The following is a 72,089-nucleotide window of genomic DNA, read 5'->3' as shown; positions in this document are numbered from 1 at the left end:
TGTAGACACAAACACGACTCCAGTGTTACCTGTTTTAGTTTTCCTTCAAAATCTGCCATGAATGTTTCTCTCCAGAATGACGTGTGCTCCTCATGACTGAAGGATAGCGAGAGTAACTTGACCCATACCTAGAAAGAGAGACATGGATTTTAATACTGCATACAACATCAAATGGCAATCACACTGGGGAACAACAATTGCAATGTGACACCATAACAGAGAAATGTGTACATTTGTCATTCATTTCTGCTTACCTCAATTTCACCAGGTACAGAAAACGTCTGATCCCATTCATTAAGCAGCTTGCATCTGAAGGTGTGTTTCCGCCATTCCCTCATTGTTTCTAATGTCTCCCCAACTGACTCTTCGTGAACTCTCACTCTTGACTGGAATAGCAGTTATGAGTTACTATGAATAACTTCTTTTTCATAATAATAATAAAAATAATAACAATAATAATGAAAATGTACTTTAACACAGTCCATTTTTGATCTGAATTGCACTGATTGCATTTTAGGTATAACTCTTAGCTAGTCTATCATCAGCTTTGCTGTATAACTTATTTTTAATGATTCACATCAAAAATAAGTGGTGGCCCCCAAGGACAAGGCACCTACAAGAGTGGAAGCACAATCATTAAGAGCATGAATGTATTCCAAATTCAGAAATGCAACAAATACCAAAAAGGAATACAAACAGGGAAAACACAAGCAGCAAGACTTGCTACACCAGAGGTGCTCCAGGACACTGTTGGGGCGTGATGGGCTTGAAGTAGATATTACATTTTTTTCCCCCGACTTCACTGCCTCCATTAATTTTTGTTTACATATGCTTATTTTTATTGAAATGTAAGCACATTGATCAGTGGGTCATCTCAGGATCTGGACTCTGAGCAGCTGAGTTGACGGCCGGTCTCACCCACCAGACGGGTCCTTACATCTCCAAATAATAATAATCCAAATTGGAGCAAGATTCCAAACAGGTATTACTTAGATAACCTGGCCACATAATTGAAATCTAAATGATTAATTTCTTGCCTGAAAAAATATCAAAATTTAATAAACGGTTAGGTTAAATTAAGCATACGCCTGATGGACAGGCAAAAGCATCTGTAATGTTACTGATTGTCCAAATCGAATCTATCACTCCCCCTAGCAGAGTGTTTCCGGGTCAGCAATTCTTGTTGCATGTGTTTCCCCTATTTATATTGTGTTTTGGTATTTGCTGCATTTGTGGATTTGGAGTGGGTCCCCCTTATTGCTTATGCTGTCGCTTTTGTATGTGCTTTGAGCCACTGTGAGTAAGACTTCTACACATAAAACCCCCAAAAAACAATTAAATCATTCACAATATTTAGTAATCAAAATTAGCTGCATTATCTATTTCCTCTATACAAGACAAAATAAAATAACAAAACTGTAAACTGCTCCAAGGATTTCAAGCCTGAACTATGACTTGGTATGGAAACATAAAAGTGTGGCCTGTCCAACAGACTGGTGAGGCTCACCTGGGAAACAGTGTGTTCATATGACTTGGCAATCAGACAGACCAGATCAAGGAAGTAAAGGGGAACATCACAGTGGCCTGGATCTTTTGTGTGAGAGCAGACAGAGCCAAGAAGCCTTACTGCAGTTTTCAGGCAGCATTCTCCATATTGGTCATCAAAACTATGAGAAGAAAATATATGCATTATTGTCGTGTATACATAAAGATTACCATAGATATGACTGCACATACCGCGTTAAAATGACATATGCAGGATTTGTTTTTACCTTTTACTGCGATGGCTTTCTCTGTTGATGAGATGTAATGCCAGTTCTTTCAAAGCCTTTAATCCATAGAACAGAGGAAATGTCATTTGTAGACATAGTTCAACAATGATGAGGCCATTTAAAAAAGTGGTAGCTTTTAATTAAGGATACATACTTTGTAGTTTGAGTGAGTTATTCCAGATTTGACAATGAACTGCATGAAATGAAGAATGTCTAGGAGCTCCACTTGCACACTGGATATGAAGCTCGTTAGATCATCCACACTCAGCAGAGACATCCAAGAGCGCACAAGACGACGATCAATGTCCGCCAGGTATGCATGGTCTTTCATGATCCCGATCAGACTCCTAATTGAAAGTCAGAGTTGATTATGGTGACCAGGTGCCTTTGACTAAATTTCAACATGATTGCATCAAAAAAAAAAATCACAGGTCTTTTTCTTGACCCACGAGTATTGACTTCCTCGACCTGCCACTGCCACTGATCTGCACGTCTTTTTTAGGAGATTCTAGTAAATTTTCCTCAGATATTTCAAAGGGTTCCATACTTGTGCTCAAGTCTTTGCAGGAGAGAAACACTTACATACCTTGCACTACTGTCCCTGTATGAATGTGTTCCTTTGCTCCCCTTAAAGCCAGTCCAGGAGTCAAACTGTGGATTCAAGACCAGTGGAACTGGCTCAAATGGCTTGCTTTCTCCTCTCAGCAGGTGAATCAGAGGGATGACCAAGACCCACTTCTCAATGTTGTGATGTCTAGCATGGCTGCAAAGCATCTTAACAGCATCTGCAAGACTGTGCGGGTAAAGAAGTCAGTATTTAATGTATTTACAATGGAAGTGCTTTTTACAGAAATCAAAACCATTCAATATTTGGACATTTTACAATGTTGTTTTTTTATTAATTATATCATATATTAAGTACTTAACTTTTGTTTCTACTCTGTACAATGTTGTTGGAGGACATGGACGACTGTACTCAGATTTACACCTTAAGGGTTCTACTAAACGCAACAAAATGTTTTGCATGCAAAGCCATTGCTGTTTTGGTGAAAGAAGCATCTTTCCACTGTTTTTACATTGTTTTTTTAAATGTTCTACATTTACACTGAAGTGCCATAACAACAGAACAACTTCTTACTCTTTTAATTTAATGACACTGTTGCTGGCAAGGCATGGATTACCACCTACATCAACAAGGCCAATGACATACTTTGCATGGTTTTCAGGGTAAAGCTCATTTCTGTTACCTCCCACTGTCATTGATCTCTTTATTTTGAGTTACAGAATATCTGAAGTGTTGTCATTGACTTACATTTAATATTTGGGTCAGACGAATGTAGAAATGTATTTCTTAAATTATTTGTTGAGTGATTTATGGTAAAAGTGAAGGAAGTAAAGATATGACCTTGGCAGTAGTTTTGTTTTCATGACAAAACAAAGCCTCTTGTACTGACACCCTCAAATATCATCAGAAGATCAATCTTATTATGTTTGGATGTCAAAATAGGAAATCTTGGCTCATGAAAAACCGCAACATGGAAATAATTACTCCCATGGCCTATATCTTGTCTTTAGTAGTTAACAGCTGACTTTTAAACAGAGCTAGCTGGTAGAAATACATCAGCTGTTTTTACATAAACCAGCATTGTGAACAGCTCTATTTTCTGACATCACATACCAAAATTCCCATTTTCAAACATATCCACTTTGGAGACCAACAAGCTCCAGTAATACTGAACAGAAACACGAGTGATTTTGAATTACACAAGTTAAATTAAATTGAACCGAACGGCTGGTACCACATTTGGGCATGGGTCTGTGCAATAGCCTGGTCCTTTTACATTTCTTTTTATAGAATATAGTTACGTTTTGCTTTTCTCTCTATCCCTTTCTTGTTTGTCATTCCTCAAAAGTAGTGCTCTGTTACTACTCTATTTAATGAATACATTTTAAAATGATCCATGTCTAACTTTTAATCTTGAATGAGTTTAACTGACAGGGTCCTCTGACTGATACTATTTCCAGGCAAAGTAATAGTTAACTGAATTTTTAACTTTATATTGATCTAACTATGAGGAGCTCAGGCGGATAGTCACTATTTTCTTAAAACTTAAATCTAAGTGAGCTGTAACATTTAGCTTTTCGTCATTTTTCCTGTTATTATTATTATCATTTAATTATAAATTATAATCTTTATTATCATTATATTGATTTTAATTTTAAGCCACACAGTAGTTACCTCTTTTTATCAGGTAACGACTTCACAAAGTCTTCCCAAAAAGAGATGAAATGGTGCTGTCTTGCCTGAAAAAATATCAAAATTTAATAAACGGTTAGGTTAAATTAAGCATACGCCTGATGGACAGGCAAAAGCATCTGTAATGTTACTGATTGTCCAAATCGAATCTATCACTCCCCCTAGCAGAGTGTTTCCGGGTCAGCAATTCTTGTTGCATGTGTTTCCCCTATTTATATTGTGTTTTGGTATTTGCTGCATTTCTGGATTTGGAGTGGGTCCCCCTTATTGCTTATGCTGTCGCTTGTATATGTGCTTTGAGCCACTGTGAGTAAGACTTCTACACATAAAACCCCCAAAAAACAATTAAATCATTCACAATATTTAGTAATCAAAATTAGCTGCATTATCTATTTCCTCTATACAAGACAAAATAAAATAACAAAACTGTAAACTGCTCCAAGGATTTCAAGCCTGAACTATGACTTGGTATGGAAACATAAAAGTGTGGCCTGTCCAACAGACTGGTGAGGCTCACCTGGGAAACAGTGTGTTCATATGACTTGGCAATCAGACAGACCAGATCAAGGAAGTAAAGGGGAACATCACAGTGGCCTGGATCTTTTGTGTGAGAGCAGACAGAGCCAAGAAGCCTTACTGCAGTTTTCAGGCAGCACGCTCCATATTGGTCATCAAAACTATGAGAAGAAAATATATGCATTATTGTCATGTATACATAAAGATTACCATAGATATGACTGCACATACCGTGTTAAAATGACATATGCAGGATTTGTTTTTACCTTTTACTGCGATGGCTTTCTCTGTTGATGAGATGTAATGCCAGTTCTTTCAAAGCCTTTAATCCATAGAACAGAGGAAATGTCATTTGTAGACATAGTTCAACAATGATGAGGCCATTTAAAAAAGTGGTAGCTTTTAATTAAGGATACATACTTTGTAGTTTGAGTGAGTTATTCCAGATTTGACAATGAACTGCATGAAATGAAGAATGTCTAGGAGCTCCACTTGCACACTGGATATGAAGCTCGTTAGATCATCCACACTCAGCAGAGACATCCAAGAGCGCACAAGACGACGATCAATGTCCGCCAGGTATGCATGGTCTTTCATGATCCCGATCAGACTCCTAATTGAAAGTCAGAGTTGATTATGGTGACCAGGTGCCTTTGACTAAATTTCAACATGATTGCATCAAAAAAAAAAATCACAGGTCTTTTTCTTGACCCACGAGTATTGACTTCCTCGACCTGCCGTTTACTGTTATTTTGGGCCACTGATCTGCACGTCTTTTTTAGGAGATTCTAGTAAATTTTCCTCAGATATTTCAAAGGGTTCCATACTTGTGCTCAAGTCTTTGCAGGAGAGAAACACTTACATACCTTGCACTACTGTCCCTGTATGAATGTGTTCCTTTGCTCCCCTTAAAGCCAGTCCAGGAGTCAAACTGTGGATTCAAGACCAGTGGAACTGGCTCAAATGGCTTGCTTTCTCCTCTCAGCAGGTGAATCAGAGGGATGACCAAGACCCACTTCTCAATGTTGTGATGTCTAGCATGGCTGCAAAGCATCTTAACAGCATCTGCAAGACTGTGCGGGTAAAGAAGTCAGTATTTAATGTATTTACAATGGAAGTGCTTTTTACAGAAATCAAAACCATTCAATATTTGGACATTTTACAATGTTGTTTTTTTATTAATTATATCATATATTAAGTACTTAACTTTTGTTTCTACTCTGTACAATGTTGTTGGAGGACATGGACGACTGTACTCAGATTTACACCTTAAGGGTTCTACTAAACGCAACAAAATGTTTTGCATGCAAAGCCATTGCTGTTTTGGTGAAAGAAGCATCTTTCCACTGTTTTTACATTGTTTTTTTAAATGTTCTACATTTACACTGAAGTGCCATAACAACAGAACAACTTCTTACTCTTTTAATTTAATGACACTGTTGCTGGCAAGGCATGGATTACCACCTACATCAACAAGGCCAATGACATACTTTGCATGGTTTTCAGGGTAAAGCTCATTTCTGTTACCTCCCACTGTCATTGATCTCTTTATTTTGAGTTACAGAATATCTGAAGTGTTGTCATTGACTTACATTTAATATTTGGGTCAGACGAATGTAGAAATGTATTTCTTAAATTATTTGTTGAGTGATTTATGGTAAAAGTGAAGGAAGTAAAGATATGACCTTGGCAGTAGTTTTGTTTTCATGACAAAACAAAGCCTCTTGTACTGACACCCTCAAATATCATCAGAAGATCAATCTTATTATGTTTGGATGTCAAAATAGGAAATCTTGGCTCATGAAAAACCGCAACATGGAAATAATTACTCCCATGGCCTATATCTTGTCTTTAGTAGTTAACAGCTGACTTTTAAACAGAGCTAGCTGGTAGAAATACATCAGCTGTTTTTACATAAACCAGCATTGTGAACAGCTCTATTTTCTGACATCACATACCAAAATTCCCATTTTCAAACATATCCACTTTGGAGACCAACAAGCTCCAGTAATACTGAACAGAAACACGAGTGATTTTGAATTACACAAGTTAAATTAAATTGAACCGAACGGCTGGTACCACATTTGGGCATGGGTCTGTGCAATAGCCTGGTCCTTTTACATTTCTTTTTATAGAATATAGTTACGTTTTGCTTTTCTCTCTATCCCTTTCTTGTTTGTCATTCCTCAAAAGTAGTGCTCTGTTACTACTCTATTTAATGAATACATTTTAAAATGATCCATGTCTAACTTTTAATCTTGAATGAGTTTAACTGACAGGGTCCTCTGACTGATACTATTTCCAGGCAAAGTAATAGTTAACTGAATTTTTAACTTTATATTGATCTAACTATGAGGAGCTCAGGCGGATAGTCACTATTTTCTTAAAACTTAAATCTAAGTGAGCTGTAACATTTAGCTTTTCGTCATTTTTCCTGTTATTATTATTATCATTTAATTATAAATTATAATCTTTATTATCATTATATTGATTTTAATTTTAAGCCACACAGTAGTTACCTCTTTTTATCAGGTAACGACTTCACAAAGTCTTCCCAAAAAGAGATGAAATGGTGCTGTGGCTTTCTAGGCAGACGAAGAAGATCGCATAGACTAGATAGCTGATCTGTCATGCTCTCCTTCAGATACTTGTTGTAGACGAGCAAACCAACAACTCCAGCATGCAGAGGTGGTAAGAGAGATTCAGTTCTTCCTTTCCAACTGCTTTCCTCCAGGAAACACTTAAGCAGAGTTTTCACCTGTAAAAGGTAAATTAAGAAGGTAATGACTTACAACAAATTCTTCCATTGAAACCACAGTGTTTGGTGAAAGACAGTATTTATTTATTCAGTTTGTCTGGTTTTAGAGGACCATTCTGGGTGTGCACATGTACTGTTGGAGAATAAAAAACAATTGATATTTACCTGTTCTTTACCATATGGCAATTCCCACAGTCTTTTCATGTCATCATGAAGTAAAGGTTGGCTGTATGCATGAAAGAACTGGCGTAGCAGGAAAAAGAAGTTTTCCACATTCTGTTCATTCCAGGTGGTTAGAAGATCAAAGATTATTTTTAGCATTTCCTTGCCAGCTTCTTCTCTCCCTTTCAGTATGGCTTCTTTGGTAGACTGCCAAAAACGATAACTGCTCATCTTGGGATGGATCATATCATCATATTGGTGCCACTCACCTGAAAAGTCCAACAGCACACATTTATCAGGGGTGCATTAATTGCTATATCTATTTCTATTGGCCCATTCACACAGTAAATGGTTTAAATGTCTCTACACAACAGCAGGTTAAAGCCAAAAGATCTTTTACGTAGCAATAACAAATTGCAAATCTATTTTCTTAATTTCTCCAGTACCAAGGGTAGAACCGATAATGTTGGAGCTTATCAATACTGTATTGACTAGAAATTTTGCCCCTTGGCCAGTGTAACACCAGGTTTAGGTACCCATCCCTGACTGGCAGGAATCTGATCTGGTGGGACTTACCTGGTTAAATTAAAAAAAAAAAAAAAAATGTATGTAACTGTTATAATATTAATAGTACATGTACTGTACACATGTATATTGTAGTTAAGACATTGTACATTCAAAAAAAAAAAACATTAACACAAAATATATCACTCTGTAAACATAAGCAAAAGTTGTATCAAAGCAAAAGTGCATCTAGAATACCTTTGTGTGTTAAAAGATCCGGTCTGATTAAAAGGCACCTGTTGATGCAGCCCTTTTCCTCTTCCAGGTAGAGGGTTTCATAGACTTCCTTATATTTTCCACTTTGCTTGTAAACAGCATATTTGTAGGGTATGACCTCATGAATTCTGTCTTTGTGAATCATAACCCGTCCTTCAACAAGATATCTCTTGTCCTCTAGACGCCTGTGAAACACAAGTTGGTATTATAAGAGATGGGACATGCAGAGAAGTAACAAACTCATTATTCAAAATAAGATATTAACTGAATGGATGTTGCAATGCTAGTAGTAATGTTAATACGAGGAAACACAACAACAATCTCCTTTCTTTGGTTTCCAGTGGAAGATTTACAAAACAGTTGATTTGGTATGATTGTCAAAATAAATAAATGAATTTACAAAGTCATACCTTGAAAAGGACATTTTCAGACCATTTTTCCAGTTTCCAAACAATGCTCCAGAGTTTAGACAAACAAAGTCCTTCTCTGGATCCAAATGTAACTCTTTGGAAGTGACAGCATGGAAGTACACTTGTATATAATCACTGTTTGATGAACTAAAAAAAGAAAGAAAAATTGTCAATAAATGTTCATTTAAAGTGATAATTTGGGTTATTTGAAGTCTGAGAAGCAGGCAGGAGTGCCGGCAGAGAAGCAGAGGAATGTAACACTGTGGATTCAAAGAGGAGAAAAAACTTATTTCAGCCACTTAAAAAAAAACAATCAGTTTACATGTATCTTGCCATTACACAGCCCTTTCCTTTGGCATTCTTCAAAGTAGCCTTTACCTTGAGGACAGGTTTGCACAATATTGGCATAATTTTTACCAGCTTCATAAGGTAGTCACATTCAATGCTTTTCAATTAACAGGTGTGGCTTGTCAAGTTAATTAGTGGAATTTCTTGCCTTCTTAATGCATTTGAGACCATCAGCTGTGTTGTGTTTTGGTAGTGTTGGTACACAGCCCTACTATATCAAGAACTGCTCAACTAAGTAAAGGGAAACAACAGCCCATCATTACTTAAAGACATGAACGTCAGTTAATCCAAAAAATTGCAAAGACTTTGAATGCATCTTCAAGCGATGTTGAAAAAACCATGATGGTTTGGGATGAGTTGGACCACAGATACCCCTTCTCCACCAAGATGAACCTGGTGCTAGTTCTGGGCTGGTGCTAGAGCTGGTGCATAATTGGTTCAACTTGTGAACCTTCTAAGAACTATATATATATATATATTGTGGTGCGTGTATGTGTACAGTTGAAATCAGACGTTTGTATAGACTTATAGATTTTGTGTTAGCAAACTATAGTTTTGGCCAGTAAGGTCATCTACTTTGTGCATAACACATTACTGGGACAAAAAGGCATGACCCCATCACCCCTGTGCTTGCCTCTCTATACTGGCTCCCTATTAAATTTTCAAATTGATTTTAAAATTTTCTTGCTCACTTTAAAGGCCTTGAACATAGATATCTCTACGATTTATTGACCTGGTATCTGCCCATTGAGATTAACAAATGCTCACATATGTGTGTACATGCAGGTGCCTGTTCACATTTGTTTTACTATATTCCTGGGGTCTCAAAACTGTACACTGTACTTGGGGTCTTTGTGGGGACAAAAATGTTGGACCCCACAGTTTAAATGGTTGTTTAAGGGTTAAGACTTGGTTTTAGGGTTAGGGTTAGAATAAGGTTTAGGCTAGGGTTAGGCATTATTTTGTGAAAATAGGGTTAGGCTTACTACAAATATATATAAAACTTACATAAGTGGACCTTTAGTGGACCCTTCCAAGGTATTTGCTTCGACTAGAACACACATCTCCTCAGATGCTGGTGAACTGGAGACATCTACATCTCTATTAACTGGCTGCTGTTCTTGTCTCTCCAGGTGTGTGCTTGTTTTGTCATCTGATTGGGGGTCAATAGTCTGTGAAAAAAGAAGAGTTGAAGATGAAACAAAGCCCTGATCAGATCATCAGAATATTAACTTATCTATTGCACAATATATGCAATTAAAACATCAAGTTTCAAAAGTCCTATGGGAATTTGATTGCAATGTGTAATGAATCAGTGGTATAATGTAGATTTACCACAAGTCCCAATTCTGATGTTTTACTTATGAGACTCACATTTTGTCTTGATTGTTAAATAGACAGTAATATAATATTACACAGTCAATAATCTGTATCCATGATTGCTCTGACAACATGATGGTTTTAATATCAGACTGATGACTGATTACACATCATTGTCGATATAAAATTGTTAAATATTATTGCTATCATTAGTATATCTGCAGGAATTTAGAAAAAGGGAGCAATAATTCTTTTGTTTTAAACAAATGATTGATGATGTTTTCGAGTCAGTTTAAGGATTAAACTCTCTCTATATATATTTGACTGACAACTACAGTACCTCTGTGCTTTTGGCTGTTTCCTTTGTTGCCGGACATGGACCAGCAGAATGCTCTTTGGATTCTTTGGGAGTTTGTCCATCTGAGTAGCACAAGACCTTATCTCCGGCTGCTTGGTCTTTGTTCCTGTCACTTTGTTTAGCAAAGGTATGCTGTTCGGTGTTGGTGTGATCTTCATTATCATCTGGCCTTCCAGACAGATTTTGTGTCTCATGGTTGGTTGTCTTATCTTCATCTTGACCAGAGTGCTTTGTCACCAAATCACGTGTTTGCTGAGACGGCTCAGGTGCAGTGGAGCCGGTTTCTTCAGTTGATGTAAGTGATGACGTAGCATTGGACAACCGCCCAGAATGAATATCACTTGACTTGTCAGCAGGAATTTGCACTGCATCAGGACTGGCCTCTGTACTAATGTCTGCATTCTCTGTTTGTTGCCTTGTCAGTTTATCACTGGCAGGTGTAGGAGACGGCGCTGTCGTGGAAACAGACAGGTTAATTCCAAGGTCTGTTTCATTGTCTGGTTGAGAGTTACTTTCAGAGGCTGTGGTTCTGGTTTCCACTGTGGCTGTGCTTGCTGTGTTATTTGACAGGTCCTGTGGTGTAGCATCATCTCTGGCTGGCTCTGAATCATCACTTGTCGGCTGCCCCTGAAAAACATTTTAATAGTTAACTTTGCCAATATCATTTTCAATGTCATAAATATTTCTAGGGGGTAAAGTTTCTCTGGGGGCAGAAATTACCACACGGATTGAGTGGTTAATGTGTTGAGACAAAAAACAGTTTTTCACATCAAAATTAAATAAAATGGTTAACATCTGTAGTGAGGAAGAAAATATGTTAAAACATTAATAAAAATACAAAGAACATGTCATCTTTTCACAGTCATTTGTAACTGTGAAACTGAAACTGCTCTAATTATCTAAGTAGGCTATCATACAAGGTTTAAATACTGGCTGGATGATTGGGAAACTGGGAACAGGTGTGTGGGGAAGATCAGGTGACTGGGACAGAAAGGAAAGTTCGAGGGCATCTGGTGATCGACTGAGCAATGATAGTTGGGAAGAGCTCCATATAAATGCAGGGGCCTGAGGAAGAGGGACTTTGGCTAACGGGGACCGACACCAGAGGCAGTAATCATTAATAGCTATAGCCCACTTAAATTCCTGCATTACTGCACCAAGCCGTAAACACATGCACTTCAACTAAAGCTCCACAGCGGGATACACAGAGATCACCACAATGATCAGTGTTTTTGTGGTCCTGCATGGTAGCTGGGAAAATCTGTGCAGTCACCTCTGTCAAACCAAAGTTTATCTGACTGGCTCAAAACATGTGTCTCTGTATGGTGACTATAGAGTTTCACTCTTATGATCTGTTTCTGTTCAGATATCAGCCTTATTACTTTTTACTGATAACTTCTACCACCATAAAAAAAACTGTGTTGCGTAACTGATAATACTGCTAATACAACAACACATACCTGCTGCTGCTTTATATTAAAAGCCTTTCACCAGTGGACTAGTTGAAGACCAGTTGTTATGAAGGAGCTACTGAAAATGCAACATATTTGACAAAGAGCTGCAAAGATCTTTGCACTTATTGAATAGATATAGTACTTAGTATTTACACCAATGTCTCCTACTGCACTGAAGCTTTAGTGTTGTCCCTCACCTGTAAGTTGCTTTGGATTAAAGTGTCTGCCAAATGAGTAAATGTAAAATGTAGCTGAACTCTTCACTGTAACGGTAAATGGTAAACGCAGCAATATATGGCCACATTCAGTGCATTTTGGTTAGCTGACATGTTGCAAGGAAGGATGGATAAAGAAAAAACAGTCACAGTAACCTAGGAAGATAGAAAGCTGCAGTTGACTGTGGTCTCCAACATTTCATCAAGGTCAACAACACCTCTTACTGTGATTACGGTTCATCACAGCTCAACTCTGTGAGTATTCCCAACTCTACTAAAAAACTGCATTTATTTTCTATGTCTGTAGAGGCTCTCATAGGTAGCAACTTTATTAAGAACACCTGTACAGTGAAATGCAAATCCAACACCACATCTCAATTCCTCCTTTAGAAAACATATGTTTGTTTTTTGTTGAAACGGTCAGAGATGTGTTACTACGTCTACACATATGTTTATGATTGCTGGTGGTGTTGGACTGTACTGGACTGCCTTGCACTGAAAGATGTGTTCAATTTGATTATTAGCACATTCTTGCCACGGCAGAACCCCGCTCTCCCGTTTTATGAGCTTGTTTATCATCCTAGGTAATGTTGGAGTGAACTAGCAGGCAAAACTGTGTTTCAGTTTCAGAAAGAGGAAGTAAAGGTTGCTTGGGATTTTGAAAGGACACTGCACGGACTCTTTCTATTTTGATTTCTTTTTTAAATGCTGTAGTTTAAATTCATGGCTCCAGTTAAATAAGAATGAAAATTATATCACTTTAACAACTGTTTCTAAGATGTTTCACCTTTATCTGGGCAGCGTTTTCTTGCTTTTCTTCAACATCTTTTGGAACCTGGTCTTGATCCTCCTTTTGGCTCTTCCCATCAGCCACTGAGGGCTGAGGTGCTGACGTGGCCACATCTGTATAACAATTAATGTGACATATTAGTTACATAAAAACACAGTAAATATGTTTTTAGTCTTTTATGCTACTCCATACAGCTAGGATAAGAGAATGATAAATTACAATCTTCAGCATACTTAATTTAAGAATATGTAAGGTTATATCATTAATATCATTAAGAAGTCATATAATAACAATAAGAAACTGATACAGAAGAGTTTGATAGGAAACTTACCTTGGGTCCTATTTTGACTCAATAACCTGAGGCCACATTGAGGACAGAACTTATATGAACTTTCTGCTTGATTTCCACACTCGGGGCAAAACATGATGCACCTGTTTAAACAGATACAATTAGTAAGGGGAGCAAACATTGTTAAGCATTATAACTTGGTTCCTGCGCCTTACGACTTTTTAAAGACTTTATTTTTAATGCCAGTCGTAAAGACCAACAGGATGCAAACGTGTGTCGAATACACGTCCTACTCCCTCACTTGTACGGTTGGTGTTTTGTCACTCACTTCTATTTTCAGTACTTTCTTACACCTGACTGTTGTCCGGAAATCTGTTGCTGCTTGCCCTAGTGCAGGTAGATAGATGGGGGTGGAGACGAGAAACACTTAGCATCTGTTGGCAGGTTGACTTGGCAGTTTTGTGTTTCGAAACTCTTCATTTCGTGACCAGACCGGCTAGTTCTGCTTCATCCTCACATTAGTTGAAAACATTGCTGACTGCTTTGTCACGTGGGGAAGGCGAGGCACATGCGTAATTTGCGGGACTCTACGCAACTTCCATAGTGAACGTAAGGGTCCGCCCTGCTCTGTATGTTTGACTGGTGGGACCATGGGTGGGAGTTTAGCTTTAACGCTTTCTGCAAACTTCACCCTTGTGCTGTCTTAATGTATGAATCATAAATAAACTTCATGCTATTTAAGAAAGACATTTTACACACCGAATCTAGATCTTGATGTGTTATGACAGCAGTAGCCTTGTAACATTTAAAAGGACATGGACTACTTTCGTCTCACTTCCTTCTTCCTTTCGATCAGTTTTTATTTCTCAACTAGAACACAGCGAAGGATGATCTTAGAAACACTTCGACAGGAAGCATATAGTTGAGTCTAATCCTATTGTGAATAAAATAAAGAATACTCAGAGCAGATTGTATTGTAATACAAAGAAAAATTAAACAAATTAATCATTAAATTCGGATGTATTATTATAGTCTGAATGAATTAATATTATAGTCTGCATTACGTAATACATTATTCTGAAACTGGTCAGTAAAAGCATAAATTTGTTGAGCTGACCTACCTTGTTTGCTCTTCATCATTCCATGATTGAAACTGAAAATCTGAGCAATGACTCGCGTTATTACTGAGGGTTATGTATTAAGTTTCATTTTCATTTACAGGAAAACGGTGTGCCCGCTCTGACTTTTTCTGCCACGCCCATTGTGCAATAAAATATCATAAGATGTGGAATCCAAAGTGACATCTTCAAACTGGTTGTTTTTGTTCGACTAAAAGTCCAAAACCCAAAGATATGTGACAAGAAGAGCCAGAAATCTTCCCATCTGAGAAGCTGAACCGAGGAAAAGCTCTAGGTTACTATTACTGATAAAATTAATCGATCATCAAAATAACTACTAATTAATATTCTGGAACTGGAAAGTCTTGCATGATACTAAGAACAATCTGTCAAAGATTGGCCTGATTGGAGATCGAGTGCAGCTGGGGGCAACAGGTGAGGACAGTGAGGCTGATTAGGAGGTGTGGCAGAGTGGAGAGTGAGGCAGAGGCATAGCAGGCTGTGACAGATACACACACAGACATCCTCAATGGTTGCCATTAGGTGGCAATATTGTTTAATCTAAAAGACTTTATCTCCCCTCCTCCTCTTATTCTCTATCAATGAAACACAGTGATGAGGTTATTATCAGACCTTAAATTTAACATAAATAATTAAAACAACACTGAGCAGTTAAGAGAAGGCACTGTGCTAGTGTCTGACATTAACTGTAATAACAGAAGCGCCAGTACTTTTAGTCATCAAAGTAATAGCAAGAGTGATGGTACCTATGATACAACTTGAGAAGCAACCAAAAATACAATTTCAACTACCTATGATTCTTCCTTTATTGACCCATTGCCCGGACTGAGATCAAAGTTCCATCTTATGTTGTCAAACTAACATTTAATAAAAAAAATATGTGTCTATTCCCAACAGTCCAAGAGTTGTTAGGGCTGCTGATAAAACAGGAATGACTTTCCACACCTCAGGACCAACATCCTCATCTTCATTTGTTCCACACTGCATTGGATCTGCATTAAAAGGCGATAATATTTACAAATAGAGGGGCGAACACTGTGGGGCTCTTTAGAGTGGCTGGTTTTTACTGTCTTATAGTGGTAGTATGAAGTATAAAAAATATAACAAGCAAAATTATACATACATTCAGAGGCCAACACCTATAAATCTACTACAATTCAACAGTTGTGGCACAAACTCTGTGAAGCTCATATGTTCAGTTTTGTCTTTATATTGAGAAGTGTTTCTAAATTTGGTATTACTTATTTTCAAACATGAGGTGTGTAAATTATTAGAAACGCCTCTGAATATAATGTAGTCCACTGCAACAACTACCTATGACTTGAAATCAAAAAAATGATTCAATTAAGGCCTCTATGACAGGGCAATAATAATTAAAATAGATTTTACAGCAAAACAGTTGCACTGGATTGCATTAGATTGTACAGGAGTACCTCATAAAGTGGGCACTAAATATAAGTCCCTGGTAGACGACCATCTCAGTCCTATTTGTTGTTTATTATTAGACACTGAATGCACAACCGTCAGATGTGGCTGCAACTCATGTAACATTTGGTTTTAAATCTCTCGGTGGATAATGCTGGAGGCCCAAAAATGTGTTGATGAACAGTTAGGATTATACCATAGATGTTATTGGGACATGTACAGTATGATTTTGTCATGGCTGCTGCTAATCCAACTTCTTCCCCTTCATCCTTTTGCCCTTAGCTACACTAATCAATGCCATTTCCATGCATTCAATCTTTCCCGACATTTCAGACCCTGCCATTCCCTGCCTCTCCAGCAGCTGTCACTAGAGAGCTTTCCTGCCACAACCAAAAAAAAAAAAAATGAAAAATGAAAAAAAAAAAATCAATGACCTGCCCGCACAGGTGCTCCCCATTCCTTAGCCCTCTGGGTAGTGTTGCTTGTTTGGACTTATGTATTGTTGCTGACAGTTTGCTTGCCACCCCACCAAGTAAAAACATGTTATTTTAATCCTGCTTCAGTTGGCTGCATGTAGGTTCCAACAGTTCAAGCTCTGTGCTCCGTTTTACAGCGCAGGTCCAGTAAACACTGGATTTGTACTTACAATACCAGATCACAGGATGAAATAATCACTGAATGCCAACAATGACAAGATGAAGCAGCTTCACCCTATCTGTAATTTGAATGTGTTATGTGTTGTATCTATCTGGATGTGCACAGTTAAAGAGTAACAATCATCATCCTATAAAATGTATTAAAACTGGAAAAGCTGTAGAGGATGAGGGACAGACAACTGCATTAAAGACTAAGACTAGAGGGCCAAATAGCCTTTAAAATATAATTAAATTCAACATTTAGTCTTTGCCAAAGCAGCTACACTTGCCCAAAGGTTTATTCAAATGGCATTGAAAAGAAACATCAAGATAGTCTGAGTTCATGCAGGGCAAATACGGGGAATATTTTCCTCCCGAAATACATGCATGCATAATATCCAAGATGGCATTTGTGAGGGAGGAAAATAACAGAATTTTCCAATTCCTCTGAAGTCAGTGCTCAAAGAGCGTGCTAAATCATATCATCTCATTGCAAGGCTGAATTGTTGACCGTGCTAACAGGCTTGGGCTGTGTGTATATGTGTGTATGTGTATATGTGTGTGTGTGTGTGTGTGTGTGTGTGTGTGTGTGTTGCAGTTGTTGGGCCTAATCTCAGTGCTGGGTTATTGAGTCCTCCTCCTCTTCTTTACCACCCACACATCTCTGCCACACACACATATACACTCACACAGACACACACATCACTGCACTCGCCAGCCAATCAGTACTTCTATTCCTTCCTATTGCTTTTACCTGCGTCACTCTGCATGTGTTGCCATGGTGATCACTGATGCTCCCCCCACACTTTGTCTCTCTGCCTCTTCCAGTATGAGGATGAAGCCGACTTGTGGCTGGTGATGCAGGCAGGCTGCACACGTCATCACTTCCCTTGGGAAGGAGGCCTATTTTTACCACTGGGCACAAAGCATACCAAGCTGCCCAACATATTTATGGAACCGCATCTAATCCCAGCCTGCCAGGAAAACATCTCTCCCCACACTCTGCACCTCTGTCACTCTCTACCCCTTCATCTCACAGAAATGCTGTTTCTTTCAAGGCATATTTTATCCCTTAAATTAAGATGACAGCACTTCTGAAGGTTCTGAATAATCCCACTTTAGTATCTGCTCTGTCTGATCTATGATACTGTATCACTGATGGGAAATTCAACACTTCCTTCACAGGGAGGCCAAAGATCCATGGTCACAGTCACCCAGGGACTACCAGCCTCAGAACTGGTAGAGTGATTCACGTTTTGTGCAAGGGCCCTTTAGCTGAGTAATTGCCTGTTGTGCCAGTGAAAGATAAAAGTAATGGAAGTCAGCATGAAATTGCCTCCAGGTTTTTGACTGATCATTTTGAAACCAGGAGATAGCGCTTACTGTTGGTGCTATGGTGTCATATTTGAAGGCAGAGCTGCCATAGTAAGGTAAAAAAGAAAAAGGTAAAGGTAAAGTCGACTGATTTCCAAAGAAAATACACACTTCACAAATACACAAATCGGATGCATCTGATCTGGATGCATGCGCTCACCACACACTTTAAGAAAAACCTGCACACCTGCTTATTCATGCAATTCTCCAATAAGCCAAATAGCCATCTCAATTTACATGTGTCCATCTTCTAATGGCTACGTACAGCATGATAAAGAACCATGTCACAAAGCAAAAGCTGTCTGAAACTGGGTTCATGAACATGACAATGAGTTGAGTGTACTTCAGGTTATGTAAACATCTGCTTATCGCTGCCATTAGATGTAGCAATAGATCACCAGCATCTCAGACCAAAACAAACGCATTGCAGGCCACACCTCCAGCCTCTGTTCAGCCACAAACCCCTCAGCCCTCCCTTCTCATCTCAATCACCACTGTGTTACAAAGCCCAGTGAAAAATACAGGTACCCTGTACACACGAAAGCCAACAAAATCAATCCAGCCACAACCGTTATCCCATTGTCGTGATATGCTCCTCAGCAAAGCTGGCAGTAAGCCAGCTAGCAAGAGAAACATTTGCAGAACAAATTCATAATATGGGTAACTGCAAGTTAGCTATCGTAATCAGGCCTTCTGTGGGTGGTCACTAATGACATAGACATGTAACATTATATATATACTATATATATATTATATATACCCATCAAGTTACTGACATAATCAAGGAGAAGAAAAGCCAGCTCCAAGTAAAGCTGGAGCCCTTTAGCCGCTCATAGGGCTCTTTATCTCGGTGGGACCAGCCACACGAACGAGGCGGTCACTGTGTGTTTATAAACATATAATGGTTTAACAGGAGGGACTCGCATGCACTAACATGCATGCGCCGCCATCCGATACCAAAGCAAAGAACAGGGAAGTTCAGACTGCAACTCACATGGAGGGGGTGTGACTTTGTTCTCTGTGCAGGACGCCATTACTCTACTATATCTTTGCATAGAAAATTGTATATTATTTATTGTTTATAATGTTGCTCACAGATCCTTTAGTGGCCTCCCCAGCCAGCAGATCTGAATCCAATTCAACATCTTTTGGATGTGGTAGAACAGAAGATTGGCAGCATGAATGCTGATAAATCTGTACAAATGATGTGATGCAATCATGTCAACATGGACCAGAATCACAAAATTCATATTTCCAGCACTGTGTGAACTCCATGGTATTCTTAAATAAGTGCTTGGTGAGTGTAATTAGTTTTTGAACTGGACTGTACCAAATGTTTTGTCCTTTCCATTTACATATGTGAGGGGCCAGAATAACAGAAGCACATCAGAATAAAAGGCAAGTCAGTACAAGAATATCAACTGCATCCTCAATTCTGAAACACTAAGTTAACACATCCTCACACAGACTGTACAAGTGTGCCTAATAAAGTGGAAACTGAGTGATACTCTAGACACATGTGCATTGGGGATAATCAGTTATGGTCAGGTCAGTTATGATGTTGTACGCATTATACACATGCGCAGATATGTCTGGAAACTAAATTTGTGCATTAAGACTGAAGGGGCAGTAGGAGCAAGTGATCTAGCAAATTACACTGATTTATCATCTCTGTGTAAAATCTGCAGGAAGTTTGAATCAGAATATTGTTATAGGAGTGGCACAGCTCTTTTCAGGAATAGCTCAGTACGGAGGTTGTGTGTGTAACGGGCGCGAGAGAGAGAGAGATAGCAGTGGCTGGTGACCGGAGCAGAGAATTGGCTAGTTAGTTAGCAGTCAGCAGTATAGCTTTGAATGTGCAGTGATGTATGTGCACTTGAGGCTGTTTGTGTTTACACTCCCTGTGCTTCCCAACTAACCAAGAAAGGTTAACAACACTGAGGCTGTGTCATTGTCAGTTAATGGTAAATATTTTTGATAAAAATTGATTTTTAGATATTTTTCATCTATGCTGCACATTTGATATGTTTACTCTCAATTCAGAGGACTAATCCTAATACTTCTTCAACCAGGAAGGTGAAAAGTGAAGGTGTCCAGACAGAGAGCAGCAAGACGCATGAGAGAGACAAGCACAGGAATGACCGGCAGCACAAAATCGCGAGACAGGACATGCCCTGAGTATAAGAGAGATTTGCTGCTGCTACTGTCATGAAAAGGTTTTAGTCTGGTCCATATTTTTAATGTTGGTTTAGTAAACAGATAAATTACATCATTATGGATTATTGAGTGTAGATTGGTGGGCAAAATGGAAATTTTATCCATTTAAAATTAAATCTACAACATAAAAAAGTGAAGGGGTCTGAAAACTTAATCTATCTTGTCATGACCTTATTATACATGAGTCATCAGGCTATAAATATGTAAATATGGGGAAACATTAGGGTGTGATGTTGCTCTATAGCGCATGCACCAATGTAACAGTAAATGCTCTGGAAAAAATATTCAATATCAGATGCTTTTTTCTGTTTTTCTACACCAGCTAATGCCTAACCATGAAAAGGTGTGGGCCCAGTGAGGTTTGTGGTTACGTATTTGAAGTATAGTGTGTATTTGTGTGGGTGCAGGTGTGTTTTGTACAAAACCAGCACATGCACAAAGATACACACTGAATCTCACTTTGTACATGGGGTTCCCACATCCGCCATGAGTGTGGAACTTCACCTACACTGTGAAACTACGTCATCAGAGCAGGTGGAGTAGCCTAGTGGGCTCACACAAATATATATATATATATATATATATATAGTTGCAAAAACTCAAAAGCCCCTCCATATGTACACACTGAACCACAGAACCCTTTTACTTTTAACAATTTAGGTATTTCATGATCTAATCTTTATTTTGTCAATCAAAATGTGGCTATTCATATATTTATAGTCAATGAATGTAACTTAACGCAAAAGTGTCCATCCACGCTTCAAGGTGAAAAAGCAGCCATCAATGGTTCAGGTAGGGATAACAGTGCACACTTTGAGCGCTTGAGGCATTTATAGTGTTTCACTGGTTTGTAAACATGAAGTGCAACAGAAATGAGAATGAGAAGAATGAGAAGATCAAATCCATCAACTCCCCACGCCTGGCCGGTCGCTGTGTTACGTGGACATGAATGTTGGATTTGTTTCAGAAAGTTACAAAAGTTGTCAGACGTGCCCCTCCTCAATTTCGATAATGGTGTGGGGGACTTTGTTCAACTATTTGACAAGCACTTGGTTTGGACCATGCTGATGGATTTTTGGCTTAATTTTGTTCTAAATTTACATAGAATCCTTTATATTTGCTGTGAGAGAAGCACAAGCTTTGGTTCCTCGATTATCAACATTACAGCCAAAAGTCTAGAAATCTGAGCACAGAATCATCATAGGCTACAGATGGAAGGAAGGAAATGAGATCTAAGTTTTGCTTGGCGTCTGTTTTATTTTTCAGCACACATGCCCACACAAAGTCACATACCTGCCATTCAGGCAGTGTATCACTGTTGGCCAGGATCAAGACCCTGCATTATTTAACTATTTTGAAAGAATGTTTTGCAAGCTCACACAATAATATATAATTACCTCCATGTTCACTTGCCAAACACCTCATGTCTGTGTTGGGCTTCATTAGTATTCAAATGTCACAGTGAATTCACAAGAAATTCATAGAAAATGGTGGTGGAAACAAGCCAACCCTTTAAGTTTCTCTCTGCAGGCAGAAAATGGATTCTCATTTCTATTAATACCCATAAAAGGCTTTTATTTACTCTGCTCCTCTCCATGAATCACACATAGTGTTTTAAGTACAAACCACTCATCAATCACACGTTGCCCAATACAGTACAGAACTGTCCTGATCTCTCTTGTTCTCTGGCACAACCGAAGCTGAACCATTCCAACTGATGCCAAGCATTCCTGACAACCCATCAGTTTGTGCCTTGACTTGCAGCCCTAACCCATGGTCACTGAAGAAAATTATTGCTGGAGGCCTGAGTTTACTCCTCAACTCATGTTGACTCGTATTCATGACACGCTGTAACAAGTGTCTTTATCCAGAACAATCTACATCATCAATCTACATCTTCATTCCAACAAGTCCTCCAACCTTAACCACCATATAGGTTGCTTGTCCCCATCCTTGGATATTACCAGAAGGAGCGTATCATCGCCATGATAACAATAATAAACATATGGTTTAGGCTGTGGAATGGTCATGGTTTGGTTAGGTTTAGGCACAAAAACTACTTGGTCAGGTCTACGAAAAGGTAGTGGTTTGGGTTAAAATTAGTACTATCTTAAGGTTAGAGGACCTTCGTCGTCATGGTTACAATATGTATTATATATACATATATATATACACATATATATATGTATATATATATACTGTATATATAATTACAAATTCATCAACATTTATGAACAATTATTATAAGGCCCAAACCTTCAGTATCCAGACACATTTAACTCTTTGCAAAAGTATATTGCTCACAGTTTTTATTGGTTTGTTTAAAAAAAAAGAAAGAAAGGTAAAGGGAAATGAAAGAGTGTGTGTGAGAGAGTGGTACATCCTTTTCCAGTTACTGCCAGCCTTTTTTTTCTCGAGTGCAGGCTCAGCACCCCCACTCTCTTTACACCGATACTCGGCTTTTAGACAAAAATATCTCTCCTCTGTTGGTTTACTTCCCCCCACCTCCATTTCCGCCTCAGCATTAAGAGATCTGACATCACAGGGTCCATCATGTGATCCACCCGCACTGATGGATAGGACCTACCTGTGACGCACATGCCTCCTTCTCTGTAACCCTTTACAAGCCAGAGGACTGATAATGAAGAAAACAAGGACCATTATCCCATTATAAATTTATTGATTATTACATTCTTAGCTAAATAAATGTATTGTTGAGTGACTGACTGCTCTGTGCATGCATAGTTTTGGACAAAAACAAACAACATATGAAATGGGAGGAAACCAAACACAGTAAAGAAACAATTTATCACTTTTCACTACAGCTTGTTGTGTCATTGATGAATAACTGATAAAACATCACAACACATTGTGTGGTAGTACACAATGGTCATTTTACATGTGTATAAAAGTGTGTTAAAATTATAGGAGCACAAGTCAAACACATAAAATGTGACCATGGCAGGAGGGTTAGCCTGGAAAATCCTAACAAAATGTACCAACCACTGACAAACAGTGCTTCCATTATGTGAAATGCCAACCAAAATTACACTGAAGATTTCCACCTCATTAATCCCTCAGAGACACGGAGAAAAAATTCACTTACAAAGAAATTCACTTAAAAGAGATGGTGGTAATATGTATATTTTTTAAATCTTCTTAATCAGGCTGTATTGTTAAAAACAGAAAATACTGGCATTGAAAATTATGTCAATTTAAAAAATGAAAACTGAAATAGGAAAATCTGTAAAGGGAAATGGATATTCTTGAGTGGAAATTCACAAATTACAATTATCATGTGTTTCATTAAATGGGTGTGTCGCATGTGAGACCAGATCCAACTCAAAAACAACCTGAAACTGTTAACTGACCAGAGGAAGTGTTGAAATCACATAAGTTTCAGATTCAACTTCTTCAAATTTGGATGTGCAGAAATGCAGGGGACAGTGTCTTGGCTAAGGGCATAAAACAGAAGTGAGCACAACTTTTTCTGAGAAGACATTCTTGACCACACAAATCACAACTGCTGATGCCCACAATTATAGCCTACAATTATCCTTCTTACATTAAATATAAGAAATTACAAACTGGTGAAAAATGTGGATTCTATAGTGCTGAACATTATTAGTTTGAAAATGAAAAGGACATGTACCAGTCAATACTTCCTTTCACAATAAACCTCAATGTACAACATCAGTGTTTGTAGTTTATCCCTCATCTCCATGGCAATAGAACTGGTACCAAAGATCATCTATAAAGGAAATGAATAACTTGGTACAAAGTGAAGGGTCACTCATGTCCTTGAAAAATCTTAACACAAGGTACAAATATATTTACTTCCCAGAGCTTTCAACCATATATCATGGTCTTTGTAAACAGATGGAGTTTGCTCAGTTGTTACAGAGAATTACTGTATAACTAGCCTATAACCATAAGTATAATTGAGCATGATTGAAGTTCATATATTGTATTCCCTGTTAACATCACAGTGCATTATCTTTCAGAGACTTAAACAAATTGAGAGGCAATGGCTGCAATGTTTTGGGAAAAACCTACAAAAACCAACTTTCAGTCAGTTTGAAAAGATTTGGGCTGGTCATTTGTGGTCTTCCTAAAAAAATAATAATAATAACACCATGGGCTCCCTACTGACACTACAGACTGTGGCTGGCTGACATATACCTCACTCCTTTAGCCCTGTTAGACAAAGCATGGAGGGACAACTTACACCTTAATGACTCTCAGTTTAGAAAGTTTGGTAACCTTATTACTAGCGTAGCTCCAACCCAGTTCTACAGGAGTGGAGGTCTAATAGCTGAAATAAGTGTAAATTTAAGAGCTGCATTTCAAACTTTTTTTTATAATTTAAGTTGTCTTTTTGATGCTCCTTTACTGATTATCTAAATTGATGTATTTCTTCTCCTTGCTTATTTTAGTCTTGTTATTTTTGTAATTATATTATTTAGCATTATGTAAAGCATATTGAATTTGTCTGTGTATAAAATATGCTATATAAATAAACTTGCCTTGCCAAACAAACACTGCCATGGGTGTATTGGGTGAGCTCATTTTAATACAAATGATACAAATCACATTATTATCCATGGGCACTGTTTTTAGGACTGTAGCCGGACACCAGAATGAGACGCAGAGTGAGACCTCCCTCCTGTCTCCTCCTCTCTGGTCGGTTCGTCCCTTTATTCAAATAAAAGTCTGGAAAACGTAATTTCTGCCCAATGCGCGCGCTCTGATGTGACATAATGGAACGTGCGAGCCTAGAAAAGCTCGAGGCGGTGCGCGCGGGCGTACAGTACACTCAGATTCCACTCGAGAGCAGACGACTGCCAACGGTTTCAAAATATTAAGTATTAAAAATATTAATTTGATACAAAATATTTTACGCTACGGTTTATTTCTGTGAGGTTATGGGCAAGGCACCGCTCTGAGGGAGTGCCGAGCAGTACGACTTTGTCATTTTACCCACGGAAATAATGATGAAGAAGGATATTAACTTGAGCCTGGCGGAGGACGCAGACCTCAAACCGCATCTCCGCGATGCTGAGAGCATCCTCAGCTCCCCGGACCTGGGGCTGCTCAAACTGGCCTCTCCGGAGCTGGAGAGGCTGATCATCCAGTCCAACGGCATGGTCACCACGACACCGACCAGCTCCCAGTTCCTCTACCCGAAGACGGTAACGGATGAGCAGGAGTTCGCCGAGGGCTTCGTGAAGGCGTTGGAGGACTTGCACAAGCAGAACCAGCTGAACGGAGACGGGCAGGCGAACGGCACCCTGGATCTGGGCGCCAACATCGCCCCGGTCACCGTCCAACCGGATCTACCGGTATATACGAACCTGAACAGTTACGGCACCGGGCCATTGGGAACCACTGTCAACTACTCTACGGACACAGTCCCTTTCCCGCCTCCTCCGTCACATCATTTGGGGGCAGCCCCGCCGCAGTCAGAGCTCTCTCGGGTCCAGCCGCTGAAGGAGGAGCCTCAGACGGTCCCCGACGTTCAGAGCTTCGGGGAGAGCCCGCCACTGTCCCCCATCGACATGGACACACAGGAGCGCATCAAAGCCGAGAGGAAGAGGCTCAGGAACAGGATTGCAGCTTCAAAGTGTCGGAGGCGCAAACTGGAGCGGATCTCCAGGCTGGAGGACAAGGTCAAAACGCTGAAAAGTCAAAACACCGACCTGGCTTCGACGGCTAGCCTGCTAAGAGAGCAAGTGGCCCAGCTGAAACAGAAAGTCCTCACCCATGTTAACAGCGGCTGCCAGCTGCTGCCACACGAAGTTCAAGTGCACTAGCCAGAGGGACAGACCTGCAGTTGGGCTACTGACCAGGATATAAGCTTCATGGACTTTGTTAATGTTGTTTTATCTGTATGTAGCGTTGCCCAGATATGTGCTGTTCTTGGTGGAATGAACGCCAGGCCACATAGGCCAAATTTTACATTAATAGGCGGTTTTAAAATGCTTTGAACATTGGCAAAATGTAAACATACGCGGTAGAACATAATATAAGATAATAATTGATGAGACTCTTCCGCTATAATTGGCAGCTAATTTGGACAAGTTTTATTCCTTAAGCAATTTCCAGAATCCCCAATGACTCCACGCCTCCGCTCGGTGGAGAAAACAAATCAGTATAAGCATTGCATATTTAAATGAGCAATTTGCTTATTGGTTTATGGGATTTACGCCGAAATAAAGAGCGTTTTCCTTTGATATGCTCAATGTATAAAATCCTGCTCTACCTCGTATCTATGTTTACTGATGAACAAGGCAGCTTTAAACTGCTATTTCTTTCTATGGATTTTGGCCATAGTCTTCTCCGATGGGGGAAAAGAGGCACTTATCGGGGGGCTGTATACTCAATTCAATTGGGTCTACAGACGGCACATGTCGATATTTTTTCTTGTAAAAATGTTTACAGACTGACTGTGTCTTACAGTCTCATACCTGGACCAAACAGATTAAAAATATTTATAGGAGAATATGCACATTTGTGACATAGATATCCTTAACACATGGAACACATGAGGGATTGGCTGTAAGAAAAATGCATACACCTACATTTGATATGTAAGAGATAATCTACATATATATAACCTATTTACCACGTATTTCTGTAGGGAACAATTTGCATGTTGTTGACAAACTCGAATGTTGCCCACAGCTGGGTGTCACAGGGCGCAATTAATCAGTGTTTATTATCTTCAACCTTTACAAACACTTGTAATTATATATTTTTTACTCTACTGTGTCCTATTTCCGTGTGTCCTCATTTTAAATGTGAAAAGTCGTAACCTTTTTGTTGCACCGACTGTTGCTGTCACCTCTAGCCTACAGTTATTTGGCTTCATGCCGATGTGTTCTGAATTAAATGCTGCTCGGCAATAAACACTGTTTCCTCTATTTTGGTGAATCTCTGGTATTTACATTCATGTTGATGAAGTCGGTGTGTGCTGCAGTAAACAAGATGTTGGAGGTGCATAGGAATTTGTCAAATTCTAGATATAGCCCACTATACTATGTTAAGTTTTGTCTTTCATAAGTCTCAAGAATAGTACGTTCAAGTATAACAACATCGAGACAGTAAGAAAATATATTGCAGGTTATAACTTCCTCTGATGGAGACTGAATTAGTGAAATCAGTGTTGTGTAATAACTGGATTTTGGATGCATGGTTTCTGCTCCCTCCATCATGGATCACCATGGTGTCTATCTCCCTCTGCTGGTTAAATAGGAAATTCAAAAAAAAAAAAATCCTGATGCACCAATGGTATAAAGGCCATTTTTGAGAATAGTGCACTTTTTGATCAAAAAAAGGGGGGGGGGGGGGGTAGTAGCCCCCCTGAAGGTCCTTGAAAAGTCTCTGGGGTGTCTGCTGCAAAATTAGGAATAGCTAGACTTCAGTCGTCTAGAATTCAGTGTGTCGTGAAGATGTATAAGTATGACAGAGGTGTACAGATGTGAGTTTTATTCATTCCTCAACTGAGAGCATTAAATCTGACTTGATTGGGTTCCCTGCAACATTATTATTATCAAGATTATCAAATGACCACTATTTTCTGAGTCCACTATCCAGGGCACATCTCTGTCTGTATGGGTCTTCAAGATCAGAGTTAGATGAAAGTATTGGTGATAGGCCTTTCATTGATATTAGTCAGTCAGTGTTGTCCAGCTATTATGAGCAGGAGGTTCAAATATGCTAAATCAAAGTTTAATAATTATACATTTTTAGATTAAAGTAAGACTTACATTTTTGTGCCACTTGCTTATTCAATACAGTATATCCCATAATTTTCCCTCTGAACAGGTATGGCTCACCCTGCCTTTGAGAGTATTTATTAGTTTTTATTTATTTATCCAAATAAGAATAAAATCAATGGGTAACACTAAATGCCCAGAGATATTAGAGAACCACTGTGGAGGAAAGGAAGCCTGTAATTTCAAAAGTGGAAATATTTGTACAACTTTTTGGCTCACCCATCACCCTCCTCCTGAGAGCCATGTGACTGAGATATGATAAACATTTAATCTTTCTGCTGAGTCCACATGCAGAAATAGAAATGTAGCTTTGGGCATGTTGACCTCTGAGTAAAAATCCAACATGGCAGAGATAAATACAGCAGGCATGCTGCAGGTAGCATTTAGCCTTTAGTCACTGAGGGGTGAATAGATGGGATTTGACAAAACATCACTAACAATCAGTGATACCACAATCTTACGGCCCAGGATCACTTGTCTGTCTTATTTCCCGCTCCGTCACTCACATCATATCTTCTCTGATGTGATAATTATTTGTTGGGCATAATCAAATTTAACAAACAAGACACAAAACAAGCTTTCAGTCACCTGGTTAGTTGATTTGATGTGAGGCATAGCATGAACTATAGTAACTGTCACCATATCTATCTGTCTTCCCTATAATCAGCAAGTATCAAGAACAGATTATTTAGTATTTGACCTTTCATGTTACTGTTATCTGGATAGAAACAAAAAAACGGTTATTTTTCACTCACACTTCACTTACATTAGAGAAATTAAAATTGACTAGGGAAGTAAGATTTGCAAGTCCCTGTTTAATAACTTTTGCGTTATTAAACAGGGTGGCCTAACATATTTGAGATTACCTTTAACTGTTTTACATTCTCTGCCAGTGAAAAGGGAAACATCTTGAGGCGGTGTGGACCAGTAGCATCTGAACATTTCCCACCAGAACAACAATTTTACTGCAAAACACAGATGACTGAGCCGCCATAACTCCAAAACATTTGAATGAAACTGGATCTCAACTATACTTTGTGTTAAAAAAAAAAGAAAAGAAATATAATAACATACACCCAGCCACTTAAGGATGTTACTCCTCATTAGAAGTGCAGGTAACTGTTCCCTTCTCACTCCCAAAGGTACAAAATCTTCAAAAACAAGAGTCATCTGATTGTTAGCAACTTTTTTTTTTTATTGTTTTACCACAAAGTACAGATAAAAACATCCACAGCATATTCTCTCACCTTAATGGCCCAAACCGAGGAGGATTTGAAGAGGCAGTGATACGAGACCAAATAAAGTTGCATGTTTCTGCGTGCTAGTAGAAGATCTAAAGTCGGCAACCTCTACCAAGCTTGATGGCATTTCTTTTTGTGTAGATACTGTAGTGTGTATTGCTTTGTAACTGAGTGACACATTCATTCACAAGCTGGCCTTAGAAATGAATGCAGATACAGTACAACATGGCTCTTTTGGGGTTTTCAGGTTTTTACTGTCGTTTTTTTTTTTTTCACTCTTTTTTTTTTTCTCTTTTGTTGTTGTTGCAAGCCTGAGTCGATACAACACAATCCACACATATGACTCCAAGGTAACAATATTTACAGATCTGGTTTATATAGAGAGGAAGACATATTAGAAAGGAGAACAGTTTAAAAGTTTGGATTTTACCAGAAAAGAAACAGTCACAACCAGTAAAATATATGCAGGATCAAAATCGTCTCCCGGGTTTGTTGTGATAATTTCTAACCAAGTCATCACTTCGTTTCTGATAACAGCATCACTACTATGACTGGGGCCTCATCTTCTCAAACTTTAATAGCCAGTGGCTCACCGGTGATTTCAGGTTTATTGTATGTTCCACCGGACGCTTAAGTAATGCAGCAGTTACTCTCAAAATAAAGACTTCTGATTCAGATTTGCTTGACTTCATGAAGTCCATGACTTTGACCACCATAGTCATTTTTATAGTGCTTTGCCCTCTCAATCCATAGGTGACGTCATCTTATCAATATTTTTATTGGGAATAACAGCATTTCAAAATTCAAGATTGTACTGCACACTGGCAAGCCTTGAATAACAACGGCAGAAAATTATTTTTTAATGACCAGAGTTCCTTTCGGTCCACCAAGCATCACTTGTTTTATTACAAATTTAAACTTATAAAACTGGTCTCACTGCTCATTCTGGTATCCTACAGCAAAAACAGGAAGCTGCTTCTACAGCAATCTTTGGTGAAGTGAAATGAAGGAATACCTGGCAATCCAGTTTTAACTGTGGAAACTGTATTAAAACAAGTGTACAAATACTCTTATGTCAGTTTTTCTGAGGGGTGATGCATGTCAAGAGTGAATAATGCTATGCTGACTTTAAAAACAGCTCTTAACAACATTGCGTTGTGGTAACACAGTAAACCTCAGAACAGAATATTTAACGCCTGCATTGACTCGAAACAAGTGTCAGAAACTCAACAGCTGCCTGGTCTGTGAACAATCAGCCTCTAGCTGTTTGATGCTTCTTTGACTTTAAACAGTAGTGTCCATAATATTTTACCTGAAGACTAAGCATTGGAGATAACATTACACACAAACAGACAAATCAACTGAGGTCCACACATGAAGCCAGGAGCATCTAACAAAGCTGCTCTGTAATACTGATTCTGAAGACGTCTTACTATGAGCGGTGTTTGTTAATAAGCAGAGAAGCAATAAGAGTTGGTGTGTAATTTGACACATGTTAACCTATGTCCAGACATAAGATGATGTCTCTCAGTATCTCAAAAAAAATGCAAGTAAACACAAGTGATACTCGAAGCTTCAAACATACAGTAACGGCCAGTAAAGGCCTGAATCCTCTCAGTGCAAACTAGTTTTAAAATCTAAAAAGATGAAAAACAGATGAAATCTTGCCTGACTGTCATTTTGGATTTAGACGGAAATATGCAGTGCATGCTACATATGTCTGTTTTCCCTGTCGTGAATCTTACTGTCTTGTACCACGTGTCATTACAATCTTTGCTCTCTGAGGTCTTCAAATCTCAAACACCAGCCAGACAAGTTCTTGTACAATGACTGCTGCTGAGTGATTCTGGTCTGCAAATGTTGTGCTAGTTTCAATGATGTTGAAACCAAGCCTGCACATCATAGTGGCCTAATGGTCTAATATTTGTGCCACGTAACAGCTACAAACTCAGCTCTGGCCTAGTTGTTGATCTTAATCACATATCAACTTATTCTCTCTTGATGTTTCCTTTCACTCCCTGGGGTCAAACTATCACTTTAAAGGCAAAATACCATAAAAAAATTTTTAAAAAATCATCGAACAAAACAACATTGTTTGCATCCTCCGAACCCATTTCAACATGTTTTAGAAAACATTGAAATGTCTGAATGATAATTGTTACAGGGAAATTTGATAAAGATAAAGTAGTATCAGGGAGGGGGATACAAAAAGTTTGCTGCGTTCAAGTGTTGAATAATTATATAATTTCAGCCTTCATGCTCTGCAATGGTCCTGGTCAGAAAACAACAGAGGCGCGCAGGATTTTCTTTGCCTGACATAAAATACTGTCATATCAATATGTAACATTGTTAGCAAGTACAACTGAATGGTGTTGCACAAGATGCTTTTCATATGTCCTTAGATTTTTATACTGTTTGTCAGTGACAGCAAGAACAATAACATCTTAAGGCTGTCTGGACTAGAAGCATCAAAACATTTGCCACTATAATTACAATCTTATTGAGCTTTCAGAAGACTCAGAACTCCTGATGTCAGTTTCACTGTGTCTGACTCAAAACTACATTAATGAGGCAGCACAAAGTTTCTCCAGCCTGCTCCTGCCTCTGACATTAGAGCTTTGTTCAGATGTTACACGTCATCAGCAGCAGCAGGTCTGGAAATTACACTGAGTGGATTTGGAGGATGATAAACATGTTACTAAATTTCTGACTTGTACTTCACGCTCTTTGCACTGCGTTTTTCTCAGCAGGAAGTTTGAATTTCCTAACCAACAGGGAAATGACGCGACTCACGGAGGAGCTGCAACAGTTGCAAACAATTCCACACATCTTTCAAACAAACCCTACAGCATAGACCTTTTTTTATATTTGATACTATCCTCATAGAAGTTCATACTTTTTAAAATTAATTTCCAGAAATGCATACCTGTAGATATTATATATATTGCACAACATTTATATGTACATTTGAAATAAATATAATTAAATAAAATGTGTCTCTTCATTTTTTACTATTTTTTTCCTAGCTATGTCTTGTTCATATTTTCCCCCACCCAGTGTTTCATGTATGAAAAGAATAAATGGGGCACCAGAATACAAAAAAAAAGTCTGCTGAAGAAAGTGTAAAAAAAGGCCAAATGAAAAGGCTAAGATGAATAATGAACAAAACTCTGTCTAATACCTGCAGCAGGTGAGACGACACAGAAACACAGATCCATGTATGTTTGATTCTGCATCTGTATCCAGAATCACATAAGAAACATAACACATCGGTATGGAGCAGCTTTCAGCTGAATCATCCCTCCCCCTTACAGGTAACTCCACCGTGACCTTCTCGGTCACCAAATCCAAGGCTGATATCTTTTCAAAAACATTTGACCGACATGAAACAAAGTACTGTAAACATCGGAAGGATTTAAATGGCACTCTGAGGATGGACGCCGTCAAATCCTTCTTGTAAAACCACACTGAGGAACGGGGGAGACAACAGAAAATGGGTCGGGAAACTTAAAGAACACGGGCTGCAAGAGTCTGAAACACTTCGGTTTAACTGAACTTGCTTTGGCATCAGACCAACACCTGCACTGATCCAAAAAAATGAACACATTTTAGCTCCTGTATGCGGAGGAACCAGAAGCAAAGACAACTCAAGCACTGGTCCACTAGAATCTCAAAGCATTTCAGACACTTTACAGCCTGGTTCTTGTGACCATCTGCCAATGATCCTTACCAGGTTACACAAAGAAGCAGGAAAGTAAGTGAAAAGGGTGATGGAGTATGGAACCGAGGCCCTGGGGTCCAGCTGAAGGAGAAGAAGGAGGAAGAGGGAGGGAAAGGGTTTTGGGGGAGTAGTCAGCTTTAACATGCACAGTCCTGGTGAGGTGGAGCGGGCTGCTCTGTCAGCTGGGGCCCTTGTTTGGCTCCTGTGACGGCAGGATCTCCGGCATCCAGGCTCTCAGACATCTTTTCGCAGATGATGTCGACCAGGCGCTCGAAGGTCTGCTTCACATTGATGTTGTCCTTGGCGCTGGCCTCAAAGAACTCAAAACCTGGAGGGGAAATAGCGTATGAGAGAGAGGGTAAGAGAGGTTTAATGAGGATGTGGTCCCCTGTGGAACTGTGTAGTTTAGTGGAGGAGATGTAGTACAGAGTAAATCTAGTGAAATGCAATTTTAACCATGGTAGTAGCGTGTCTATAGGGATGGCAATTTTAATTTCTGTTCTGTCTGGCAACCCCTAAAATTACCCACAGTAAAATATCTTGATAAAGTCCTGGTTCCTAAAAGGTTGGGTGTAATGACTTTGGTGATCCCCTGACTGATCTAACAGGACAGTTTCCACCTGTCCATTGTTTCACTTGTTAACCAACTGGTTCATATAGGTACAATGATAAACATAGCCACTTTCACTTTATCTGGTGTGAGTAAGTGTGAGTTAGTGTGAGTGTGAATGTTCCCAAGTCAAAATATTAGGAGATGTTATACAGCGTAAAGCCAACATAGCATATTGAATAGTTTGAAACTGTGGGAAATAAGTGTACTTGCTTCCTTGCAGAGAGTCAGTTGAGAAAAATCATTATCAATCTCGTGTCTGTTCAAGGCTGGAATCAGCAGGCGATTAGCTTAGCTTAGCATAAAGACTGTCTGGCTCCGTCCAAAGGTAAGAAAATCCTCTGACCAGCTCAGTAATTAACATGTTAGATATAATTTGTTTAATCCATCCATAGAAATGGAAAAACAGCAGTTTGTGGTTTTAGAGTGAGGTACCTGCTGTAACCTTTAGTTACCTCCAGCACTTCTTGTCTTGTGTTGTCCTTGTGAGGTTGCCTGGCAACAACAAACACTGTGCTCGGCCAAAAAATAGTCAGATAATGTGAGTCAATGTAAAACCTTAAACTGTCATTTGAAGCCTTGTGAAGAACACTCTTCAGGCTGGTATTTGACAGGTTAGAATAATCAGGACCATCAAGTCAAAATGTGTGAAAACAAAAGTTCTTGCAAAATTTCCTGTGAAGTTTTGGGTAAATGACAAAATCTAGATCTCAAAACGTTTTAAAGAATGTAAATATGTTCAATTATAATTGAAATGATCAATAATTTAATGTATTGTATTTATTGAATCAACCAACTAACACTCAGAATAATAGGAATAAAACTTCAGAGAAGTCCTCTCGCAAACTCTGGTAACAGTGCAGAACTGTGAGTCACAGATATGAAGTGTTTGTACAGTGTTTGTACAGTGTGTGTGTGCACACCATGAACTCACCGAGGTGCTCAGACAGCTGCCGGCCTCTGTCTCCGCTCACCACTCGCTCGTCCTCCATGTCACACTTATTTCCTACCAGCAGCACCTGGGCGTTGTCCCATGAGTACGTCTTAATCTGAGTCGACCTGGGAACCAACACACCCAGCTGTCAGAGAGGAAACTGAGAGGCTGTGATCGCACACTGCCGCTGAAACTGTCCTGAGGTATGAATTATGAAGTTAAGTGGCTTTTTTTAAGCCGAAATCTGGATCACATTGGTTGGGTGGATTTTGTCTAATTTAAAGGTGCTTTTCCAGTTACAGTGCACAGAAAACACAAGGTAAAGGAGTGAGCTAAAGTCCTGTCAGGAGACAAAAAAGATAAAAGATCCCTGCAGCATCCAGTTCTCCTGCAGACACAGATGACACAGAGGACATGGATGCAGTGGACCATTAAAACAAAACACACTGAAACTTGAACCGGATCATCTACTCTCTACATCAATCCTCAGTTATCTCCACATCGATTTCCAGACTGGTGCTGGTTATCTAGACACCACACAACGCTCCCTCTAACAGGAAGATGCTCCATGGTGTCATTTGTCATGTGACAAACCTCCCAGTCAGTCACTTACCAGTCCTGGACGGCATTGAAGGACTCCTCGTTGGTAATGTCATACATGAGGATGAAGCCCATGGCGCCTCGGTAGTAAGCCGTGGTGATGGTGCGGTAACGCTCCTGACCCGCCGTGTCCTGGAAAAGATGGAGGCAGCAGTTTGAGGGACACCTTTATGAACTCCACACAGTGACCTCTGACAGGTTAGGTTGTGGATAGACTTTTAGTGTCTTCAGATATTCTTAAAAAGAACCCTTTTGTTTTTGTAATTATATAAACTACAAATACTGACGCATTGATGATGACTTTCCCCTCAGTGTGATGTCATAGATAACTACATAAGGCTGTCAAAAAATTTGCTAAAATGTTGGCCAAAATGTTGAATGCTGTCCTGAATGGCCGGCTGATATTAGTGGTGCAGAGCCTTCATCATTAGTACGTACTAAGGGTTCTGTACGTTTCAGGTTCTCAGGTTCTGATACGATTCTCTTCTTGACACAACTCTGTATATTTACATTTCTTCTTGTACTATTTTTCTTACATTATTTCTTGTTATATGTTCTCTGGTAATAGTTTTTTCTTGCAGTGTATTCTTGCAAATATAAACCGTGAACCGATATTCTATAATATTGGCACATTTATTACATTTGTAAGAGCTCAGTATCGTTGTTATTGTATTTACGGAGCTTATTGACCTTAACTTTTATGTATATAAGGAGATGCTGCTGACGTCCTCTAACTAGCATTTATTTTCCAGATTAAAGTCTATAGCCTTTATATGTATGGTGCTGTTTTCATGGTTCTGTTTATCAGTATGAATCTTGCCTGATGAAGGTTTGAAGACTGAAACTTTGTGTTACTAAAGTGAATTCAAGTGTTCTGTGCTTTTTCCTTACTTCTCACACAAGTCAGAGACACAAACACTACAGACATTCTGCAAAAACCTCGTTTAAAAAAACAAAAACATTTAAAGACAAAAATCTTATTCTAACCACAAGGTTAATAATTAAAACGCATATAAATAGTATAATACAGCAGGTAGTTAAGGTCCAGAAATCTGATCAGAGTTCTCTAGGAAGTTCTCTAATGTGCATTGGTGAACACTTTTAAAGATCACAGCACTTTCTAGAAGAGAGTAAAGCTGAAAACAGCTTTGTGTAGATTGATTCAATGTAATTGGTAAGTTTATCTATGCTAGGAAAAAACTACAGCCCACACAGGTGTTGCAGAGCTGCGGACCACTGCAGAGCAGAAAGTAATACAACATTTTGCTCTGCACTTGCAGTTTTGATGCATCAGCAAATGCATTTAAGACAGCGTAGTAAAATCTAACCACATAAAATGACTAAGTTCCCCATGCTGTGAGTCTGGAATGCACTCTCTTTCTGAAAAGGTTTCAGTTAATTATACCAGCCACTTTGGCAGATAGCACACCATTGATTTCTTGTTTTCAGTTAATGAATTTGGCTTGTAAAATGATAAAAGACTATCTGCAGGGTGCAGAATTCCAGCCAAATCCAGACTTACTGAATTATTTTTGTACCCTTTTATTTTAAAGTTTACAGCACACGTTCCTCTTTAATCTTTAGACTCCTGTACACCAAACGTCTATCCTGAATTCAGACTTTCATTCTGATGTTTAAAACCTGCAAATGTCACAAGACTGTGACAACTAAGTTTCCTGCCATGATTTCAGAAAACCGCAGCAGAAAGATGAGATAGCGACAAACACGCGCACACACACACACACACACACACACACACACACACACACACACACACACACACACACACACACACACACACACACACACACTGAGGATCAGGCATTACATTCAACATGTCAGACTGACACATTATGCCCACATGTTCCAGTAAAGCCAGCGTATTAAAAGGCCTCTGGTGGTTTTAAAATCTGCCAGTAGTTGACACTTCATCAGCCCCTCCTCTTGTCTTTGTTTCCGCTGTGAGCTTTGCCAAGAAAGTGTCTCTTCCTCCCTCGCTCTCTCTCCTTGGCCACAGACTCTGTTGAGGTTGAATTTCGGTGCTAAGTCCTGATGAATGCTCTGGGAATTAAAGCTCAGTGCTTCTGATACCCAACACCCAGCATCGCTCTCTGAGCCGAGCAGCTTCTGGTTGAACAGCATCACTCTGCCGTCAGTGTGGAGATCAGCAGAGCGAAAGACTGACACTGACATCTACTGCACAGCCACTGACTGTCTTCAGGTCCTTCATATATGAGTATAACACGCTTTATTTCTTCATATCACTCTTACATACACACATATACATGGATACTTACAAACTCACAGTAAATATGAAGCTGTAAGTTGTTAGCTTAGCTTAGCATTCATATGTCTGGAGTCTCGTCATCACCATGAGGTTCCCAAGCAAATGGCAAAGACTTTAGGAAGTTACTGCTCCTGGCAAAGAAATAATCCAGCACATAACCCCCCGAAACCACATCTGGTCTTTCATTTTGTTACCTTTGAACAGAGCCAGGCTTGCTGTTTCCCCCTGTTTACAGTCGTTATGCTAAGCTAAGCTAACACACTGCTGGCTGAAGCTTCATATTTAGCATATAGACATGAGAGAGGTATTAATGCACTCATCTTAGTCTTATTAGCGTGAAAGCCAATAAGCGTTACCTCCTTAAAAAGAATTGTGTGTCTTTCTGTGTAGAACAATGTATGGGTTGTTTAATTATCATCACATATTAATATTATTATCATATCTTTCTTTGTCCTCCCTTGTCATAAGAAGCAATATTGAACAACAATAAAATACACAATAATACAAAAAATACACAATATCAGAACACATAAGAAAAAAGCAAGAACCACATACAGCTGTGTAGGTACTTCAGCTGTATGTTTTCCTTACTACATACACCTACACACACACACACACACACACACACACACACACACACACACACACACACTTCTTAGCTTTTCTTGGACTAATCAATGTATCTATTCACTCAATCACACATGATCAGTCTCAGGTCACAAGGATATTGTATGACATGTATTTTTAGCGTGCTGCAGCTCTGACCTTTACTTTCCTTATAATGTTCTGTAACTGCAGTTTGCATCTGGTTCTGCACGTTCACTCACTGCTGCAGGTCACTCAGGATGAGAGCATCATCTCCATAAAATGCCAGTGTAGGCAGCACTGAGTGGTGTTTCATAATGAACACTTTGGCCTACTCATCTTTGTGTTCACTATGAGCTCTGGTAATAGTTGAAGCTGTGGAAATTTTCAGATCATCAAACATCTTGTTTGCAGAATGATCATTTCCTCGCAGGTAAGATTTTGTTGATGTAGACTGTAAGTTTCAACTAAAGTCACATAACTTTTCATAGACTTTTTTGTTACACAGTGTATTACATTTGTGTTGCAATTACAAAGCACTTAAGACTGAGTAGAAGAAGGTAATCACCATCTTTGTTCTTTACAGAGGTTTTTGTGGTATTGTTTATACTATTGTAGTCAAACTAAGGGAACAGACCCACAACAGTAATATCTGTACATGGCTGAAATGATTAGGGTATCAATGTATTAATAGTTAATATGTTGGTAATTAAGTCATTTTCAAAGTCATTTATTTACTCAAAAAAAAAAAACTGCAGCTTCCATCATCTTAAATAGAACAATTTTATGATTTTCTCTAATTGTAAATTTAATTGTTTTGGGTTTGGGGCTGTTTGGAGAGCGATGAAAAACAGTAATGTGATTTTTTTTTTTTTAAATATGCTGTTTTCTGACATTTCATAAACTAAATAATTGATTGATTAATCAAAAAACCAATCAGCACATTCATTGATAATGAAAACAATAGGTAGTTGCAGCCCTACTTGTGACTATTGTCAGTTGTCAATCCTGAACACTGACACTTTGAATGCAGTTATAAAGTCTCCACAGCAGAAAAAAAACTGTCCAGCCTCCAGCATGAGTTACAATATGTCAAAGTAGTGGCCTTAACTATTTAACAAATTATACACTGAATTCCCCAAAGACCCACAAATGCCTCAGCTTCAAGTGTGTAAGTGTACATCAATAAATATATGTACTGTGTGTTGCCTTTTGAGCCCATGACTCAAACCATTTTTATTTTTACTCTACTGGAGTCTCAGCTGAGATGTAGAGAGATGGGGGGATGGGAATTTCATGTGTGTGTGTGTTTGGATGCAAGTGTGTGTAGCATGTTTGTGTGTGTGTGTGTGTGTAGGGAGGGGAGTGGATATCTACTCAGGGAGATGTGTAGTAATGGGGGAGGGGAGAGCAGCAGCCAGCCATTCATTTCTCATGTTCTGATTGGCCGACCATGTCTTCCTTACCAGAGGCAAGACCTGGCAAAGGCTGACAACTGAGGCACGCGCACACACACACACACACACACACACACACACACACACACACACACACACACACACACACACACACACACAGACAGAATTCTCTGCTCACCATCACAGCTCGGTCTGCTGCAGAACGTCTAGTGAAGCTGGGAATGATGTTATGATCTATACCATCAACCTGAAAAACCAGTTTCCTGCTGCTCAGCTCACCTCGGGGAGCCTGTTGTCTCAGCAGGCTTGTCTTCACTCTAAGATCATGTTTACTGTTGAGCCCCCAGGAGCCAACACACGTCCGATGCAACAAAACATCAGAATAAACACCATTCTGTTTGTTCCTCAGGGCAAGTTGTTGTAACTGACTGTGTGTTGGGCTCTTGTCAGTCCTTGGCTATTCTATTCTTTTTCTACTCATCCAGGGGTCAGCTGATTAAGCAGGCGGCAGAGAAGACACCCCTGCATGCATGTTTACTGTGATCTGAGGACAGGACAGTGCTTCACAGAGTAGCAGACAACTCTGATAAACATATTAAAATATCATATCAAATGTATTATGAGAACTCACTCAAATTCATGACCTAACCATATTCCTAAATCTAATATTCAGGTTTTGTTTTAGATATTCAAATATGACAAGAATCTTTTTTTCAGAGGTGTCCAACTAAACTCCCTTCAGAAGCTGGTGCGGATATGTACAAAACAAACTGTACTGAACAAAAACATAAACACAACACTTTTGTTTTTACCCTCATCTTTCATGGTTACAATAAAATGTGCAGTTTTTATCACACAAAACAATTCCACAGATGTTGCATGTTTTTGAGGTAGCATGCATTTGGAGAGCCATTGAAGAGGAGTGGGTCAAGATTCCACAGGACGTAATCGACACCCTGATCAACTCAGTTTTCTGATCCACAACCCTTCCCCCCAAAAATATGCACATTCACAAGTCATGTGAAACCCATAGTTTGGTGCCTTTTATCAAAATAAAACTACACATTTTAGAGTGGCCTTTTATTGTGACAAGCCCAATGCACACCTGTGCAATAATCATACTGTGTAATCAGCATCTGGATATGCAACACCTGTGAGGTGGATGGATTATCTTGGCACAAGGAAAAATGCTCACTAACACAGAGAAAGAAACTTTTTGTGTGCTTAGAAAAATTCTTAGAGCTTGTGTTAGGTTTATATTTTTCGTCACCAAATGCAGTAGTGTGAGTATCTGTACCAGAAAGGCCACACACTAAAAGATGGGGTGAAAAACCAGTCATTATGGCAACCATGTCTCTAATTACGTACATTATATAACAAAACTGCACCAGCAAATATTTTTTCTCTATTATCTCACAAACGCAGAGGAAAGAAAAGACCAACACACTTGGAACATGGTGGAAGCACAGGAAAAAAAGTTGGACTGACCCAAAGGTCATATGTTAAAATGCAGCTAGCCACGGGACACTGTTAACCTGCTGCAGGTAATGGTGTAATGTGGGAAACAGAAGAACGTTTGCCCAACGAGCTTGTGCATCACAGTGAAGAAGACCAATGGGACAAGTTGTTTCCACCTTCACACTCTGCTCTCATGAGTTACTACGAACAAGGCGATGAACCATGCTCTCTCAAGTTATGTACTTTATGTAGATCATTTCGTGTCTCACTGAGCACTGTTTGCTGACAGACAGTTAAGGTAATTGGAATATTACATGTGTTGCTTCAGGTTTGTGTAGTTACTTGCGGATGTTAATTGTAAGTTAACTGTAGTTACGACATCAGAAATGTTTTTGAAGCTGATTTTTAAGTTTCAGAGGTGATGCTTATGTTTTGCTCAACACAAATCTCCACAGACCAAAAGGGGCATTATATTTTATGGAGCAACATGTATGCTGTGTGCTTTATGTATAGGCCAGGTCTAACAGAGTGTCCCAAATCCATACTGCACACTAATTATGAGCAGGTTTTGAGTAGGCAGTATACAAAGTATACTCAAACCAGACAGTATGTGTAGCAAACACCGTTGATTTTTGAGTGTGTTGTTGATTCACAACGCACTGTACAAAGGAAGTGGAGTGGCTGCTCACTGCTCAAAAAATCACAGCGTCACTCATAATGTATCAGTTCCTGTTAATATAAAATGGTTTTCAGTATGTTTGCAGATTCCAATTTCTATTATGATATTTTCATTAATTCTATTCGACTGTTAAGTAAAAACATTAATTTACACACTCGTCCAACTCGAGCTTCAGCAGAACATTCACAGGATAAGTGCATCTAAATTTAAATTATAGATTTTAGTTTCATTTACTTCTGTCCATGAACTCAGAATATCCAGATGTCTTACCCAGATCTGTAATTTGATCCTCTTGTCATTCCTGTAGATGGTCTTCACCTTGAAGTCGATGCCCACCGTACTGACAAAGGCCGGGGTGAAGGAGTCGTCGGCGTAGCGGAACAAGAAGGAGGTTTTGCCCACGCTGCTGTTTCCGATGATGAGGATCTTGAACATGTAGTCAAAGTTCTGGTCCGAGGACTCCTTCTGCCCGTAGGTTGCTGTTGCCGATGCCATCTATGGATAGAGACAAAGGAGAAAAATAAACATTTTAATCAAAGAACTGCTGTGACCTCTAAATGAGGGAGCACTTTACAATGGATGACAGTGACCTTTCCAGAAGCTACACATTTGAATTTCTTGTTTGATTCACTCCTAAAATACTCTTTGAAGCAAAGTGCTAAACATTTCAGGGTAAGAGATTTCATTGGCAACTAGTTTGATAATTGATTAATTGTTTTTCAAGCACAAAAAGTTTTTCTAATGTGAAGATTTCCTGCTTTTCCATATCATACAATAGTGCATGGTATTAAACTCAGGATCTTTGGGCTATGGACTGCATCTCCTTGGGTTACAGGAAATTACAAGATGTTTTTCACAACATTTTGCAAACAAAATGATTGAGAAAATAGACAGCAAGGTGATAAAGGACTGCAACCTGCAGATGTGGTATTGATTAAATAGTCTGAATCCCTTGGTGATGGTGAATGGATCTACAAACTGGGGTGCCAGCTTGCAGGACTTGATCGTAATCAAACATTGTCTTGGGATATAATAAGATGTTACTGAAACCTGGTAAAAAAACATAACTGATTACCACATTTTAGTCAGTATCAACAAAATTGCAACTTGTCCAAATATTTAAATTGACAACATTTCCTCATTATGTTAATAGAAAAAGTAATTTGGTTGCAATTATGTTTCCCACAAAACATATTTGCTGTTGCAGATTAGTTTTGTGTAAACATAATTTATAGGAGACAGGGCTGCCTGGAGAGCATGCTGGGGTTTCCTGGATATTAGCAAAGGCAGCCTCCCCTCTCTGAATTAATGACCATCTCCATTAAATTCATGAGCAAAAAAATACACTTTTATAAAATTAAACCCAAGAAACCCAAGAAAAAAAAACAGCAGAGGCATCGTTTCACACAGAAAAGGTCATACATTTAATGAATATTTGGACAAAAGATGAGATTCTGTCAGTATCTTTTAGACTAAGTATAACAAATTATACTGATTAACTAGTCAGGCTTGAACATTGCTCATTTGCTTCAAGGTAATTAATCAAACCAGCATATTGCAATGTCAGGGGAAAAAGAGAAAACCCATCTGAGTTTTCTCCATTTGGTCAAATGTTGGAGGCAAATGGCTCAATCAGTCACAATCAGCTGGGGATGTGTGAGGAATAATTTATTGCGCATGCAGGGCGGTGCAAGCTGCCGCAGGCTAAGCACCAAGCTGAAGTTAGTTTGGAGTTTGATATTCACCAGCTGGACATGTATTTTAAAGTCAACATCATCAGTCTTAAGTGGGCTATTTTATCCCAAAGCATTATTTCAGGTTGTTTTGCCATTTGGGTGATCAACAAAAGTCAAACCGGTGGTGCTACCATTCGATGGAGGAAGAGCGGAGAGATGTGATAGCAGATGCGCTGAGACCCAGGTAGAGCTGCTAGTAACTGTGTGGATCGCTTGGTCTGCACAGGTCTTGCAAATGTGGTTGATGGCAGGAGTCTCATACTTACAGCTAAAGTTACAGTCCAGGAAAGATGTAGCCTGACATCTACACCAGCACTGACACCACTAATGAGTAAGTACAGAATATGACTGTGGTAACTTTAGCTCTAGGAACATACACACTCACAACAACTATGGCAGGTGGTTTCATCAGTTGGAAAGGCAGCCGAGACGTGTGTGTGTTATTCTGTGTAGTTTGCCACAAAAGATACACACTGAAGATTTTCAGGGGATAATGTTGTGTTTGCTTTCAGATACATTCAAAGCCAACTGTTGGAGACTTCAGTCATCAAAGGGGCTATTCAGAAGTTTTTGTCAAGTTTTTTGCCAGGAGTGAGTGGTGGTGATTGTTGCTTGACAAGAGTTTCAGCCATTCTTGCGTTATCAAGACAAGAGGCTATAACCCGCTATAATAATCTGAGCAGTGCTAAGTCTTCAGGGAAGATTGGAGGCTTCAGTGAGTCGCTATCAGAAAGTGACAAGACAGGCTGAGGGTTGCGATAGAAACAAGAGTTAACATTGGTGTTGCTTTCCACGGCTAGAGACTCCTGGTGAGTAAAGGAATGAAGTTTGACGCTGAACATGCAACGTTTCTTCTAGACTAATAAGTAAACAGCTGTTAATGCTAACGCTGGCGATGTAGCAAAATAGCAAAACTTACAAATAGCTCCTTTAAAGTTTTTTTTTTTTTAGGAAGCTGTAGGAGCCTAACACTTTTTGCCTCAGTCTGTTTCCCAAATCTCAACAACAGTGGTGGTGAGTAAAATGTTAGCGAGATGCAGCCCAGTGTCAGTTCCAGTATAAGTCCATTAAGAATTAAACACTTTGCAGTCTCAGCACAACCCTGCTCCAATGTCTGCCTTCACCAGAGCGGTGAGGGATAGTTATCACCACCCTCATGAAGGCAACATAGCTTGAGGAATAAGGTGTGGTGTATTGGAGAAGACTTGGGTGATGTATTTCATTTTGATGGACATGACCAAAAGTCAAAAATATGAGTCTAACATCCAGACCTGTCTTTGTATGAAGTATTGTCTTTCTAAACAAGACTGTGCTGCAGAGACTCTACATTTTTATTAATCTTGTACATTGTGTTATCATTTGACCAGTTACGCCAGGGATGCTCACACTGAACGTAACCACTAAACTCCAGTATGGTTTATAAAAACAGGACGACTGCGTCCTCAAAGGGAAAAGCAGCTTCACTTTGTGCACTTCTACTATGAACAGAAAGAAGCAAGAAGAGACAACAGCTGTTGATGGATGGGAAGAGGACAAAATGGTCTGGTATGTTGTGGTCTGTTTTGCAGTGATGTGTAGCTTTATTCGCATCACAGCACAGTCTCAGTCTCAGTTACACCTCAGTTAGTTTCAACCTGCAAAATACTACAAGTTATTTTAAAACAGGCTGACTACAGTTAAGGTAAGGGATCTTTTGCCAGCAGACGTGGGAAATCAGACCATGGAAATGCTCAAACCATGAACAGCCAACATTTCTGACTTGCCTGAAATCGGTTGGAAAGTTATGCAGGCATTGTGACCCCCCTTTAAACTGATTCTAAAATAAGTTGGGTGCAACCGCTTTGGAAATGTGGCTTAATCTGTGCTGTGTTTGCACGGCATAAGAAACTTATCATTGATTAGTTACATAATTCAACTTTTCAAACCCCCGAACTGCCTCAGCAGCAAACAATCAGCCGCTTGACTCAAACTCCCAACATTTGCTGGTATGTAGCCACAATCGCTACCACTGAACTACAAGACTTTCAGGATACAAGGGCTAAAATGATTTAGGAAAGCTTGTCGACTCTTGAGAGCACAATGACTTGAGCCCACAGGACTTTGAGTCCCTGCGCCCTGCTCTATATTTAGACTATTATCTCGACTCAGCTGCAGTGGAACACTAGAACTCTCAGGGAATAAAGCGCAAACAAAACAAGCGCACCCTCCTCTGAGCTCCGGCCTATCAGTTTACATGAAGGAACAGAGAGAAGCTTGCTAAATAATGAAGAAACACCGACCCCTCCTCAACACACTGATGATTTGTTACGCAAGTGTGACTTAAAGCTACCACTAAACCTGCTATGGTTTAGTGGGAAACTGAAGACAGGGAGAATAAACCAGAAATTACCGGGATAACTGTTTTTGATCATTCCTGGTGCCATTTGTGTAAATAGGATTTTATTTTCAGGTTTCTAATTTTAGAACATCTGAAAATGCTGCAGCAGCATGGTTGTCGATCTCTATTTAGTTGACGATAACTTCAGCTCTGCCTGTGACGTCAATAACTCCTCACAAATCTGCAGCCTGGAGCTCCTGTGTGTACTTCAATAGACTGCACCATTTACAGCGAATGTTTTATATCATTAAATGTTCACTTCCAAAACAAGAAACACATCATCTAAAAAATAGGAGACCCTAATCTGATCTGCATCAAATTAAGTGTTAGATTGAATTTATTGATCATTCTACTCACAAATAAAGTAACAATTTTCAAATATTGAATCCTGCTTTTGAAAGATTTTTTTAAATATTATACGCAAATATTAACTAAAATTCTGCAATCTGAATATTCTGTATTTGCTCTGTTGAAAAATAATTTATTCTCTTCTAAAGGGAAGTTACTAGTAGTGTTTGTGCTTATATTTTAATCCACATATTTAGTGATTTATCTTTGAAAAATCACAAAGCACATCAAGCCTTCCTGAAAACAAATCATTATGCACTGACTTTGGCAATGCTTGATTTCTTTTTTTCTTCTACACAATCAACAGACTCACATGTGACTGTGGAAAGAAAAACACGGGAAAGAAATGTTTTATTCTAAAATCAGTTCACCTAAACCCTCCTGCTGTGATGCATGTCGTATAAAATGAAGTCCAGAATTGCTTGAAATTACCTCCAATGTGTCTCAGCATAACATACCCTGACATGCCTTCATTGTTTTGGCTCCACCTGTAGCACATTAGACCTGAAATAAAACAATGACTACGAGGTCAAAGTGCTCACCTCCATCTTGAAGGGTGTTAAAGGAATTGTATCCCTTTTTATGCATAGCCCCGGACCAATTACCCAAAACATAAAGAAAAGGCAACCAAAGAGTTTTCAATAGCTATCATTTTAGTTTATTGAAAAACCCATTAAACAAGCAAGAAGTGAAGCTGGCTGGAGAACGGGCCTGACAGAGCATTATCAGGGATTTAAATATTTAAATATCTAATGTGAAGACTATTTATATTTATGTTAATTTGTCCAACTACTCTTTATCTCCAAAAATGAGAGGATGAGCCACAGATGTAAACAAACTCAAATTAGAAGAGAGAATTAGCATTTTTACCTCATTGTCTTTGTCTGTTGAGGTCTGCTAAACTCTGGTGGCATCCAATAATGTCTTCACTCTAGATGATTGAAAATGTTAGTCTCCGTGCTCTAACAAGAGACCTGCAGTGTGACTCACTGAGGGTGAGAGCATAATCCAAACCAACTTCAGGAAGTGAGCACAAACGCGGGGGTTGAAAGAGATGTACAGTATGTTGACAGCCAACGTTACTAACTGTATCCACTGACCATCAGTAACCAAACAGCTGGTTTAACTGTGTAAAAGCAAACACGGAGCTGTCCCAAAACACAGGAGATAACTGCCATCGCACTGATCCAACAGTTTTCAAAGGACGACGCACCTGCAAGCTGAGGACACATGAATATAGTCTAGTTCATTTGAATGGTCTCATTCTTATTTTCTCTATTTATTCATATGTGTGTCACTGGTCTGAACATCAGAGAGGACAAACACAAAGAGGAAGTGGAGTCAGATTTTGAGATTTCAGTCAAAACTCTGTCTGAAATGACCTACATGTCAGTCGTGTGAGCAGGTATTTGCAATCAAGTGAATACATATATATAAATTGATTGTAGTATGGATTCCTGGAAGACTCCTTAGCGTCAAGCTACAAGAGATCCAGACAAACAAATAAAAAGTTAGCTTTCTTGGATATTAGCCAAGTTTCCATCCAAGTGTAGTGCAACTACTGCTATTCCAGAAAGACAGCAAAAAAAATAAGAATTAACATGTATTTCAATCCACTACATCCACATATATTAGGAGCTCGGTGTTTCAAGATAAACTAGCACTAATTCTCCAGGCAGGTGCCACTGAAGCATGGCAGAAGAAAACGTTACGGAAATAATGCTTTTATTTAGTTTCATGTATTCATTCCAGGAACATTATAGTCTGTTGTTTTTATCTGCCTCTATTATCCATCTCTTTTAAATCAAATGCTTCATGTAAATTGGCTAAATTGGCCAGATTTAGCAGTGTGAGCCACAACAAACTCAATCTAAAAATGCCATGACAACTGTTTCTCTGCCTCTGACAAAAACAAAGCTGCTGGCAGTGAGATGGCACTTGATCACAGCCGGGGGGGTGGAGGGGTGGGGGTGGGGGGGTGTCTGGCGTTCGATTTCCTCTCTGGCCATCCTTATTAAAACTTGTGTTACTGCTGCATCAAAGTGTCTACTCAGCTCGGCAGCTATTTCAGCCCATCGATGAGTTTCTTTGAGCTGAGTCAGCTGTGCTACAGCGATGGCACATCACGTAACAAGACCAAGTTTTAAACTTAAAAACAAGCATTCAAGCCAAAGACTTACAGTCAGTTTGGATTCAAAACTTTTTGATTATCTTTCTACATTCGTCTACATTGTTTCTCACCATTTATTGCAAGCACAAAACTAAATACTTTTTTAATACTCCTACTTGCTGTACCCTTAACACTTTTCTTTCTTCACACTTGTCTCCAAAACATACAGAATTTCTCTCTCTGAGTTATTGACCTCCCCAGGAATATTTGCTGCATCCTTTTAGGTTCTGTGGCTTGATTTGCCCCTCACCCTTTTTTTTCATTTTTTTTTCTTAAAATCTTGGGCATCTACAACGTGTATTTATTGAGCTTGTTCTGGACCAAAGTGTTGGCTCAATACCTAAAACTGAAAAGTAAGCATGGGACAGTTATTAATAGCAGCGATTAGAGGAGGTTAAAAATTAGCAGCCGCTGTTGGAAGTCTGGATCTTGTCAAACACCACCAGCACCACCGCCTTTGTTGGCGTTCAGAAGAGGCTGTTCAGTGTCTGCCGTGTGTGACGGTGCACTGAGATTACTGCAGCCTTTCCTCTGCGTCTCAGAGATTAGCTACGGAGAAGAGAGTTGGCTTAACCTTCACTAAACACTAATTTGATACAGAAGCTTACAGACTGAGGCCTCTGTGCTTAATCTCAAAGTAATTAACAAATTCTCATTATGCAAATGTCTTCCAGCCTGCAGGACACTGCTGTTGCTGCTGCTGCTGTTTTCATTTGGCCTTGATGGTTCAACTGCCTTTGAGCAAAGCTACAAGTCAGGTGTGCTAGTTTAGTTTGTTTTGATTTAAAGCAATTGTACTTTTGTACAATTGTATTTATTACATTCATTTAACACTTTTGTCTAAAGCACCTTACAATTTTCACACGCACACATTGGGAGCAACTCAGGGTTATATCTATGGAAAACAATAAATTGATTATCAAAATAGCGACAGATTAATTTTCTCACTCAGCTAATTGTTTCAGCTCTACATCAGAAGAACAAGAAGAGACTTTTCTTAGATTCTTTGTATTATTTCTTATTTAATGTAAAATCTTTGAGCTCATTGTCTTTTTGGTGCTGAATGTGCTGACTCATGACCCTGCTTCCCCTCAATAAGTCTCATCATCATTATGAATGTAACATTTGCAAATATCTCTAAATACATCTTTAAAATCTAATTTTAACCAACAAAGTTTTACTGTCTCTTTTCAAGTCCGACATGACTGGTGAGTCTAAAGGATCCAGGCTCTGAGACAAAGGTGATAATAGTGGTGCAGTAATATCGATTATTATTGACTATTTTGGCTTTTAGTTTTACGATATGTATTTTTTATGTGCCCAAGCGATTCTGGCATTTCAAAGCTGCAGCAGCAAAATAAAACATCTGTAATATTAAGAACACATCATATGCAGTTTTTCACCCATGAATGAGTAACCATCAGACTGGGTGTGAGATTAAAATAGTCTCACATTGACAACCAGAATCGAGACGCTGAGACGAGACTGAATGTTAGGAGGGACAAAAACTGCAAAATGGACACCGACAGTAGCTGCTGAGGAGAACTCAGCTCCTCCATCATGGAGGGAGTTAGGGGAGATGGAAGAAGAGGGACATGGATATTTGGGCTGATGATAATTATGGCAAAAATAACTCTGATATCTACATCTCTCACCCATGTGATTGCTGTTAGTTTTAGTTTAACATGATGGGATTTGCTGACTTGCTGCCTGAACACATAAGGTCACATTAAACTGGAGTTTTCTGTTATACGCTTCCGAGCTCAGACATGGGCCAGTTCTGATGGTGAGATTTCTATTCAAGGCCAGAAAAAGTGCATTATTAAACATATTTGACATATAGTGATACAAAACCCTGAAATTATCACAACACTGAGTCGGAAAACCAAGGGAGTTCTCCTAAAAATGAAATGCTCTTTATCAGCAACACGCAGCTTAACATCCATCCATCTCCATGAGGGCTCTGGGGTGTTATCTGCTTTACTCGAGAGTACACTGACAGTTCTTAGTCCTTCAGTTCTCTGCCTGGATTTTCAAGCCACCTTCTATAACCAGAGGGAGTATTTGTTTTGTTTTTTTTAATCATAATTTAATCACGACTAAGAGTCGAGAGTTTCAGTGCCGGACAATGACATCATCAAGCTCTCCTCTAAACCTGTCACCTAAAGGAGATTGACGTCCTACTGGAGCTGGATTGATCCAGAGCTAAGTGTTGCTTCGGCCAGCTAGTCGGGCCCATTTAATCAGTATTGGCCAGCTCCCCGCAGACTCACAGCTAATCCCCAGCTGATCCCAGATCACCCAAACACCTTCCTGCTTAGAGACAGTTACTGAGAAACCTGCTGAGACAAACGTGCTCAACACCACCTGACCTCATGGTAACAGTCATAGCTTTACTTCAGATGCATATTTTTCAGAGGTGAGCGATCACCTAATTGGTGTAAAACAAAATCTGTGAAGTTATAAGCTGCTTGGACTTGAAGCATCAGGTAGCTGAATATCTTTCTAGGAGGGCCGCACAATCCATTTCATGTACCAAAAGATTAATGGCAACAAAGCACCAGACAACATCTATTTTTGTAGTATTTACAATAAAAAGCGCTTAAAAGCACGGTTGATGGTACTTTCCACCAAACAAACTCAAACAATAGGAGTATAGTATAGGAGCACAGTAAATTGATAGAACTATAGAATATATAAATTAATCATGAAAATAATTGTTGTTTGCATCCCCACATAAAAAAAGTGGTCTGACCAAAACTGTCAAGGTAAAAAATTTCTTTCTCCCACGTTGTGGAGAAAGTCTACAAGTATGACCTTTAGCATCAAGTCCATATGATCTCACAAGAGATGGACAAAGTTGATCAACATCAGCATTTAATCAAGTGAAAATCTCCAAATCAAACCCTTGTCTTCATCCTCCATCCGCACTGCCAGCTGTGCAGCATCCCTCTTTTCCTCTTGTGTTTTTTAAGCACAGTTACACACTTACTTTGAAAGGGCTCCATCGATGCTTCCTAATCGAGGGGTCAATCAAAGACTCTAGCTCAAATTGTTTTGACATTAGTGAGTGTTGCTGCTTCACAGATTAAAAATCAATCAGATTGAACCATGTACAAAGTAAATGAGGTGAAAGCAAGCAAATGCATCTCGTCGCCTTCTCCATTAGAACAAATAGGGTGGAAAGAAATGAAGTAAATTTACTAGAGTACTGTCCTTAACTACAACATAGAGGTACTTGTATTTTATTTCATATCGTATTGTATTTTATCTTTTTACTGGAGTATTTCCATTTTAAGATGATGTAATGTGTGAGGAAACTGAAGTATAACTCTTTCCATCCTCAATCATTCAAGTCATTTCCAGGCTGATAAAACTCAAATCAATTTAGTTTAGGGGGGTTATTGCTGTTGTTTAAAAAGGGAAATCAGCAGCCATTTGACCTCTGACCCCTCTAACAAACCGCTGGCATTTGCATCTTTCCTCACTGCCCGCTGTGCTGTTCTCTTTCTACACTAAGTATTCAGTGTTTTTGGTGCCAAAGAGTTAACAATATTCAAGATTACAGACTTGTTCTGGAAGAGCGCAACACTAAAACTGAATCGCTGAAATCTGGTAAAATTCAGTTACAAAACCTAAATCATCATTTATCACTTTAACCAGCCTTTTGTGTGAAACAATAACTAACAATGTACCAAGAGAAGAGAAGATGTCTCCTCACGAACACAGCAGTGGCGTCACGCAGCTGCTGTCCTGCTCCCAGGTTGCCTGAGACGGCATTTTTCCCTGTTTCCACCAATCACGTGCCTCCTTTTCTAGGAAGCGTGGGGATGCAGATGAGGACGGGAAGCTAAAAATAGCATCTCTTCATTTTTTTTTTCCTCCACAGCAAACAGAAAGCGGAGCAGGGAGCAGGCGGGATGAGGGAGATGTTTTTTGGTGCTAGAGTCTGCAGATGAATCCAGGACTTGTGTCTGTTTGTGAACCAGTTTAATATTACTTACTTATTTCACACATTTCTTCAGCTTTTACATACCTACTGCATGTGTCTTAAAGAACATATTGATCCAAATTTGTTTCTTTCAAATGGTAATGACACTTATTAGCATTCTGTATTCCCTGTATGATGATACAGGCTTTGACAGAGCTTTTTAAAGACCTGTTCTAATTATTAATAGTTTTTGCCTAAAAGCTGCTGATAGCTAATATATTGTGCTTATAATTGAGCATTTTCAAGCTGTAAAACCTACAAGAATTCCATGTTTCTGTTTCAGGTCTCTTATGTTTTTCTTATGAATATGTAAAAGCTTCTCATGCAGCTTCAGACAGTAAAAGTCTTCACTGAAACTAGATCTTTCAGTAGCAGCAGTTGTTTACGGCATGAAATGTCTTCATCGCAAAAAGAGGGAATAAATCGGATACTCTAGTGTTTTTCTGGATCTGTGGTCAGACAAGAATCTCTGACTCTTAACTTTAACATCTGAAATGTAATAAAAGATATCCACCCAGCACATCAGTTTGACCCTGGTTGGTACTTTAGCAGCGTTCGTCACAGACAATTTGGATGTCATCCGTGTGTTTTCCCATGAGAAACAGCAGATGCGTCACTCTTGCCTTCAGGTCTGACTGCCAGTATCTTTACTGTCAGCAGAGGAAGTGCAGATGTGGCCTGCAGATTGTAAGCTCATATTCACTCTCTGATAGTATTGTTGTGGATGTTCTGTATCTATTTCTATCTCTTTGTGGTCATTTTGAGTCTCTTTGTGGTTGTTGCGATTGCAGTACCTATGCAGTTGCACTGGTTGTAGTCATGTTGTCGCTTTGCGACTCTTGGTGGATATTCTGTGTCCATCTGTGTCCCTTTGTGGTCACTTTGTGGTTGTTTTGTGTCTTTTAACTGAGCTCTAAGACTTTCCAACCATGAATATTACCAGACACTTCATAGAGGTTTTGGCCCAGGGACCCCTGACCCATCGGGCCCCTGGGCCAGTGCCAGATAAGCCTGTTCGGTAATTCATCCATGTTCGCAGTTTTAAAAGAAAAACTGAAGCACCAGAACCTCTGCCAGAGGAGTTTAAATCATATAGTCTACATTGCTCTAGGACCAAAGTCTTTAACTTTAATAAACAAACTTATGACCATCAAGGCTTGAATCATTACGTTATATAGTTTTCAATAGTGTAACTTTGAAAACAGCAGGGAATGGTGCTTCAAAGCCAACAGATGCTGTCACTGTAACACACACACACACACACACACACACACACACACACACACACACACACACACACAACACAGACACTTTCATCAATAGACTCAACTGCTGCACTGCACATCACAATCTGTTTCAAAATCCACAAATTCTAGACAAAAACAAATGTTTCTGTACATGCTGCCAATATTCATCCAGGTAGCCAACATTCAATTAACTCTGAGAAATAATAGATTGTATATTTTCCACGTTTATCTTATATGTGCAGTACAACTATGAATTTTGGGGGACTCCCAACATAGAGAGTCAATTAAAAGCTGTTTCTTTGTTTTATTTTCAGTTTTTCTGTTTTTCCTGCTTATGGAAAGCACACACAGAGGCTATAAGCCAATTCATACGAAGGAACTAACCGAGATTGTTGTACCCTACCGCAAGGAGTACAGCAGTCTTCCATATGGCTCAACGTAATGTGTTAAATCTCAGTAATATTCCTATAATCATCCTAATATTCGGAGTAAAAGTGAATTCAGCGGTGACCTTAGGTTATTTCATCATAGGCCTAATACTCATGAAAATATTATTAGAAGATGAATGATAATTGTACATATGCGTGTCAAAAATAACATATGATTACGCTCCTCCAGTTTTCTCTGTGAATGGATATAAGTGTTTGGGTTTTATATTCTATTGTTCCTACCCCAGACCCATTTAGACCCCTTTTTTTCATTACTCAAACCATCGGACGGTGTGAAACGCCTTTTCCTGCAGGACAGGCCCTGAGTCAAACCATAGATCCACTAAACCATCGGCAGCCTTCACATCCACCCAAACAGATATCACGAAAAAAATATGTACTTCATACATCTAGCACGGTTTCATGGTTTTCACCATGGAAACAGCTGTTCTAAAGCAAGCATCTATATGCTAGAGGTTCGTTAATCTATAATCCTTCACTTGATATTTCAATAAACGCCCGAAACGATAAATACAAGATACAATGTATTTAAATATAAGATGTATGATTTTCATGTCTATGCGACAGATTAATAAAGACAAAAAACCCACCTTTATAGATTTATATCCAGCTGCTATCCACCGCGTCCAGCACCAGCAGAAACACCACCACAGTCAAGTCAGAAAGCTCGTGCTACACAACGTCCGCATATGAATTCCAAAATAAAAGCCGTTAAAGATGCTGCACCCTTTTTTAAAAAAATTCACAAAAATAAAAGCGACAGTTATAATCAATTTTAATTTAATCTTTTTTTGTTTCCTTTTTGTCTCTTTTCTAAAGCTAGGCCTAAGTGTTGATATCTTTGTTTCGCTGTATTATGTTGCAAACCACTTTTAACTAGAGTCAAATTCCATGTCAACATACTTGACCAAGAACATGAGTTCGAGTTTATTATCTAAAAGCTACAAATTGAAATTCAAACATACAAAATTGTTCCCAGATACTGATTTAAAGTGATCTAACAATGAGAATATGTCATTATTTGTGTAATTATGAATAAATTAAATAAAATGTAGTTTTTTTCCCATATACTCTATTTGTACTGTCTCTGTCTGTTGACTTGTCAGTCCCATAAGCACTTTAAAACACCTTAAATGAAAAGTATTAAAAAAGTGCTATAAAAATAAAGTGTGATTGATAGCTTATATAGCTTAGCCTAAACAAAACATGACCATTTTTTCTAAGGATGAAAATAAATTAACAACATCGTCAATGCCTCAAAGAGAGCTCCATCAATTTAGCACCTATAGCACTGACAGACTAATGGTGGACAGCATAAAAAAAAATATTAAAATTGATGCAGCAGAACCTGCTTTTTATTCAATTCATTCTTCTTCCTTGTCAAAGTCTGCCGGGGGATTTGTGTGTTATGCTAGTGGCCCATGAGCACATCGGCCTGAGCAAAGACGGGGAACAGACTACAAAGTTCTGGTAAGTTCACTTCTTTCGAAGTCCACAACTCCAGATTTTCTTTTAAATTTTCAGACCAACATTGCCTCAACTGACATGTATCAGATTTCGTGTAGCTTTCTCTGGAGCCAAACAGATTTTGATGTGTTAAATCCGTAGAGTAGGCCTACCTCTTTAAATGGTTGAATTGCCCGGTGTTCAACTGAATGCGACTCAACTACTTTATTTTGAAAGAAAAATTATTTCTGTCTTTCTGTAACTCCGCCATCTTTACGCAGGCAGAGAACGTCGACGTAAAATGACTGACAGCTGGGTGGGATTTTGGGGCAGGCTATGTGGAAGATTGACAGCCTGTCTGACAAATCCGGAGCCGCAGCGTCACCACTGTCCTGAAACGCTCTACCTCAAATACTCAACCTGTCGTTTATTATTGATGAGAGCTGCCGGAGAGACTGAATTATTGAACAGGAGGTCAGCAGTAACCACAGCTGCCATTTCCACCCAATAACAGACCCTTGTCTTATGAGTGTGAAAATATCAATGCGTAAATATTTCAGGAATATCGTAGTAGCTATTTGTGTTTGTTATATTTGTCTTGAACAAATGATTTTTTTGAACATCTGACACCTGATCTTAATTAGTCTTGATTAATTTAGAAGGCCACTTAAGTTAGCATTTTAGTATTTATTTTAGTAAGCCTCTTTCTTGAGTTTGCTTTGTATTTCTTGTTGTTTATTTGGTCAATTTGGTTTTATTTTATAACAATTAGGCAGGGATGTATGAATGAATAAACCATCAAGAAAACACAAAACCTGATTTGAACAATGGACTTCTTTTGCCGAGTACATTACATTCCTATGGTGTATCAGAGACTGCTTGATTAAGTTTGAGTTTGATTTGATTTTGGACAAACAGCCACTACAAAAACAATACAGGGATAAAAATAAAACACAAAGTCACTCTAGACTGCATATTGAGTAACAGGTCAATGCATGAAGTACAATACTGCAGTTGTTCACGTTATATAATGAAAATTGCCAGTTTAGGAGGTATTGCCTAATTTCATTGTCCTACTTGTGCTATGTGCAAATTAATGTTGATGATGCTGCCTAAACGCTGTTAACACTTTTCGTGTGTTATTGTCCTTTTTAATGAAGACGTGCAATTAAGTTCTGCACACCAAAATGTCAGCTTGTTCCACTATCTAACTTGTACCATGAACATTGAACAAGGAAGTTGAGAGCACACACACACACACACACGCACACACACACTTTTGAGATCTGGTGACTGTGAAGGCCACAGCAAATGATTCACATAATTTTCATCCTCATCAAGGTCAGGGATACAGTCATTTCTGTTAACTGTTTAACTACATACAGTATAGTATATGTAATACGTACTGTATGCATATGTCTGAATTTAATATGTCTGTAAACCATAAGAACAAGGTGTTTAATGATGGTTCTGAGCTGGATTTATGATGGACATGTGATCAGTTGATTCAGCTGTCATTGTCCTCTCAGACTGAATTCTGTCATTAACATTAAACATATTGAGTTTTTATTGTTCTGACCATTGAACCCTGAAAGTGTAACCAGTATGAGTAATATTGCCCTCATATATGTCACAAGTCATGTAATGCACAATGATTAATCAATTATAACAAACAAACAGTACACATGTTAAGTTTATAGTAGGCTAGTAACAAAGTCTTCTGATGATTTCACTGAGTTTAAGTTAACAAAAAATTGTTTGCGATGATGAATCATAAAATATTTAGTGGAAATCACAATTACTTTAAAAAAAACCCATAATAACACAATAGGTATGGAACAATAATCACATATCTCAAAAATATAAATGGTGATAGTTTTACTCATAATTCTCAGCAGTTACAGTGAGGGAACACAAGGAGGAGCCCTTTCTACACAAACACACAAGAGAAATTGTATATAATGTCCTAAAGGTGGTTTTCAGTGATAAATATGAGTATGACATTAATAAAGGGTCATAGTTTCAAATGAGCCATGAGCAAAAGTTAGTCAGTCACCTGCAATCATAAGTGTGAGTCATGAGTCATCAAGTCTGCAGCTGTAAATGTGAATAACCAGTTTATAAATGGATTTTGGTGCAGGTGTCCTGCAGCCATTTTCCCAGAAGAAAAAAAAAAACAGTCAAACAGTTCATTGGAGGGGTCTGTATGAATATCATTCTGGAGGAGGATTTTCCACAACCTGGCAACTCAAAAGCTGGTCTTTTTAATGCTTATAACTGCTATAGAAAGTAAATTATTTATCAACCATTAATTAGACATTCATTACAACTTAAAACATCCTTCATAAATGGCACTGTATCAGAAAGTGATAAAGTATTCTTTGGGTGTAATAGGGAGACCAAATTTCTCATTAAATTCCTAATATGTAAGTAAAAGACCTTCACTGTTGAAAAGCCGACCCACCAATAGGATTTCATTGTCAAACCAATCCTGGAAAAACAAGAACTTCTTACATTTATGGAGTCACTTCTTCCATAATTGCCTTATTTTATGGAGCACTTTATGGGAGCACTGTTGACCATTGTACCTCCAGACCACCAGGTGGCGCTCAAACATTTATTATACTCTGTAAAATAGGTCTGTGTCGAAGTCCGTTCCACCTTTGTTTCCCACATGTAAATTATGGTAAGGGTTTAGGTAAAGTTAAAATTAGTGACAGCAGAGATAACTGTCTGTGGTTGGGGTAAGGTGGGAGTCAGGTTAAGGACCGCAAAGACGAGTTGTTGGTGTTAGAGATAAGGTTAGGCTCCGGTCAAGGTGATGGGATACACGTATCGACTGTGAAACCGACTTCAAGGCAGCACCGGCTAGGACGTCACTCATCGGTTTGTCTCATGCAACGTTCATGTGGCTCATTGTAAAAACTGAATGTTTGTTTTTGTACGCGGAGTTCAATGTCAGCGTTTGTGTTGTGCCTAGTAGAAAACGTTACATTAAACGGTTGTCTCTGGCTTCACAGTCAGAACAGCCGAGCTGTTTATCCTAGTTTAAGTTAGCCTGACTGCTAACCAACGGCTAAACGTTAGCACCTGAAGAAGGAGCTGGTCAGTCAACAGTTTCAACAGTGTTTATCTGAAAAAAAACAGTCAGATGTAAATGAACACAAAAGCTTTATTCAAGTTAAACAAAGAATGTAATATGTTATAGCTGAAATTAGTTGATACTTTAAAGAAGAACAAAGTATATCAACCTGATATCTTTGGGTTTTGGACTACTGGTTGTACAAACCAAGACTTTTGAAGACATACTCTTTGAGTTTGGTAAACTGTAATGGGATTTTTTTTTTTTTTACTGATCTCTTACATTTTAAAGACCAAACAATTGATTAAAAGAAGGTTGGTAGATTAATTGACAATTAGTATAATCGGTTGTAGCAGTCCTAATCTGACTGCATGAGCTTTGAACCATAAAACTAAATAACACCAGTTATTATCTGAAGAAACAATCATCAGTAACTTTACTAGAAACTTAAAAACTTTATTTATCCAGTCACAAGCAAGTTGTAAACATAAATACTATCATCACCTGTTAAAAAAAGAATGTAATGTACTAGAGCTGAAATTAAATAGTATGTTAATTGATTAGTCGATTGATGGAGGATTTATCTATATAAACTTTTTTGATAATTGCCTTAACCAAACATTCATTGATAGATTTTTCTTTTATTGGTATTGATTGAATCAATTTAGGACCAAGAGGGGGATCATATTAACTTACTTAAAAAGATAAGGCTTCCTGAATGTAGAATCTTAAAAGCTGACATCCAAAGTGAATAGAATTTTTAAAGTTGTATTTCGTAATGATTTTAATAACTTAATATTAGTACACAGTATTCACAGTTTAAAGTCCTCAGAGTTTTTATATTCTATTCATGTTTTTGTGATAATATTTTGAGACTGAGAGATGTGGGAGTGTGTTTTATTTTGAAACATCTGTCTTGGAGGTGTAGCATCTTTTGGAGGCTGCCCAGTGGCCACCCATCAATAGCAATGGATAACTGATAAACAGCCTTTTTGTAGATCATACACTCACTGAGCAAATTATTAGGAACACCCTACTAATACTGGGTAGGGCCTCCATATTCAGTATTTTGAAAATAATTTTAACAGAAAGTGATAGTAAGCTTTTTTTCATCTGCAGATGACAGTGCGCTCTCTGTAGTCCAAACATCATGCTTCCCCAGGCGGGTAAAGAGTTCCTGGTTCGGATACAGTTCTTCTGGCGGCCGTTTTTCCAGGGCCGGAACCTGCTGCTCACCAACACCCTGAGTGGAGGAGGCATGCTGGCACTGGGAGACTTCCTGCAGCAGAGCCGGGAGACCCGCAGAGAGCCAGGCAGAGTCCGAGACTGGAGGAGAACAGGTGAAAGAGAGAGTCAATCTTTCAGTTTCTGCTTGAAATATTTTCTTTGCATCTTTATTCTTTGACACCCTAACCCAAGGAAGGGAGGCCACTACCCGATACCTAACATACATGCATTACATGGCAATACCATAGCACTCTTTGGAAATACTATAATATGCAAACTCCTCTCAGACTACAGACTCTTTCTCTCATGAGTCTCATAGCAAGAAGTCAATCCTAACTAACCAAAACTTGTCAGAGTCACCCGTACCGTCTTTGGCCCTGGCTATCCATCAACTTTCTCAACCAAGGGAATGACTCTTATGTTGGCCGATATTGAAGAGAGCTAAAGAGGTTTCCTTAACTGAGTTGCAAGCTATTAATTAATTCTCTTATTACTGTCCCCCTAAAGGTCGCATGTTTGCCGTGGGCTGTTCCATGGGTCCATTGCTGCACTACTGGTACTCCTGGCTGGACAGAATCTATGTGGGCAAAGCTATGCACACAGTCGGTAAGAAGGTTCTGGTGGACCAGATGATCGCCTCGCCATCAATCGGCTTGTGGTATTTTTTAGGTGAGAAGACTTTCAGAGTTTATAAGCCCTAAGCAGCTTCATCCCTTAGTGCACACATACACACATCAACATTGATCAGGATGTTAGTGCATAAACAGTTTCTCTATGACACACACACACACGTAAGACAGAGTGTACAGAGTCAAAGGTTGGTCTTAAAGACGTGGGTGAAGTAAGACAAAAGAAGGCGTTTTTCGATATCAGAGGTGTAGTTCAAAGGTCGCCTGTGATAAACAGTGTGAATTCAACTGACTGTGTGTGTGGGACCATTAGTCATTGTTTTGTAAGAGTTCACCGCTAGCCTCTCACCTTATCTGAAGTTGGTTTTGATGAAGCGTGGCACTGACGCACATCAGACGGACTACTCTGTTTATTGCAGGTATGGGTGTCATGGAGGGACACACAGTAGCCGAAGGATGGGAGGAGTTCAAAGACAAGTTCTGGGAATTTTATAAGGCAAGTACACCTGTCAGGGTCTGACCTGCAGATCTGGAGCAGTAGTCCATTGTACATGTTCTCACCCTGTCGTTCACTCATCACATCACAAGTTCTTCATTGGTCTAACCGGGAGATGAGAAGTTGATTTCGCAGCTTTTTATGCCTCCACACCGGCGACAGCCGTGACCGGAAGCATTCTGTTTTCGGGTTGTCTGTACGTACATACGAGCCCGTCCCATTCTCACGAACGTGATATCTCAGTAACTCCTTGAGGGAACTTCTTCAAATTTGGCACAAACATTCACTTGGACTGAAGGATGAACCAATTAGATTTTGGTGGTCAATGGTCAAGATCACTCATCTTGACCTTTTGACCACTCAACAATTCATACACTAATTATGATGACAAACAATTAATACCTTTTATTAAATTCCTGTCTGGACAGTTATGGGTGTAAGCTACAACTTGACAGAGGCATACAATCTTCAGCTGCTCATTTTAGTTGGGGAGAGATAGAGGGGATGACATGCAGAAAAGGGCCACAGGTCGGATTCAAACCCGGGCCGCTGTGGTTAGGACTAAACCTTAATGGTATGCACTCTACCAGGTGAGCCACCAAGGCGCCCCCAACTCTGGTGATCATTTAACTTTTCATCTAACACCATGTTCTTGACAGCTCCAAGTGCATTTGTCCTTGTGTTGAGCAGATTTACTCACTATTCTGCATCAAACAGCTCCCCATCGATGATAGAGCAAATAAAACCTCCCAGTCACTGCCCATATTTACCAGTGTTTGGCCTGTGCCCTGGATTGATTTTCTCAGCCCGGCCAGTTGACGGAGCACACTTCCCTCCCCTTCTCACAGTTTTAACAATGTTTGCACTGGGTAATCTGTCCGGGTTTGTATATGCTAATCCGTGTTGTTCTTGCTTGCAGGCGGACTGGTGTGTTTGGCCTGCCGCTCAGATGATCAACTTCTACTTCCTCTCGCCCAAATACCGCGTCCTCTACATCAACTTTATCACTTTAGGGTGGGACACGTACCTCTCCTACCTCAAACACAGAGTAAGTCAGCCACAAAGGTCATTAAAGGGACCTTCTGATCAACTGCTCAGTCATTCTGTTTAACTGCAGTATTAAACTACAAATGTGATTGATTTAAGGATTATAAGAGGAAATTAGTGGGTTTTTTTCTTATTATAACCATTTAAAAACTTTAAGGCTTTAAGTTTTTCAACACTGTGGGCCTTATGTGTTTTGACATAGCAACATAGCACCCATACTAAAATTCAGGTTAACAAACAATAAAGGATATTTATTATTGTGCATTGTATATCTATAATGTACAGTATGTCAAATAATAAAAGTAGCTAAATAATAGATTCTTCTATCAAGAGGTTTCACTATAAGAATAACTACTTCTTTTAAAGTGTCTCTTTTACATTGTATTGCAATTAATTGTGTTGTTCATTGTGAACATGAGGAGAGAAACTAACTAACTTTCTCGTGAGTTAAAAAAAAATATCGTGGTATTGGTAAAATTGACGTGTGAACTGGTTTCTGTTCCACTGACAGGATGACAGCCCGCATGCTGACCTGGTGTCAGACAGCAGTGCTGTGGATGTACAGCAGGAAGCGTCCAAACCTCTGGAGGAGAAAACCTAGAGTTCATGCTCAGCTGTAAGGTTATTCACTGGAAGCAAAAGAACATTTTGATGTTTTTATCTGTTTCTTTTCCTCCTTTGCAAAACGCTGTGAGACCATTGTGTTTATTACAGTTTCTTCTGATGGTCTTTTCCCTCCTGCAAAACCACTCCTCTCTCATGTTTAAATCGACCATGTGTTTGTCTGGACTCAGAGGAGATGCTGATACTGAGTTGAATCTGATGCAACACTGGACTCTCTGTGTCCAGTTTGTCTGTTTATGTCTGAATGATGTGGACTCTTGTAGGAGCATTCAGGGAAGAAAAGCTGTTTCACTGCCCTAAACCACTGCACCTGAATCCAATTTCCAGTTGTTGAGAGTGGTCGCTGCGGGAAGAAGATTAAAACGCCCGCAGACAATTCATTTCCAAAACCTCTAAACAAAGTATCATCTTTGTTGTGTTGTTGTACCCAAAGCTTTAAACAGCCCAAAATTTAACAGAATGTCATTCCTTTTATGTCTGTCATTTTTACTTTTTGGTTTGACATGGAAGAGTCATTATTGATGTTAAACAGCTACTGTGTTTTTGATGCCAACCGATTTTACCTGTGTAAACTTTGCCTTAATATATAGTCTAGTACTATATGCCAAATAATCTCTACCTGGTCTTCAGTTTATCTCTGTGAGGTTACTATAAGCTGCTGCATGATTGTGAATCTATAAAGTGATTATGGTTACATATAAGAACTTCTATGTTTTATATTTCACAGAATCCTCAACTGTACGAGGTGTAAACTTGATTCCTGATAGATTGAAGATGTAAAATTCATTTATTTTTAAACTGTGCAGTAGTTTTACACTACTGACTGTAAATGTAATACGATATTCTGTACTCCATATCTCCAGCAGCTAATTTATAAATTAAGTACTTTTAGTTTTGGCAGGTCAGATGATAAATAAGTTTATGTGATGATAGAAATTGTGTCAACAGGAAATTTGCATACAAATGCGTGTAAAGAACTGAGACAGAGATAGAGATTTGTAAAGAATTTTATGCTACTGAATTGTATTGGGTTTTATTGTTTTTTTTTTTTATTGTTGAATTTTACAATCAGTATATTTATTTGAAAGAAGACATGGCAACAAGAAAATTAAATTACACAAAATTTAGCAAATGATATAAAATAAATAACATTTAACAGCAATTCTGTTTTCAAAGTATGTAATGACTTTCTTGTGGTACTTTGTATCTGAATAATACATTTTATAGAAGCCTTCAAAGTTTGGACAAAAAATTTGAAATGAAAATTACATTTCAAGTTATTGCAGCTTTTGCTCTTTGATGTTCTCATCAACAACAGGAACAATTTTAGACTCTAGATGTTCAGAATTTTTGTGTGATCATTGCATAGCTCTGTCAGTTCAGTGTGGCAAGGAGAAATTATTTTGTATTTTTCCATATGATTATACAAATTCTAACAATACTAAAAATATAATCTTAATTTGCACAACACAGAGAGAAAAGGCAAGTCTGTTTCTTTCACACCTTTCAACAGCGTGGTGAAATCCAGTCTTATTGTCATTGTACTTGTGTACAATCAAATATACTGTGATCTTGTCATTCCAAGATAATGTAACTTGCTAAAAATATTTAAACGTGTAACGTATAAAAAACAGTAAAAGTTATGTGCAAAATTCTGCCATGTAATTTGAAGTGTGGGCTGTTTTATACACTGTAAACATACAATACAAGCAGACAGTACTGTTGTACAAAGGTTTATCTTCAAGAAGCAAAATAATTCAAATGTAAGTGTTTTACATATGACATAAAATAACATTAAGATATAATAAGGAGTAACATTTAACAATTAAAGATAGGAGTTTACAGGAGTAAAATAAAGTAAGATAAAAAATATGCTAAAAGTGATTCAACACAAGAATAAATGACTTTTTAGTACCTTTCTATTTTCAATAATATGGATTTTAGTTTGCTTAATTGGAATATTGATTGTAGAAAAGTTGTTGCTGAAATGTCATTTATCTTCGAGAGGAGCCATATAAGCATTTTATTGGCGCTGCCTACACATATCTTATGATTGTATCAATATTACCTTGTGTCTGTTCTTTTAATGTTTTTTTTTTATCTAACTTTTTGTATTTGATCTTTTTTTTTTATTTTGTGCAAACAAACTGAATAATACTTGAAAGATGTTTAAGGGATTTCTTCTGCACAGAGAGTAAAACGTAACATTATGTGCATCAGGAAAGAGCAGCAGCAAAGAGAGTATTTAGAAGCACCAAAGTCAAAGTTGTTTTCGGGACAACATGAATCTTCACAGGTTAGAGCACGCAGCAGCAGAAATCAAGAAAACAGACTTAAATGTCACTTGAAATACGTTAGAAATAAAAACCTGTGAGCAGGGATGGAGCTATTAGCAAACACAGAGCCTTATTCAAACATTGATGAAAGATTTGATATGTACCAACCCAACATTTAGAGCACTCCTCCTCAGGCATTCAACACATCCTGCTGTCAAGGATGTAGTGTGTCTGTGTGTGCTTGAATGTTGCCGTTATGATCGTTGATCTTTCCCTGTCTCAACATGCCTGCAGCGATGCATCTCATTGTACTGGTGTCCCTGTTTGCGGTGACAGCCTTTAGAGGTAAGCCAACATTTCACATTTTTACCCGTGTTCGTTCGTTTGGGAATTTGCCTGAACGTTATGTTGAAGTCTTATAAAGATGCAAAGTTATGCAAACAGGAAATGTCTTGCAGTGAGGGGGAGGTTCAGCAGGTTTGTCTGAGGTAGTCTGGTTGCAGGTTTTCCCTCAATATGCAGGAAACAGTTTTTACACCTAAAACGGTAACATCGATCAGTGTCTTGTTAAAACATGCAGCCTTGTACTAAGACAGAAACCTTTATATTCAAGAAATATAACCATGTGTGTTGCAAAGTTTGTTTCTCTGCACTTTGTCCCATACATTTCATTACAGTGAAATATGAACTGCTAACAGTAAACCATAAGAGGAAGTTAAAGTAAATGGAAAGGTCATGTCTGGGTGGAAACTGGTGCAAATATTTGATCAGTGCAGTGTCTGGTACTTATGAACACACACGTACAGCTGACTGCCAGCCATTTTTCTGAATCACCAGTGACCACAAATCATTACCTTACCGGCTGTTAATTCTGCTTCATTAAACGCAGTCAACAGCCTCATCTGAACCTCAAACTAAACTGTGACTTAATGACAAGAGAAAGGCTTAAATAGTTGACCAAACAATCCCACCTCGAGGTCCTACTTCGATCATACAACAGAGTCTTCATCAACAGATGCTTGTTTGATTGTTGTCGCATATTTTCTGCCAACTTAAAGTTCACTTGAGTGCTATTGACCAGCTGCCAGTGTGTTTGGGTTTTTCAAAGATTGCCTCCACTGAGTATATTTTCCGAAAATTGGACGCTTAGCTGTGTAACTGAAGGTGGATCCACAGTCACCTTCTGTGCATACACATAATTGATATACACATATTTCCCTACGCCTTTGCTTTTAGTTTAGCATATCAGCTTTGTTATCTTAAAAAGCCTACAATCACACTCCACCAGCCTTATCTTCCTTAGGTCTGAATGCTGTGCATCATCACATAGTTTGTGCTATTTGTTTCTCTGCAGTCAACACCACCTCCTCTGCAGCTCAACCACCAGCTTCAGCCACAAATGCTGAACACCACACTAATCTGACTGTGAGAACAAAAAATGATGTCATTTCATCTACTGTGAAAACCACCAACACATCACAGCAAACTACCCTACACCAGATAAGCACAACAGTCACTTCAGAAAAAATGTCATCATCACCACCACTATCCTCGACGTCCCCACAAACACCCAACAAGACAAAGGAAACCAACCCCAGCCGTCGTCCTGAGACTACAATGACCAACAAGACGTTGAACGAGACAGTTTCCCCGAGATCAACACCCCCACAGGCATCAGGATCACCAAACGTCACTGCAACCACCACCGTGAACACAACAAGTCCAGGTCAGACCGGTATCAGAGCCCAGGGTTAATTTGTTATTCTGAACCATCTGTCGTCATCATCTGTCCACACTGCAGTGCAATTCAAGTCATTTGTAGGAAGAAGGTGCTGAACTTTTTCTTTAATAGTCACAATTTTATTTGTAAAGAAGGTCATGATGTCATTACTACTGAGGGTTAATAGATGGCTCAATAGATCTATGACTATCTGTCAGGCTGGTTAAAGTACTGAACAGAAACCTGTTGTTCTTGTCTCATTAGGAAGTACAACACAGTAAGGCACAGTTTCTGAACATGGGCTGTGTGCATTTCTGCATTTATTTAGCACCTACACCAGCTTTATAATCAGAAAAGACATGGAAATCTCACTTTACAATATGGGACCTTTAACAAGGAATTTGTTGCTCTTTATTCTGTTAAACTTCCTTCCTCCCTAGGTCCCGTCATAATTACTGTGGCCGCTAGAGGTCGACTAATGATAAAACTAAACAATGGGTTGTAATAAGCAGTTTGCACAGATGACCTATGGGCTCACAGGACAGTCTCGCTAGTTTAGTTTGCAGTAAACTAATCTCACGAAAATGAATTCTAAATTAACAATCACACAACAGCTGTAATAACAAAGAGCACCAACTGATGACTCTCCAAGTACTTTGGAGAGTAGAAAAGAGACATCTGTCAGATGTTTGTTTGGTCATAGATCTGACAAAATGGCGGACGCACTGCCATCGATGCCAGCAGTGGTTGCTATACCAACAGAATGTTCAACTGAAACCAACTGCTGCTGGCAGGATAGTACATAGAGTGATTTTTTGTGAATTTCACATTGAATGTAATGTTTTACACACTTTGGATGCCCTGTGCTGGCAAATGTAGAGTTGCAGGTCTTTTCTTTACTTTTTTCAGCAGAGACAGAAATGTGTTTTTTTGTCTCTCCCTCAGCTCTTTCACATGACCAAGGAAAAGGTGACTTGGCAGCAAATCCCGGCCTTGTGGCCATCATCTGCATCTTTTGTATTATCCTTGTCCTCGTGCTGGTGGTGGCCGCCGTGAAATGTGTCCGATCATCAAGATCCAACTTTGAGAGGCTTGACGATGTACCGATGGTGAGTTAGAAAACTTTTTTTGGTGTAACTCATTTTAAACACTTAAATTTCATACAATATTTACAAATCTGGGTGCATGACACATTTGAATATGCATTTGTTTAAGGCATGCTAGCGGTATTGATCAGCCAGTTGATCCAGACTGAAATATCTCAACAGCTATTGGATGAATTGCCATGAAATTTTGAACAGACATTTTTTGGTTAATGACATATTAATGGCATTTCCATCAGCCCTGGCTGTATGTGTGTTCATTGCTAATTAGTGTTGATATTAGCATGCTAACACACCAGTATAAGATGATGATCATGGCACAATTTATATCTGGTAAGCATCAGCAAGTTTGCATTGTGAACATGTTAACATGCTGAGGTTAATATTTAGCTGAAAGCATTACTGTGCCCAAGCACAGCCTGACAATGTCGCTACCATGGCTGCAGACAGTCTTGTTTTATATTCGATGCCATTGACTGCCAAAATCTTGTAGACATGACATTTTGACATGACACAAACTTGTGTACCTCTTGAACATCTTGTCCAGTTGCTACCACATTTAGACGAGGAATGTGCAAATCAACTCCAAGTGAAGAAGGAAGCTAACAAATAAAACGTATGCAACTAAAAACCAAGAAGAACACACAATAAACAATGATATGACAAAAAAATATAGCAAGGTTCTTCCTGGTGTGTGCAACGTGCCTAGTATTTTCACCAGCAGGGGGCAACACCAACAACATGAACAAGCTGTAACTGGCAGTGGTGCATTGTCTCACTTTTCTGAACTGTGAACCCTGGCAGTGTGTGAAGGCTTGTATTTAAAGCATTTTTACTAGCATGTGTCATTTCTTCCTTTCCCCTCAGCAGTGAGCACAGTGGTTTGCTGCTCTCTTTTTTTACACAAACAGGAAGGCTGACTAGAAGTCTGACAAACAGGACAGTGTATGGTGAGCGTGTGACAACTAAGCACTTTCTTAGGAAATGAAAGCTTGTCATTTGCACTCCATCAGTGTGTAAGCAAGTATTCAGACACCCCAGATGATTAAAGTGAAAGTTTAACCAAGAGTCGGGGCTCCACCGTGTAAAAAACAGAGACAATTTCTCACCAGAGGTGCAAGAAAAACACTCCATAGAATAACTGTCACCAGCTGTCTATAAATCTTTATTGCCACACGACTGCAGATGCTGTAAAACGCTTTCAGGACATTGTGTTGGAGGAGAACAGAGTGTACAGAATATGAACATAAACCACAGCTCGTGCAGCACATGGTCAACAGCATATGGGTCCAAACACAAAAACAGTTGATTTTGCAAACCGAGCAGGTGATGATGAAAAGATGACTTGCAGGTTTAATAAGTGACAGGTCTGCTACATTAAAAAAAAAAAAGTGATGGACTGGGTATTGGAGCAAGTCGTTTTGGTGGTGGGTGGTGGGTTGTATACTATTTTAATGAGAAATTATTTAATTAAATGTGTTGTTTAATAATGGCTTTTGTATTATTTCAGCAAAATTTACTTATTTTGATATTGTCATTAAGAAGGTTACTATTTTCTCTCTAAGAAAGTACGGAAAGGACAAAAAAAAAAAAGGTTTCTTTTTAAAAGAAAAACAAACATGATATAAAAATGATTTGTGTCCTTGAAAAAATAACAAGAAAAAAATCTATTTTCCCTGCCTGTGATTCCCAACAAAATCAAACACATTTTAACATTAACCAGAATTTTTCAAGGGAAATATTCACACATCCAACTATCTCAGATGCAGGCGTGTTAGAAAGTCTCACTTCAGTCTTGAGAAACAAAATCCTGCACACTGCTCTTGCTCAGCTTCACAATTTATTTAAAACGAAGGTCCAGAGGGACTGAAACAGTTACACAGACTCCTCATGTCTAGCTGAATCACTGTTAAGTTTAGCTCAGTTGGTAAGGCAGGTTTGTAACACCACATGTCCAATTCAGTCATTGTAACATTTACAGTATGTTGCAGGTTATTAGAGATTGTTTCTTTCACTTAACCCCTTTGTTGTTTCCTTCCGTCTCTCCAGGGCAAAGTCAATGAACACTCTCCTTTCGCCCAGTACACAAAATGACAGAGGAGTCTTCATCAGACACCAAAGTCCAGGAGGAGTCAGGTCTGCTGTAGGAGCCTGATGTTTCTGAGCACAAAAAAACCCAAATGTCTTCCACACAAGCAATGACTCCAGCTTTAGGTGCACAAGAAAAAGACATATTTTATTGTTTTCTCTCAGGCTCTTATTTCTTTACAAAGCACTTTTGTCAGTGACAATGAAATATTTCTGCCTCAGCTTTGACCTTTGACCTGTTAATCTGGCTGCTTGTAATTCTGCTGATTTTGGCTCTGAAGTTTATTCCTCTGTAGTTTCTTCAGCCTAAAAGGTACAAATGTAGATATAATGTTCCCCAGACTGGTCCTATATGTCCTCGTAAGCACTTAAAATTAATAATTGCACTCTTACATGTAACGAGTGATGTTATAAGTACACTATACAGTATATTTTATGTTTCCATAAATATTTTACGATATGCACACTTGCAGATTTTTGTTGTCAAGGAAAATGGAAGATGTATTTCCACCATTGAAAGTGTATGAAAAAGTAATGCTATCTGCGTGTGCAAATGCCTTTTTGGGCAATTCAAATAATTTGTATCATATAATTTACCGCCACATATGGCATATAAATAATGTCTTCTCTGGCCTGAGACCTCCACTGCAGATTGTAGTTTAAGTCCTACAAACAGTCTGAGACAGAAATAAACTGATTGCTTGAATTACATTTGTACGTAAGTCCTTGGAGGCAAGTGAGGAAAAAAAATCTATTTTCTAAGTCAGCTCTGAATTGTTTTCTCTCCTATGTTTATAACTAAAGAAGAGGTTGAAAAAAAGTTTTGCAAGGATAATCTTTCTAAAGTTCCTTAATTGTTTTTTCATCTGTGATACTTTTAAAAAATTGGCAAGTGATTTTTGTCTTTTTATCAAGAAAAACAGGATGGCTTCCATCCCCAGTCTCCTAGTTGACCCCCTCATCCACCGCAAGCTGCTTGATTGATATGTGGACTTCATTGCTCATTATGCTACCTCACCTGACTTATATATATATGTATATACACACTGTAAACCACTACCCTCATATATAGAGGGTAGTGGTTTACAGCCTCTTGTGGCTGAAATGAGTATTACAACCAACAACAACCTTTTTTTTACCTGCCAAAACCTTTTTTCACGTGCTTTCCCAGATGGAAAAAATTAAGGAACCTTAGAAAGATTATCCAGGCAAAACATTTTTTACTTGTTCTTTAGCCATAAACACTCATTAATTCTAACCTCCAGTACATACAGCTCTCCTTATTGATGACACAGACTTCTTCCAGTCAAGAATAAAATACTATAACTAGTTTCATCTTTCATACTTTTTTTAATCAGTAAGTTTTACAAAGTGTTTATGCTCAGGGATTGCCGTAAATCCATGCTTTTCACCCCAGCCTCTTCTGCGTGCATTATAGACTTGCTGTCAGACAGATGTAAAGTACATAATTGTGATGTTTTCAATAAAAAAAAAATGAATATTACCAAAACACACTTTTTAAATTTATTGTATTTTGGTATTCTGGTTGTTGCGATCCCTGACTTATATTGATGTCATGATCAGGAGAGCCACCCAGCAACCCCGCCTAACCTGCTGTCAGCCACACTCTAACATGTCAAGTTTCCCCAGATAGATGACTCAGACTCCAGAGATAAAGCATGTTGGCTGCAGAGTTTGATAGTGGGGAATACCAAAAAAAGTCAGAGCCACTAAGGCGACTGTGTCTCTGTGGACAAACTGTATGTGTGTCTGAATCACTTTGTGGTCTTGGTGTCTTTAACTCACAACTAAGACACTTTGCCAGTAAAAGCATAAGAGGGACAAGTCCAAATCTGAGGTTCTTGCCCAAGTTGTTTACCTAATATCTGTAAATCTGACTAACATATATCTTAATAACATCTGTGAGCACGAAGGAATCCTTAAGTCTTTTGAACTTTTTTGCATCTTAGACGATTGCAAACATTATTTTCACCTAATATATGAAGACTGGCACCAGATGTTTTTTTTTCAAAATTATTATTTTCTCTTCTGCGATCTTTTTTGTTGACCCACTTTCACTTGTAATGTGCATAAAACCACTACATGGCCTGTTTGTGCTGAATTAAAAAATGGTTTTAATGTGGTAAATTAATTGAAAAGAATAGTGCTTTAATCCCATGTATAATGAATAAATTAAGAAGTTAACAAAGAAATGATAGATAGATACAGACATCAGCAGACACTCTGTATCCACCCTGGTGATGCTCCCCTGGGCCTTCACTGCAGCAACTTTTAGCTCCTTTCATGCTGTTGCTTCCATCAGCAGTGCAATCATCAATAAATGCCAGTGTGTCAGTTCATGTGTATATGCCCGAGCTATAACCAGCATCATGTTTGACAGATGAGGTTGTGGCTTTGGGTCATGGGCTGTTAGTTTTTTTTTTCTACCTCACTTTCGTCTTTCCATCATTTTAGAGGCTGATTTTTGTTTCAGATTTTGTTG

The 72,089-nt window shown here is 38.8% G+C and overlaps 4 protein-coding genes across 6 annotated transcripts; 3 read left to right on the top strand and 1 right to left on the bottom strand.

The window, feature by feature from the left end:
• Positions 1–25,009: 25,009 nt before the first annotated feature.
• Positions 25,010–27,142, top strand: jund (JunD proto-oncogene, AP-1 transcription factor subunit). The gene has a single exon (XM_022738976.1). The coding sequence runs from the start codon at positions 25,211–25,213 to the stop codon at positions 26,030–26,032; it is 822 nt and encodes a 273-aa protein (XP_022594697.1). The 5' UTR covers positions 25,010–25,210; the 3' UTR covers positions 26,033–27,142.
• Positions 27,143–29,168: 2,026 nt separating this feature from the next.
• On the bottom strand, positions 29,169–54,494 carry rab3a (RAB3A, member RAS oncogene family). Its single transcript, XM_022742620.1, has 5 exons — positions 54,439–54,494; positions 41,801–42,025; positions 35,117–35,235; positions 34,504–34,628; positions 29,169–33,287 (listed from the first exon to the last, which is right to left on the bottom strand). Exons 2-5 carry the CDS (start codon positions 42,023–42,025, stop codon positions 33,097–33,099), a joined length of 660 nt encoding a protein of 219 aa, XP_022598341.1. The 5' UTR covers positions 54,439–54,494; the 3' UTR covers positions 29,169–33,096.
• A 3,445-nt stretch (positions 54,495–57,939) lies between these two features.
• Positions 57,940–64,053, top strand: mpv17l2 (MPV17 mitochondrial inner membrane protein like 2). 3 transcript variants are annotated; one of them, XM_022755254.1, is made up of 6 exons: positions 57,940–58,180; positions 59,496–59,716; positions 60,111–60,272; positions 60,652–60,728; positions 61,648–61,776; positions 62,287–64,053. In XM_022755254.1, the coding sequence occupies exons 2-6, from the start codon at positions 59,527–59,529 to the stop codon at positions 62,374–62,376; spliced, it is 648 nt and encodes a 215-aa protein (XP_022610975.1). In that variant the 5' UTR covers positions 57,940–58,180; positions 59,496–59,526; the 3' UTR covers positions 62,377–64,053. The 3 variants fall into 3 exon arrangements, with proteins under 3 accessions (XP_022610975.1, XP_022611055.1, XP_022611132.1); XM_022755334.1 differs by lacking the exon at positions 57,940–58,180 and adding an exon at positions 58,193–58,399; XM_022755411.1 differs by lacking the exon at positions 57,940–58,180 and adding an exon at positions 58,460–58,690.
• Positions 64,054–64,872: 819 nt separating this feature from the next.
• LOC111229249 (mucin-2-like) lies at positions 64,873–71,669 on the top strand. The gene is made up of 4 exons (XM_022755536.1): positions 64,873–65,020; positions 66,030–66,401; positions 67,341–67,504; positions 69,548–71,669. Exons 1-4 carry the CDS (start codon positions 64,960–64,962, stop codon positions 69,590–69,592), a joined length of 642 nt encoding a protein of 213 aa, XP_022611257.1. The 5' UTR covers positions 64,873–64,959; the 3' UTR covers positions 69,593–71,669.
• The last annotated feature ends 420 nt before the right edge of the window (positions 71,670–72,089 follow it).

This window comes from Seriola dumerili, unplaced genomic scaffold (genome assembly GCF_002260705.1).
Source record: "Seriola dumerili isolate Sdu_G_001 unplaced genomic scaffold, Sdu_1.0 BDQW01000002.1, whole genome shotgun sequence".
Lineage (NCBI taxonomy): Eukaryota > Metazoa > Chordata > Actinopteri > Carangiformes > Carangidae > Seriola > Seriola dumerili.
This window is presented reverse-complemented; position numbering and strand designations above follow the sequence as displayed.

What these genes read in the sequence shown, in the direction of transcription:
- mpv17l2 (XM_022755254.1), top strand. Translation starts at nt 59,527, where the DNA reads ATGCTTCCCCAGGCGGGTAAAGAGTTCCTGGTTCGGATACAGTTCTTC. An exon ending in CCGAGACTGGAGGAGAACAG is followed by an intron (nt 59,717 to 60,110) that starts GTGAAAGAGAGA and finishes GTCCCCCTAAAG; the next exon opens with GTCGCATGTTTGCCGTGGGC. An exon ending in AGTTCTGGGAATTTTATAAG is followed by an intron (nt 60,729 to 61,647) that starts GCAAGTACACCT and finishes TCTTGCTTGCAG; the next exon opens with GCGGACTGGTGTGTTTGGCC.
- LOC111229249 (XM_022755536.1), top strand. Translation starts at nt 64,960, where the DNA reads ATGCCTGCAGCGATGCATCTCATTGTACTGGTGTCCCTGTTTGCGGTG. An exon ending in TGCGGTGACAGCCTTTAGAG is followed by an intron (nt 65,021 to 66,029) that starts GTAAGCCAACAT and finishes GTTTCTCTGCAG; the next exon opens with TCAACACCACCTCCTCTGCA. An exon ending in CGTGAACACAACAAGTCCAG is followed by an intron (nt 66,402 to 67,340) that starts GTCAGACCGGTA and finishes TCTCTCCCTCAG; the next exon opens with CTCTTTCACATGACCAAGGA.
- jund (XM_022738976.1), top strand. Translation starts at nt 25,211, where the DNA reads ATGATGAAGAAGGATATTAACTTGAGCCTGGCGGAGGACGCAGACCTC.
- rab3a (XM_022742620.1), bottom strand. Translation starts at nt 42,025, where the DNA reads ATGGCATCGGCAACAGCAACCTACGGGCAGAAGGAGTCCTCGGACCAG. An exon ending in TTCAATGCCGTCCAGGACTG is followed by an intron (nt 34,629 to 35,116) that starts GTAAGTGACTGA and finishes GTTGGTTCCCAG; the next exon opens with GTCGACTCAGATTAAGACGT. An exon ending in GCAGCTGTCTGAGCACCTCG is followed by an intron (nt 33,288 to 34,503) that starts GTGAGTTCATGG and finishes TTTCCCCTCCAG; the next exon opens with GTTTTGAGTTCTTTGAGGCC.